We start from the raw sequence: 62957 nt of genomic DNA, 5'->3' as shown, positions 1-62957 counted from the left end.
ATCACACAGAACTGGATTTGGGTTAATATGCTTACATCAAATGGAAGTCTTAGTAAGATCTTGGCAAATTGCTTGAAGTAAAAAAAAAAGGTGAAAAATTGTAAGATGGGAATGATAAATTTATTAAAGATTACAATTTACAAGCTTAAAAACTAATACAAATTAAAAAAAGATGGAGAAAAATAGAAAGTAAAGAAAAAGACACATTAGAATATAATAAAACAGGGGAAAAAAGAAGGCTCCGCTAAGTGATGGGATGCCAGACAAGAAGGGGAACTGAGATTGCCCACAAATGCTCCAGATGGCTGCTTTTCATGAGATCACAAGATCTCTAAACTCTTTGGTAAGTTTAGCCTCTGGGAGACAAGGGTCCAAACAGAAATCAAATGTCCCAGTTTCAAGTGTCTTGTATTTTTATTGACTTTGGATCATTAAGATTTATAGTTCAAAAATATCACAAAAAACAAACTTGTGACATTAAGAGCCGTTGTGGCACAGTGGTTAAAATGCAGTACTGCAGAGCTAACTCGCTGCTCACTCCAGTTCGATTCTGACTGGCTCAAGATTGTCTCAGCCTTCCATCCTTCCAAGGTTCTTAAAATGAGGATCCAGATTGTTGGGGGCAATAGGCTGACTCTGTAAACCGCTTAGAGAGGGCTGGAAAGGACCATGAAGCGGTATATAAATCTAAGTGCTATTGCTGTTGCCTGGAGGCTGTAAAGATCTGGATGTGAAGAACAGACTTTGAGCCTACTGCAATAAGAGGGCCCAGAGGGAGGGGGGGTCATGGCTGGAGATAACTGACAAAGTAAGATCTCATTCCCACGCTGTCCCTCGTCCTGATTTTTGCAGTTTTAAAATTTGAATAGTTTAATTACTTTTCTATTTATTTTTTATAATCTGTAAGCCACCCTTATAGGGAGGATGGGCAGCATAAATATTTAATTAAAAAAAAGTGGTTGTGGAATTTCAGCTCTCCTAATATCAGGAATCCTAAAACAAAGATTCTATGGGTAGCAGGTAAAGTTGGGATAGCTGCTGCCCAGATTTGCCCAGGATACCATTCCCCCCTTCCTGAGACCTGGATTCTATTTGGAGAACTGCAACATGATCTAGCCAAGTTGAAAATTAGATTGCAGCAGGTCCCAGCGCACACAGGACACCCGTGTGGTGCAAACTGCATTCACGACTGATGAGCTTCTGGGTGCAATTCGACATATTTGGGAATCTATACATACCTTTGGGGCATAAAGCCTGGTTACTTTTCTCTGCCCTGGAAGACCTGCAAGAGGAAGCAGGCTCCTCTTTGAAACAATGACATCTACCGTCAGTGTCCCAAGAAGCATGCCTGCTTTACGGCCCCTATTGTCTGAATTGGCATTGCACTGCAGAGTTGGGAAGAACTGCTTTTTGTTGAACATATGCATTGCAAGGTATATTTTGTATTTTGTTATTTTTATCTGGTCTGATTATTTTACTGTCACTGTCCAGAGTTTGCGAGATTGAGGAAATAGATGACTGTATGGAAAATTAGGCTGTTGGTTTGAGCTCCGAGCTTGGCAATTTGGTAGCAAACGTTTTGTCACCATTCGAGGAGACATCGTCAGTGCATTTAGAATTGTGCTCAAAGGTCAGGTCTTTAAATAACTTTTTGTGAGATGCAAATTAGTCTGAACGTTGTTTGTTCAGATATTTCTGAGTCATGGTCTGATTTCAGACTGATTGGCTGACTGTTGTTACCGAGTTGTGACCTGATTTCTTCATAAAAAAGTATTTAAAGACTAGTGTTCTGATATATGAACACAACTCAAAACACACTGACGATGTGTCCTCGAATAGTGATGCAATATTTGCAACCAAATTGCAAAGCTCGGAGCTCAAACCAACAGCCTAACTACCAACCCAAGCTACTAATATTCAAACAATTTCATATATAAAATTTCATATACATGTATGAAAAGCCAATATAGATAATTTTTAGTATTACTTTATTTTCTTTTTTTGCTATATATTATTTTCTGTTTGTTCTGTTCCATTAAACAAAGGAATTAAAAAATAAACCTCACCTGAACCTGACTAGCAGACATCCAATTCAGAAAATGTGAGTCGTTTTATTCTACAAAGGATACATAAGCTCACCACAATGACCAGCAGACAACCGTAGACTTCCACTAAAATGTTAAATAATGAGTGGGGTGCTCTTGACGGATGCAATAAAAAGCAAGCAAGCAAGCTTTAATACTCTTGCTCACCAGACGTAGTTTTGATGTTGAGATTTCCTTTGGAGTCAGTAGGGAGACTAGGGATCCATTTAAGAAAGTTAAAAAACCCCATCGCTTTCCGCCAGCTGGATGGGATAATAACTGGGGGGCAGTGGTTGGGGGGAGCCTGCCGTTTTTGCCAGAACCTGCCCAAATAAACCTGGGAGACCATGGTGAAACCCTGACATTTATAGTAGCCCTAAGAATGGAATGGCCACTTGTTTTGTGTCTCAAGTGGCTGGAAAAATGGAACCCTAAAATAAACTGGAAACAAGGGACCATAAAATTTCAAAAGCATGTGACATTCACAGATGAAAAAGAGGATAAAGGCCAAAGGGGGGAGAACAAAGAGATGGCAATGCCTGGCTGGGCCAAACCAACCAAGAGATCCCAAAGGAATACAGGGACCTAGTCAAGGTATTCAGGGAGTAAGGGTGTGACAAACTCCCACCCCACTGTGCCACAGACTGTGCCATTGAAATTTTACCAGTGGCCAAACTTCCCAAGCCAAAAATGTACACATATCCCCTTAAGAACTTGACGAACTGAAGACATTCATTGACAAAAACAAGCAAGCTTTGCTACTCTTGCTCGCCACATGTAGTTGATGTTGAGATTTCCTTTGGAGTCAGTAGGGAGACTGGGGATCCATTTAAGAAAATTAAAAAACCCCATCGCTTTCTGGGGAGGGTGAGGGGATTTATCGACCCAAAATCACGGCCACGGTACTGTTCCGTGAAGAAAAGGATGGCACTTTACGCCTTTGCATAGACTATAGAAATTTGAACAGGGTGAGCAAAGAAAATGTGTACCCCCACCCCTCTTATGAAGGACATGCTGGCACACCTCTCAACAGGAAAATCTTCTCTAAACTGGACCTACAGGAGGCATATTACCACATCAGAATAAGGGAAGGGGATGAATGGAAGACAGCAGTCAATACCTTACTGGGTTGTTACCAATTTAGAGTACTCCCATTTGGATTACAAGGCGTCCCAGTCGTTTTCATGCAACTAATTAATGAGGTGCTTCATGAACCTTTATGTAAGGGGTTTTGGTTTACCTTGATGACATCCTAATATACACTGAAACCAAACAGAGCACATAAAAATAGTCCAAGCAGTCCTAAACAAAATCTGCTCTGCAAAGCTCTATGCAAAACTCTCCAAATGTGAATTCCACCAGGAAAAAATAGACTATTTATGGTACCAAATATCCCATGAAGGGATAGAGATGGACCCACAAACAATGCAAGCCGTGGTCAACTGGGAGCCACGTCACACACACAAACAGCTACAAAGGTCTTGGGATTTGCAAACTTTTACCGCCAATTTATCCTGGCTTTTGCAAAAATTGCCCTCCCCAATACTAACCTGCTTAAAACAAAATGGGAGGACAAACCAAAACCCAGGCAATCACTAAACTGGACATTGGAATGCCAAGCAGCATTTGAAAAAATTAAACAACTTTTCTTAGCTGAGCCAGTATTAAAATACCCAGATCCAGATAAACCGTTTGTCATACAAGCTGATGCCAGCAATGTAGCCATATGGGCCATTTTGCTCCAAAAGAACTAACAGGATCAGCTACAACCATGTGCTTACACTTCAAAAAAATTAACTGAAACCGAGCAGAGGTGGGCCATCTGGGAGAAGGAAGCTTACACCACATGCTGAGCTCTCCTCACCTGGAGACATTTCCTGGAGGGGAATAAAATCCCCTTCGAAGTCTAGACTGATCACAAAAACCTAGAAGCCCTCAAAACCCCAAGAAAACTTTCTCCCAAACAAGTATGCTGGGCGCAATACTTTAAGGGGTTTGACTTCACCCTTAAATATTTCCCAGGGGGAAAAACTTCCTTGCAGACGCCCTCTCCAGGAAACCCCAATACAATAGTACAAAAGCCTGCTCCAAACCCCTCAGCTGGCAGCTAAAGTGATAATAGGCACAGGCTAAACAAGACCAACCCAATGGCAATGCCACCACACAGGCATTCAAGAAAATCCTTTGTGATGATGAATGGTTCAAAACCCATAAAACAACTGCTCGATTAAAGACGACCTAGCCTGGGTAGGAGGAAAACTGTATGTTCCAGAAACTCAATGCCTGGACCTTATGAAAAGATGCCACAATTCCAGACTAGCAGAACATTTTGGATTTGTAAAAATTCTGCACCTCTATGAAGACAGTTTTGGTGGCCATCCCTGAAAAAGAACATAGAAAGCTACTGTTGTGTCTGCGCCCCCCGAGCCGGGGCCCCTGCCAGAAAGTGACTCGGAAAGTGAGGGGAAAGGGCCATCAGGACTTACCTCTGGAGCACCGGCTTCCTTGGCTCAGCTCCAGGAGCCAGAGGCAGGCCAGGTGAAGGAGCTAATGAGGCCTCCGTCCCCTGACACTTTCCCCTCCCAGGCCACGCCTCCAGACCCGGCTGATGGCAATCAGGCCTGGCTGGACCCTAGGTTTCATAGGCAGGAGAGGCGGGAACAACAGAAGCAAGGGTGGGGCAGGCCTAGGAAGTGCTGAGTCATGGAGCTACACCCCACAGGATATAAAAGCAGCAAGAGCTGCTATACCACTTCGTGGCAAGCAAATCAACTGCTTAACTAGAGCTGAAATAGTTTGTTCTTGGTTGACTCATCGGCATCAAACAAAATAACAGAGACACTTGGCAGATGCTCGCTAGTTTGCTGCCAGAAGCTGATAGTTGCTGGCTAATTAAGTCATCGCTCAGACTGAGGCGAGGGGGACAGAACAGCTACATGGCCAGCTGCCTTGTTTGTGCTGCAGCTAAAAGATGGCAAGGAAAATCCCCAACTTTTGCAGTCGGGGAACCTTCAGCAACCTGGAGATCTCTCTATGGACTTCATTGTCGAACTGCCTGAAAGCACTGGAAATAGTTATTTGGGTAGTAACAGACCTGTTCTCCAAACAGGTCCATTTTATCTCATGCCCAAAAATCCCAACAGCTAAGGCATTAGCAAAATATTCCTGGTTCATATCTACTGCCTCTATGGAGCTCCCCAGAGGATTATTTCTGACAGGGGAGTTAGGGTTAGGTTCACTTCAAGATTTTGGTGGGCTTTTTTGAACTTATTAGGCACCACCCAGGGGCTAAGCTCCTCCCATCACCCCCAGACAAATGGTGTGTGTGTGTGTGTGTGTTTGAACAGACTAATGGCGTGCTAGAACAATATTTAAGATGTTTTATAAATTACCAAGAGGACAACTAGTCATTTGCTGAGGTTGCATTTGTTGTCATTTGCTGAGGTTGCAAACAATTACTCAATGCATACCAGCACAGGATTTACCCTATTTCAAGCAGCCACTGGCCAGGAATTCACTTCTATGCCAGAATTACCCAAGGAAGAACCAGACATCCCCTCCCTTAAAGAGTGGATGCATAAATTACAAACCACATGTCCAGTTGTCAGACTGGCTCTGCAAGAAGCTAGGGCAGCTTTTAAAGCCCAAGCTGACAAGAGGGTTGAACCAACCCTGCTTGCAATTACTGAAAGTTCAAGTCCCACCAGGCCCAAGGCTGACTCAGCCTTCCATCCTTTATAAGGTAGGTAAAATGAGGACCCAGATTGTTGGGGGCAATAAAGTTGACTTTGTATATAATATACAAATGGATGAAGACTATTGCTTAACATAGTGTAAGCCGCCCTGAGTCTTCGGAGAAGGGCGGGATATAAATTCAAATTAAAAAAAAAACAAAAACAAAAAAACCATTCAGTTAGGAGACAGGGTCTACCTATCCACAAAATTCCTGCACTCACTTCAGCGCTCAAAGAAATTGGGGCCAAAGTTCATAGGGCCATTCCCTATCACTAAGGTCATAAACCCAGTCACAGTGGAACTACTCCTCCCAAAGACCCTTAGGCAAGTTCATTCTGTATTTTATTGTAGCCTATTCAAACTAGAAATTACCTCTGACATCAGACCACCTACAGCCACACCTCCAGTTCCCATTATAGTGGAAGAAGAAAAACATTTTGAAATCAAAGAAATACTTGATTGACGCACCCACCATGGTTCCACACAATACTTAGTGGCATGGAAACGCCTACCTCAATCCCAAAACGAATGGGTAGCTAAAAAACATGTTCATGCCCCATCACTATTAAGGAAATTCCACCTGCAATACCCAAACCATCTTGATTTTTGTTTTTTAATGTTTCATTGTTTTTTTCCAGGTGGATTATCTCTTTTTCTAAGGAGGGCAGAATGTCAGATCTGTGAATCTGCCATTTCTGAAGGGGGAAGAGGGGGACCCCTGCATTTATTATTGCATTCATACTTTATGGCTTTCTCCCCAATATATCCTTTATACAGTGGTCACCAACCGGTGGTCCGTGGACCACTGTGGAGAAATCTTTATATTTTTGCCAGCACACTGTGGTGGTGGAGCTACGGCGCAAGCGGGCCGAAGCAGCAATTGCGATGGCTGGAAGCTGTGGGAGCGAAGCACTATTTGCATTTGCGCAGCATCAGCATTCTGCCTCGGTATATTTGCCCAGCTGGTGGTGCAAAGCAGCCCTCATCTCCTGCCGCTTGGGACTCAGAGCGGTACCTCGTCTCCTGCTGCTTGGGATTCGGAGTGGTAAACGGCAACTGGTCCGGGGAGCAACCAGATTTTGCTCTCTATTGAGGAGTGTTCGCTGAAGCGGCATGGGAAACTTTGGCTGGGCTCGAGAGACGAGAGCTTGCAGGGGGCCAATCTGGCGTCCACAATGGAGAGCAAAATCCGGCTGCTCCCCTGACCAGATGCCGTTTACCGCTTTGAGTCCCAAGCAGCTTGAGACAAGGGATGCTTTGCTCCACCGGCTGGCACAAATTTACCGAGGCGGAATGCTGATGCCACACAAAATGAAATAGAGAAAAAGAGACAGAATGAAAGAGAATGAGAGAGAGAGAGAGAATCAGACAGAATCAGAATGAGAGTGGGAGAGAGAGAAAGAGTGGGAGAGAGAGAGAGAGAGAGGGAGAGGGGAGGAGAAAGAGAGAAAGAGAGAGGAGGGAAAGTGCCTGAAGGACCCCATCCCGTCACTGGGAATCCAGGCGCTTCAGCAAGTGGCATGCTGGATTGGTATTAGTGGTCCGCAGGATTTAAAATTATGAACTTGGTGGTCCCTGAGGTCCAAAAGGTTGGGGACCCCTGCTTTATACTGTAATTTACTGATTTATACCTTCTAGCCTGGCGCCTAAGTGGCCTGGCATTTTCTCACCTTTTGGTTCCCCAAAAGGGGAGGGTGGGCCATGTGGTGTGGCTGTAGGTGGTCTGATGTCAGAGGTAATTTCTAGTTTGAATAGGCTACAGTAAAATACAGAATGAACTTGCCTAAGGGTCTTTGGGAGGAGTAGTTCCACTGTGACGGAGTTTATGACCTTAGTGATAGGGAATGGCCCTATGAACTTTGGCCCCAATTTCTTTGAGCGCTGAAGTGAGTGCAGGAATTTTGTGGATAGGTAGACCCTGTCTCCTAACTGAATGGTGTTTTTGTTTTTGTTTTTTTTTAATTTGAATTTATATCCCGCCCTTCTCCGAAGACTCAGGGCGGCTTACACTATGTTAAGCAATAGTCTTCATCCATTTGTATATTATATACAAAGTCAACTTTATTGCCCCCAACAATCTGGGTCCTCATTTTACCTACCTTATAAAGGATGGAAGGCTGAGTCAGCCTTGGGCCTGGTGGGACTTGAACTTTCAGTAATTGCAAGCAGTGGAAGGATGACCCTGAGAAAGTTCCCTTATCACTTTCTCAGGGCAGCCAGTACAACAACATCTTCACAGCTGTGTATTGGCTGAATCCACATCGGACTGTTGGGAGGAGTTTCTAATTCCTTTATTCTAACTGCATGGCCTGAGGCCCCTCAAGAGCCTGCTTTCTCTTTCGCCCTGTCACCTTTATTCAATAAAAGGCTCCTTTTGAAATACCAAGTTTTAAGAGTCTTTATTTTCTTGAATAAGGGGAAGAGGCCAGGCCTAAAGTCCTCCTTTATTAAATCTCGTCCTTCACTTTAAGTAGAAGTGTTAATAAATTAAGTAATAGAAATGTCATATGCACCACTGTGCAATCTGGGCATTTTTTGGAAAGACCTGGAGGTCTTGGATTATGCAGAATCCACCAGCATTGAGTCCTTGATGACCAAAGCTCAGGTGAGATGGCTGGGCCACGGAATCAGAGTAGACGGCTTCACCTGTTGTTCTACAGTGCACTAGAATCCAAGGTCAACCACCCAAAGGCTATGAAGATGCTGTGCAAGAAGCCCTGTGCCCTGGGGCATCCAGCCAAGGGAAGGAGAATCTGCAGTTTTTGACCTAACCCACTGGTGAACTCTGTGCTACGAAGCCTCCACTGGCTTTGAAGACAGGCGATATGGAAACCTGACAGAAAAGCTGTGAACGGCATCACAGAATAACACCTCCAGTTACAAAAACAGTAGACCTCCGGTGTCCCTGCTGCGCTAAGCTGCTTCCACTGCAGAGCAGTATCCCTGCTGCGCTAGATTGCAGGGCAACTTCCATGTCCACAGAAGATCTGCTCCACAGTGTGTCTCCTTTGAACCCGAAGGACTGCTGTACAGCTTAGTAGCAGAATGCATGCACTCAAGTAGTTTAATTTTTGTAGTTGAGACATAGCTAGAAACAGACTGGATATCAAACATTAGCATAACTGTTATTTCAACAACAAGGACATCTTAGACTCAACTAGTTTGCCACACTTTGGAGATTAGCCATTTCAAATACTAATTTGTGCGACTGGGCACTTGTTTGGGGTTGGTCGTGAAAGTGGCACTGCTCTGGCAAAGGCTGAAGTCTTTTGCCCTGAGAGGCTTTTATTAATCTGTTTTTAAGAGTTGAGAATTATTCTTCCTGCTTTGCAGTGAGAACAGGCTGTCACTTCATTCATTCTTTGGCCCTCAAGTTGCTCTTCATGAATATCTGCTTCCAGGCATTGTGCCCTCAAGAGTGTGGGGCCAAATTCCAGTTCTGCTGGTTCGCAGCATCTTGGGGCATACACGAAGCATTTCTCCAGACTGCCTTAAAATCGCTTTCCAACCTGCTCCTCCTGTTGAAATAGAGAGGAGGTTAAGCCTATTTAAGTCATTCAGCACTTGGAATAATGGTTTGGATAGTTATCCTTCCTCCACCATGGAAGAGATTAGCCTCAGAACTTAAGTTCTTTAGGCTTCTACACATTTTCACAGAGAGACAAGAAGAGCCAGTTCATGTTGTGTGCAGAGCTGGCAGCAGAGTCAAACAGTGAGGAGGTTGGGGAGGAACATGGGTCAGTCCTGGGGGCTGGGGAAAGCTCGGACAAGGGCTCTGAGTCAGAGGCAGAGAGAGATAGACAGTAGTGAGGCAGAGGAACAGCTGGAGCCCGTTCCCAGTGTACGCATGCAGAGCTGCCAGAAGACAAGAACAATTCAGAAAACAGGGTCGACTTGGGAGTAAAGCCACACCTTGGAGATGATTGGCCTCTCCCATAGGAAACAAAAGAGAAGCGAACAGGGAGGGGGCTTTTGCACGAAACAATTCGTTCGTTCAGTAGTTTCTAGAGTGCAAAGTTCTGTTCGTGACTAAGAGACTCTATGCCACGTTTTGCCTTATTCTGTGGTTGGAAACAAGTTATGTGGCAGCTTACCAAACAAGATAAGGTGTGTTGAGAAATATTCCTTTGAAAAACTGTTTGGACAAACCTTGCTGACTGAGAATGAAAGTAATTCACAGTCGTGTAAATAAAGAAGGTTTTGCTGGGACCAATTCCTGCTTCCTGCTTTTTAAGGGAGCCTAGGTCAGAACAGTTCACTTTTGCTCTGACTAAACCACAGCCTGAGAAATGGGAGCTCAGAGTTCAAAGCTTTGCCTGGATCAGAGCCAGCCCTTGTGCCCAGATGCTGCTTTTCTCCCAGTGTAGATACTCAGCTGCCTCTTGCCCCTTTCCCATTACCTTCTGAAAGTGGGGGAGGGGGCATGACCAGCGTCACAGCAAAACAACGTATTCTTCAGGCACTCCCAAAGATTTGTTGATATCCCAGCCATTTGGGGGTCTTTTTGGACCAAAGCCATCCTGTAGGGACTGTGAACAAGAGAGGCATAGACTGCAAGCACAGGGAAATTGCAAATTCCCTAGCTAGTCGAAAGAAGCCTCTCATCCAGACGATTGTGAAATCAGCCACTGAATGTGCCGATACGAAGCTGGGGCGGTCACAACGGAAGCAAAGAAAGTGTGGGTCATCTGGGTGAGATCCTTGCTTTTTTAAATATACATTTTGTTTCATAATCTCCTGGAAATAGCCAAAAAGAGCAGAAAGCGGCAAGAAGAGAGGAGCAGGGAGTGGGCGTGTGTCGGCTCTCCTCCTCCAGTAGTATAGCGGTGGAAAAAGCGAGTGAGCCCAAATGGAAGAAAGAAATTGAATGAAATTACAGAATTGATTTGGAGAACAGGAAAATAAGAGCAGAAAGCCTGATTGAGTATTTTTAAACTCTTTTTTATTAAATGAAATTGATGTTTTAATTCCCCATTAGAGAGAATTTGGATTATGGTAAGAACCAGAAGAGTGACAAGTAAATGAGAAAGTGGGATTTGATATTTTCCTTTAAAAAAAAATATTCAACTTTCTTGCTTGTTTGTCTTTTTCATTTTTGGTTTGGGGATTGGTTGATTTTTTTCTTTTTCTTTTCCTAATCCATCCAATTTGGATTATAAATTAAAGACATATTTGGATTATAAACCTGGTGGATTATTATATCAAGACGTGACAAGATGAAGAAAACAACAACAAATCTGCCTACAACAGCTTCTTCAACAACTTCAAGTCCTGCAGCCCAGAGAACATTGGACACCATTATGCAATTGGAATTAAAAAATATAATACAAGCGCTTCACGAAGATTTTAAAGAAAGAACAGGCAAATTAGATGAGAGAATGGAAAAAGTAGAAGGAGAGTTAAAAGATGTTAAGGGGGATGATTGGAAAAAATGAACAAGGAATACAAAAAGGGGAAGAAAAAGCAGAGATGACAGAAAAAAGAGTGGGAGAGCTAGATGATAGGCTTACAACTTATTTGCTGATGAAGAAGGGAGGATTCTTATGGTGGAAGTAACAATACACTATAAACAAATATTTTTGGTGGCGATATATGCAACAAACGACAATCAAGAAGAATTTTATGGGAAATTACACAGGAAAATAACAGAATTTGAGTATGGGTAATTTTAATGAGATAACAGAAGTTGATTTGAACTATAGGAGGAAAAAGACAACTAAGAAGCCTAGAAAAACTCTTCCAAAAGCTTTCTTTACAATGGTTGAGGAACTGTTGTGACCCAGGCCCCCGGACTTGGCCTCCTGGAGGAGGATGAACCAGAGAGTGAGGAGGAGGAGCTGGCAAGGCCTGCTTCCCCTGGCCCTCTTCCTCCCTGGCACCGCCCCAGGAGGAGGAGGAGGGGCTGGCAAGGCCTGATTCCCCTGAGCCTTCTTCCGATTTGGCAACGTCCCAAGACCAATCTTGGTTTGATGCGAGACTGCGAAGACGTGATCAGCGCGCGCAGCAGAGGAAAAAGTGGGGCAGGCCCAGGGAGTGCTGAGTCACGGAGCGACACCCACAGGGGATAAAAGCAAGAGGAGGAGCTTCGTGGCTCTTTGTGTTGGACAAAGCTGCGAATTTCGCAGGCAATCTGTTTCATGGATGGAAGAATCTCTTTATTTATTTATTATTATATTTGTATACCGCCCATCTCCCGAAGGACTCAGGGCGGTTCACAGTCAAAAACAACAGAAAAACATATAATACATAAAAAGCTAAAAGAATAGACAGTTAAATTCAATTGATGCTCTAACTTTTAAATACAAATTTAAAACCTCATTTAAACCCTTTTTTTTAAAATCCCAAGTTTAAAACTACGTTCAAGCTAGTCCTGCTCTTCGAAACAGCAGCGTCTTCAGCTCACGGCGGAAGGACTTGAGATCGGGGAGTTGACGAAGCCCCAGAGGAAGCTCGTTCCAGAGGGACTTTTGCTTTATCTGTAATTTCCTGGTTACCTCGGTAACAGACTGTTTCAGAGATTTTGGCAGGCGCATGGAGAAACGTGGCCAGAATATATCTGTGCCAAAAGGAACCCGGCCAAATGTAAATAAACTATTTGCAGAAGGCCTTGACTGACTTTTTCTTGGGAGTGTTGTGGGGGGGAAAACAGAACAGGAACGAAGTATTCAAGATGCCTGGAGAGAAAGATACTTGAAGGAAAAACAATATACTTTTTATTCAAACAGACATATGTCATGATCTAGAATAGATAATGATGTGGATGTCAATTGATTTGTTAGCTAATGTAAAAGAAATAAATATTGAAGCAAGCATTTGGGCGGATCATAATCTGATTACAATTAAATGGAAGGGGCAAAGAAGGAGACCAAGATGCTTTGAATCAATCAATATTAAATGAAAAAGAATTTTTACAATTTATGGAGAAGGAGTTGCTTTTCTTTTTTAAGGAAAATAAAAAAGAAGATACCTCACTGCAGAATGTGTGGGATAGAGCGAAAGCATATATTTGAGAGTTGGCAATGACTCATTTGGGGAAAAAGGAACAAAAAGAAAAGGCAAACTCAAAAAAAAAAAAATGGAAGAGGAGTATAAGAAACTAGAGATGGCATTGCAAAAAGATACTCAAAATAAAAGGATTAAAAACCAAATGAATTTCAAAAAACATGAAATGAATTTAATTGAAAAAGAGAACTTGGCATATAAAATAAAGACTTCCAAACAATTTTTTTTTTGAAAACGCAAACAAGCCAGGTAGATGGTTGGCATACAAAATGAAAACAGAGAGAGAGAAAAAATTAATTAATCAACTAATGGTTGAGGAAGGAACTATATGTTATCGAAATGAGGAAAAGAAAAAATAGTACAGAACTGTTATAAGAGACTTTATAAACAAGAGACAATATCAGGAAAAAAGATAAAACAATACCTAGAAAGGTCTGAATTAATTAAAATTTCAGAAAAATACAAAGAGGCATTGGAGGAAAGGATAACGATGATAGAATTAACTGAAGGGATTAAAAAAACAAAAGAATGTTAAAGCACTGGGCCCAGATGGACTGCTGGCAGAGCTATATAAAACATTACAGGATGTAATAAGTAATACAATGTTGGATGTATTTAAAGATCTATTAGTAAAAGCAAAGAAAGGTATTTGCATCAATAATGGTGCAATCAATAATTGATTATTGAATAAAGAGGTTGTTAAATGAATTTATACATACAGATCAAAATGGATTTTTACCTAAGAGGCAGATTATAGATAATATGAGGATAATTTTGAACACTTTGGAATATTACGAAGCACATCCAGAAAAACGAATGGCATTGATGTTTCTTGATGCACAGAAGGCATTTGACAATGTGAATTGGCAATTTATGATAAATCAACTACAGTATCGACTTTGGGGGGAGATTTATAAACATGATCAAAGCAATTTATAGTAAACAATCGGCAAAGGAGATAAATGGAGATATGACTGAGAAGGTTAATATCATGAAAGGAACAAGACAGGGATCCCCACTGTTATTTGTGTTGACATTAGAGGTATTAAATAGAAATATAAGACAAAATGAAGAAATAAAAAGGATGAAAATTAAAAAAAGAACAGCATAAGTTACAAACATTTGCAGATAATTTAGTGTTTATTCTAGAGGAACCTCAAGAAGTAGGACCAAAATTAATAGAATTAACAGAAGAATATGGAAAAGTGGCAGGGTTGAAAATTAATAAAGATTAAAAAAATACTGGTGAAAAACTTTACAGAGAAACAGAAAAGGGATTTAATGGAGAAGTTAGATATACAGATTACCAAGAAGATAAGGTTCTTAGGAATTCAACTAACATCAAGATGTGTAATGATAAAGGAAGATAATTATTATAAACTGAAAAGACAAATTGAGATAGACTTGAAGAGATGGAAAAATTTATAATTATCATTAATGGGAAGAATTGTGACAATTAAGATGAATATATTACCTAGATTGTTGTTTTTATTTCAAACAATACCAATAAAATTAAAAAAAAATACTTTGAAAACCTTAATAAAATGATAATGAAATTTATATGGCAAGGGAAAAAAGCAAGAATTAACATAAAAATGTTACAAGATGCAAGAACCAGAGGAAGGTTTAGATTACCAAATTGAGTATTATATTATCAGGCAGCAGCATTCTCATGGATGAAAGAATGGATTGTATTTAAGAAACTTATGTTTCTTAAAGGTTATTGACTTTGGAGGGACATGATTTACAATTGGGTTGGCATGCCTTGTTATGGTATGGGAAAAATAAGATACATAGTTATTTTCAAAGACATTATGTAAGAAATGCTTTATTATTAATATGGGAGAAAGTTAGAGAAAAACACAAAATACCAATATGGGTTTCAACAATGGAAACAATGGAAGCTCACTCCGTTATGCAGCACTAGGGATTTGAACCACCAAACTGCCGACCTTATAAGAGAAGTCAATGGCTGCAGTCAGCAAGGCTGGACTCAGCACCCTGCTAATTGGTCACTTGTTTTACATTTTATGTAAACTGCCTCAATGACAGGTTTTGAAAAATAAAAATGGTGAGGACTTCCAGTTGACATTATGGCGAAATCAGAGACGAGGAGCAGATCTCCGCATTCCCGTGCCGAATTCTCTCTGTTGGTGGGCTCCAAGAGGAGTCAAATCCTCCCTGTAGGGAAGGCAAAGCAAAGAGGGGTGCCCTGCAAGGTCGTTGAGAGTCGCAAATCTCTTCCCTGACCCGGGGGTTTTCCTTCCCTCTCAGAGGCAGCCTAAATATGGCTGCCATAAAGCTGGGGCAGCCAAGGAACACCTAAGACTGGTGCTGGAGCAGAGTTAGTGAACAGTGATTGGAGCTGGGTGAGAAGATCCTTTTTTTTTTTTTTTGGTATTTAGTCCCTAAACTTAAAGGAAAAAAGAAGAAAATCCAGGAAAAGAGACTCTTAGAATTACCTTTTTTAAAATGGTGAACAATCATAAAGAGAAAAATCCTACACCCTCATGAAAGGAACTGAGGGGAGAAAAGCTAAAGATCTTTTAAGCACAGAAAATTGGATTTTAAATTGGATAAGCTGTTATGGAAAGGCATTATAAAATGCTGGAACTATTTACCTGAATCTACTTGAGTACTTAATTTTGTCTCTACAAATTGAATTATATTTGGATTAATTTATCACGTCTGAAACAATGCTGAAATCCCTGTTGATGCTGCCATCTACTAGTGAATAGAATATACTACACCACTACAAATCTAGGAAAATTCTGACAGAAGAAACAAGCAACATTCTTTTGAAGGATTGTGGTGAGACTAATTGTTCTAAAACTAATAATCTATTGTGAGAATAAGTAAAGTGATTTTTGTTGTGTGGAAACTGCTTGGACTACTTAAATGGAATTGATCAATAACCCTGAGATGACTATTGAACTCTGATGAGCAAACTGGAACTGAATATATTGTTTGTGGCCCTGACTAAAAGCGGACTTATTAAACTAAGGCAAGATACTCTTTCAGGGGGAAATGAAGTGAGATTAAGAGATATGGTGTGGATGCTTCAAAGGTTTAGGGATACCATGACAAAGAACCACAGAGAGATAAAAGGCTTAAGTGGCAAATTAGAAAATATGATGCAGCTGGCAATGACTGAAGATCAAAAAGTCCAGGAAAGAGAGGTGGCGGCGAAAAGAATGGAGGAAAAGATAGAATAGACAAATCACCAAATAAACCAAGAGAAATTTTTTTTGAGAGATAAAAAAATGGAATTGGATAATCTGGAAGATGTTTTTGAAAGGGAGATTGGGGTATGGGTGGATATCTTGGAGATTTGGCAGCTTAGAAGATGGGAGAAATACTTAAATGGAACAATGAAGATACAGATGTTGACAGAGAAAAAGATCCAAGAGACGAGTATGGGAGGAAAGCCAAAAAATGAATAAGAAGTGAAGTATTAAAACGGACAAGAGATGATGGATAGAAAAGAATTATTTTTTTCTTTTTAATCTTTCTTCTTTTTCTAATATAATGGTGGCCTGATTAAAAACTAGAAATAGAGGTAGAAATAAGAATATACACCTTTATATAAAGGACTATGTCTTAATTAAATATTAATTAATCATTATATTAGGGTTAGTAAGTGACTTGATTAGAAGTCAGAATAGAGGTAGAAGTAAGAATTAGAGAAAATATTAGCAGTTATAATTTCTATATACATTGAATATGTAATAATTAGATGGAAAGATGAGAGGTTGAAAGATGGTATTACTATGTATATTAAGAAGATCATTGACATTAGAATGGAACATTGAAATATTGAATAACTACTTTAAAATAATCAAGTATATTAATATTAGGAATATATAAATTTGATTAATGTAACAATTGACCGTTGTTATTTGTATTAACATGAACTATACCCAGAGGGCACACTGTTCATGTATTGATGTTAATATATATTTAAAAATAAAAATCCAATAAAACATTAAAAAAATAAAAATAAAAATGGAACTTTTACCAAACTGTGTATACTGTGAGTTGGTATACAGAATTTGCTTCTAAAGTCATAGTGACATATGCTAGTTGTACAGCTGCTTGAATATTTACTCTAGTGCCCCCTCCAACACGTTTGTTTCTGTCCCTCTAAAAGCCAGGCTACCTTGACAGTCTGTGCAAGTTCGGCCAGGGCTGCTTCGTACTGCTGGAGGAGAGGCTGAATGGAGGTGCTCTTGACCAGCTGTGGCTGCAACTCTGGAAGGCCTGCATCCTTCAGCATCTTTAGGAACCTATACTCCTAGAGAAGAAAAGTGGGCTAACCTCATGACTTCTCCACACTGCAGTAATGGTGGCCTTCTCCAGCAACCAGCAGGTTCAATGAAAGTGCATCTAGCCTCCTAAAGAGGTAGCCACCGGGTGCCCAGACCACTGGCCCTGCACTTTCCTGGGTCCTCTGCTCAAACATATCACTCTTAAGTGGCTTGTGATACATGTCCCCAACCCAGCACCCAGGGGCTGCAGAACATGTTCTGAGTTGGGTTTCCAGAGGGCAGGACGTGGCCACCTACCTGCCGCTTGAGGAGCAGGCTAAAAGCCAGGCCTCCCTTCCCAGCACGAGCTGTTCTGCCCACCCTAAATGCAAAAGACCTCTGGTGAGGAGATGAACAACACCCCCCCGAACTTCCCCAAAACCAAAAGGGAAACTTGGGGCTTTCAGGGAGAGATCAGATTCCCTGACACTATTTTTAGAATGCCTCCTCCCAACATTCATCTGAGAAAAGTACCGGTGAATGTAGGTTCTGATGAACTGAGGGGCATCATAGCTAATGACACATTTCGCACCGCCAAAATCAATTCCTCGAGCTGTGGCATCTGTGCTGATTAAACTGTTCAGAAAAAAACACAGGGCAATTAATTGCTGTCCGCATGACACACATAATTCGAGCATGACCAGACTCCAGTTGTGAACCAGTTTGGTATATTGGTGAGGGCTAGAACCAGGAGACGGTCACTCCCACTTTGGGCACAAAGCCAGCTGGGAGACCTTGGGCCAGTCACTCTCTCTCACCCTTAGGAAGGATGCAGTGGCAAACCACCACTGAAATCTTGCCAAAAAAACTGCAGGCATTGGTCCAGGCAGGCACCAGGAATTGAGGCTGACTTGAAGGCACTCAAAAATAATAATAATAATGTGCTAGCCAAAGCACTAATGGATAAATCTGAGTGTTAGAAATTAGAATAAAAATATGTAGGATTAAGAACAGACTATATTGCAAGGGGAGGTTGGCAAGATTTAGCTAGCAAAACTGGTGGAGAAGACTTCATTGTTGAAGGCCTGAAGAGGAGTCTCCAAAGAGAAGCACCTGCCCTGATTAGTGCCACAGCCTCTAAATCCTGATGCAAAGAAGCCCTGGTGCAGATGGGATCAGCATTTCAGAGCAGATGATGACAAAACTCTTCCAGAAGAGACTCACAGCTGGATTTTGCCTTGCTCAAACTCCTTCAGGGTCACCTTCCTTTTGCTCGGGCTCAGCTTTGAAGAAAATTCAGCTACCTTCACTCCACCAAAGGCCTGAATTAGCAGGAAGAGTCTGAGGACAGACAGAAGTGACAGTTGAGGGAGAGGGAACCGACTGGAAGATAATGACGCTTTTGTGCAAGGATGATCAGTACAGCTGACAAAGATCCTTGCTGGAAAACCCAGGGAGTTGTTGCCAGTCAGGTCAGGCAATAGGAGCCTGGGGCCCACAACCAGGGGCCTGATCTAAGACCAGCTCTGCCATACAATCTCACCTGTGCGAAGTTTCTTTGCTGTTGGTGAAGCACAGCACTTGGGAGAATTTCAGTCTCACCAGGAAATGCAGGAGGAACAGCGGTTTCCAATTCATGCTGCACGGGACATAATATTGCTGGAGAGAAAGAGGGAAAGGCAGCATTTGCCCTGGGAGTCCGCCTCATTTGAAGCCACCTAACTCGGGAGCAGAATATTTTGAAGAGCTTACCCAGGCCAGCCAGCAGCCACAAGGGATAAAAGTTTGGCAGTTCTGCTTCGTGTCTTTTATGGTAATAGGCTTCCAATGCCTATTTACTTATTTAATTTTTTTATGAATTACCCATTTATTTAACAACTCTTGCAACAGCTGGAAAACAGAGGTGTTTGGTCTCCAAAACCAGTCCCAGAGAAAGAGATGTTTCCTATTAGATTCATTTTGATGGCATCCTAGAGTACTACCTTGAGGACAGTTATACTGACAGTGTGGAATCAATATTAAGCAAATCAACATATTTTCCTGGGCAAAGGTTTCTCTTCCGAGGGTACAAAGCACATGAACAAGATCCAGAGAAGGGACACTTACTGAGAGTCCCTCGGGGAGAATGTACTTTTCACTGACACTTGACTGAAAGCCGAGCACATTGCTCCCTTTCCTGGACTGAGCTGGTGTGAAGAGGCGAGGCTGGTAGAGACCCAACTGCTGCAGCTTCTCGGGGTTCTGCGTCAGAGTGGCTGAAAAGAGGAGCCTCTGCAGAGGGAGCCGGGGGCAGCAAGCCCTGAAAAGGGAAACAGGGAAAGGAGAACCTTCCTCCTGAAAAACCAGCTGCCCTCTTGGTCAATCCACCATCCTCCAGGTTGGTTCTTTGAGGCTCAGTCCCCTCTCCTCTCAAGGGGGTCTCTGTGGCAGGATGAGAGACCTGTAGCTCAATGCAGACTCCCTGCAGAAATCTTTTACCTGGCTGCTGTGGAGGGATTTGGCTGCACCCTTCTGAATAGCCTTCTAGGACCAGAGCTCCCTTCTGCCCAGTGCATAGCCTCTACTACTTGCTGCAACCAATCCTGATGCATGTTGTCAATCATGCGATCCGCTTCGTCAATGATCTGCACTCAGAAATAAGGGGAGGAAGCCCATTCAGCTGTGCAACTCTGGTTTGGCAGGCTAGCAACCATGGTGGGCATGCCTTGCCAAGAACTTAGGCTGGTCGCTTATTCTTGTGGGGAGGAAAGAAGTGCAGGATCTTTGGGCAAAAAGCTTGTGACGCATAAGCTGTGATTCCAGCTATAGCTGCTCCTGCCGGCAACTTCGTTGAGCTAACAAGAGCCTAACCAGCCATGTCCTCCACTCCCAATTTACAGGCCCAATCAAAGGCAAATACCAGCAAAAATATGCTGGGAGCTGCTGAACTCATGAAAATTGTGGTAAAACATGAATATGCAGAAGTAAATCTGAAAATCCTTCTGCCTTGGGACACGGGAGGAATTCTGATGCTCTCACAATGGCTGCTCAAAGAGAGTTTTGATCCCCCAATTTTGGGGAGTCGCCCTCACCAGGAAACGAAGCTCTCGCAAGCTGAACTGGGGACTTTGCTGAAGATGGTCCACCAGGCGTCCTGGGGTGGCTACAACAATGTCTGCCAGACTACGAAATCCCATCAGCCTGCCGAAAAACAACAAGGCAGAAAATTAGTAACAGCACCCTTGGGAATGTTGCTTTGGGTCCCATTCAGATGTTGATTCACCCCAGACCTTGACTGTTTCCCCATCTCTTTCTAAGAACCAGAAAGCATCGAGCAAGAGGGGAATTGACAGGACAATCAGCCATGAGGTTGCACAAAATATCATATAACAGGACAACCAAGGTCAAGCCACAACATACTCAAGGTCATGTCAGGATTAAGGATTCACAAATGCAGATATACAGCAGACTTGGACCTTAGCTACCGCTCCCAGGCAATCCTCTTTTCAGGGTCAGAAAAGCTGCAGTTGAGTCTTTCTTAGTTAGGATGGTGACAAATTTTGTCTCTCGTTTCAAAGCTAACAGGCCAAGGCAGCAAGGTTAAATTAATGCACAGGCCCAGGAGAACGTGGACTTACGTTGTCTCAACAAGGGATTCTTGTTCTTTCACGAAAGATTTCTGTCCGGTAAGCTGGACAACTTTCAGTCCAGTCCCATCAGTGTAAATGTTGAATATTTTAGCCACCTATCAAAAGAAGTCGATGTTGAAAGAGAGATGAACAGGGAGAACATGAACATGTGAACATCAGGGAGGGAAGGAAAACAGTAAACAGAGCGGCATCTCATCAACTTCCATCTTTCCAACTTATCCTTAGTTAGAGGGAGGCCCAACATTAGGCATACCCAAAGACCCTGCAGAGAAGTCACCTGGCCCCGTCTCCCATTAGGCTCCCTAGCAGCCAGAAGAGTTGCTGTTATTCTGCACACTGTGCTTGAGGGTCAGAAGGCTGTGTGCCTCAAAGTCACCTGGGAGCTGAAGCTTACAACTCCCCCGGGGGTTGACAGTGAATTGGCCAAAACAGGAACTTCACAATGGGAGACTGTAGTGGGATTCTCTCCAAGGGAGGTTCCCCTGATCCTGCACAGCCTTTTTTAAGAAATAGAGGAAGACCAGCCAGGAATATATCAGGCTCTCTAGGGACAACTTGATTGCAATCTTAATTTTTTTTTGGCTAAAAATGAATATTTGTTACATTTATTTTTAAAGCATTATTTGTTTTTACTGCTCTCATAGAAAACTTCTTAATGACATTGCCTAGCCTGGTAATGAAACATCTGGAAGAAACTTCAGAGAGCACCAAAAACTTAACTGTTCCAGCCTGCGCTCCTCATAGTCTCTTCTACTGGAGTATCAATAACAACAATGGCATCTCCCACTATGTTTGGGTCACCCGGCAGGGGGCCTTCAGGGTTCTAACAAAATACATAGCAAATATGACAAGCCACAAGTCTGTCTGCCAGTTTTATAGGGCTCTGCTGCAGATGCACTAACACAGTGTGAGCACACAGTTGTAGCAACTAATTCATTCTCTTGTGTTTGTTTCTCAGCCAGGACTGTTCTCAAGCTAGCCCACTCCAATATTCCTGTGTGTGGAGGGGAAAAATAGGGGGCCACAAAAACCAACTCCCTTCAGATGATACCTGTTGAGCCAGCTCTTTGGTGGGCAAGACTGCCAGAGCCCGTACATGGCAGACAACGCGGTCCAACAGGGCCTGCCAACACAAAAAAGGGAAATCAGAAACAGTCTTAGGGTTCTGTTACATCCTCCCAAATAAGTGCACAAAAAACATCTCCCTTGTACAGAGAAACACACACACATAAACATACGTGCACACACTCTCTCTGTACAGAGAAACGCACACACACTGAAACACAGGCTGAGAGTTCCCAGGGCACTGATCACAATTATCAGTTGCTATTGTCCCTTCAGATGACCTACAACATTCCTTTCACTCTAATTCTTCTATTTCATCTTTCAAAGGTACTTAAAACTCACTACAAAACTTTCAGTTTTAAAGCAAGATAAATTAAATATTTGCAACGGGACTAAATATTCAAAATGCAGAAATCCTAGAAGCCGGGATCCAGTTCTCCCTGGATGCTTCCACTGTTCACCTCTGGCATATTGTACAGACTTTGCAGCACCAGCTGTGGATCATGGGGTGGGGTGGGGACTTTGGTTCTGGATGATGTCCTGCACACCCCCAGACACAACCAGCAGTGCTTGATTCCAGCTGAAGCGCACCTGCACCACCGGAATGATGAAGGCCAATGTCTTGCCACTGCCGGTGGGGGCTGAAACGCAGATGTCGCTCGGGAGGTAGCCACCTCTGCCAGCTAAAGCCCCATTGGGTCCACAATCCAAGATGGCTGGAATCACTTCAGCCTGAACTAAAGAGAAGAGTGGGAAGTATTAGTGGGTTGCCACTAATACTTCAACAGAACGCTTGAGAAGAGCTTCACACAGAACAGAAAATGGTAAAATGTCTCAAATGTCCATTGATATGAAGAAAACCTTGAAATATTTTAGGTGTTTGCCACAGGTAACAAAACTCAAAAGAAACACCTGATTGAAGGGTCCTTGGTTGTTTCCTTGCAGACATTTCCTTGCCAAACTAGGTAACATCATCAGTGTTATGGGTGCATGTGAACCCCCCAGTTCCACCCTGAGCTATAAATGATATCCAGTGGCTTTGAGCAGCACTTAGCCCCCTCTGCTCAAGTATTCCAGCAGGCCATGAATCCTTGCCTCCCTCCTCTTGTGGGTCAATCCCCTCCTGTGCTTCCAGATGAGGCAAACAATGGTTTACCACTAATGTAGCAATGAAAAGAGGAAAGAGATGTCATGACAAGAGACAACTTCCCTGGTATGCATCTGAATGAGGCTTCTTTGAAAGCCGAGCTCCACCCTCTCTTGTGATTGTTCTCAATGGAAGCGGAAAGGGAAGTCTGGGGCAGGGAATTGAGCTTCTCCTCAGCCTCCAAGGAGCTCTTGGGCAAGTTCTGCTCTTAAGTAAGATTACAATAAGGAAACGAAGAAGCAGGACAGATGGATTGGCAGAAGGCAACTAGGGGTCCTTGGTGCTCTCTGACTTTGGTTTTTTCTTGCAGATGTTTCATTACTCATAGGTAACATCATTAGTGTTAGTAAGGAGTGGGTTGCTCTCAGTTGATGTTCTAGTGCAGGGGTCCCCAACCTGTGGGCCATGGCCTCTTTGCCACCAGGCTGGCCAGTGCGCACACACGTATGCACGGACAAAGCCCCCACTTGTGCTTGCATCACGAGTGCCGCATGAGTGCTACCATCACCACGAAGGCGCTGCCATCGCAAGTGTCGCTGGGCATTTCCATTACTGCGAGGCCTGTGTGGGCGCTACGGTTGCCACCCTATTTGTATTCTGTGCTCACAGCCCTATTCATGCACATGCAAAAGCCCCTGCCCCTCCCTCTCCCCCCTCCAGACTGCCAACCAGACAGGTTGGGGAACAAGAGGGCTCCTTCTTCCTCATTCATAGGCAAACTGATTCATGAATCTGGACAGAAGGTTGAGGAACAAAGAGATACAAAAGAGGCATCTGTCCATGTCTTTGTCTATTTTTAGATAATTCTAAAATAATTTATCTCGAAGATTTGTTGCACATAACATTTTATTTCTTGAATTCTGTAACAAGCATGAGAAAAGTGCCCTGCATAATATCACTCTCAAATTAAATATTAAAAGAAGGCTATAGTGGCCTTAAAAAAACTGCCTTTCTACGACAGCGTAATCCCTTAATTCAGGGCAGAGTTGGGGCGATTGGATAGAGCTGAGCATTTTCTGGCCGGATGCCCTTCCTGATGCCCTGTGGTGTTCACAGCAGCTATTTTTTCTTTGTGACCTAAGAGAGAAACAGACTAACTATGATTGAACCCTCAACCTTCGGAATGGGAGGCGAGTGTCTTAACCTCTAGGTCACCATGCTGCTCATTACAGTGGCCTCAAATAACACTCATAAAAAATATGCTTGAAACAAAAAATGTTAGTTGAGCAAAACTATTATTCCCCAAGGATGCCTCCTAACTGCAACATTTAATATACAAAAAGTGAAAGTAGCATTTTATTATTACATCACTTCCAATATGAAAACTTGGTGAATGAACTTCAGAAATATGTAGCCGACTCTCCTCTTTATTCCGATACCTGGAAAGAGAGATGCTATTCCATTGGCTTGCAGCTTCTTCCTCAGCTTAGGGTGAATGACTGGAACATCCTGGAGAGGGACGAGGTTCTCTCTGATCTGCCTCTGGAACTGCTGTGGCTGACTAAACCACCGCGGCACAAAAGGTTGTACCTGGAAGTTAAATGCAGAGCCCTCAACTTGAGAGTCCAACAGCCCAACCTAGGCAGGAATCCCTAGAAGCCGGGAATTGCTCAGCCTCTGCTCTGGACTGACCCACTGAAGGGAAGCCCCCCCCCCCACCTAGCTTCTGTTAAGGTTTCTGTTCTTCTCTAATACTCAAATAAACTGCCTTAAACCAGGGCCAAGGAGGCAGCAGTTCTGCAAATTAGAAACCAAGTTTTCATTAAATAAGAGTGGATTCCGGCGGAAGTATATAAAACATTTCAAGAATCTCTAGAAGAAATTATGTTGGAAATATATGATGAGGTATTGGAGAGAGCCAAAATGCCAAACTCATGGACAGAGGCATATATAACATTAATCCCAAAAGAAAATACAGACAATCAACACATTCAAAACTATAGGCCAATCTCGCTGTTAAATGCAGACTATAAAATTTTGGCAACAATGGCAGAAAGATTAAAAAAATACTAAAAATTATTCATTCGGATCAAATGACAAATTAAAAACAATACAAGAATTATAATGAATATATTAGAGTATTATGAGGCCCACCCTGAAAGACAATTGGCATTAATATTGGTGGATGCACAGAAGGTGTCTTTGCGGCCTCTGACCCAGCATAGGTCTCAACCAGCTCCTTGGTTCTCTGAGGAGCTGAGGGAGATGAAACGCCAGAGAAGATGCCTAGAGAGTGCTTGGAGATCCAGCCGTTTGGAGGCTGACTGGACACTAGTTAGGTCTTATAGTAGGACCTACCTAGTGGCACTGAGGGAAGCGAGATGTCTCTACGTCTCCTCCCTCATTGCATCGGCAGATAACCGCCCGCCCGCCCTGTTTCGGGTGACCCGCTCTCTCCTTCAACACAAGGTGCGGGATGACCCGTTTCAAGGGCGTGCCGAGGAGTTTAGTGGTTATCTATACGATAAAATCGTTCAGCTTCGGGATGGCCTGGATCAAAATTGGGTGGATCCAGGTGAGAGGTCGGAGACCCGTCTTGTTGAGACTGTTTGGGATGGATTTGATCCTGTGGCTCCTGAGGACATGGACAGGTTGTTGGGGAGGTTGAATGCCACCACATGTTTACTGGACCCGTGCCCCTCCTGGCTGGTACTGGCCACGCAGGAGGTGACACGAGGCTGGCTCCGGGGGATTATCAATGCTTCTTTGTTGGAAGGGATTGTCCCTGCCGCCTTGAAAGAGGCGGTGGTAAGACCCCTCCTCAAGAAGCCTTCCCTGGACCCAGCTGTTTTAGGAAATTATCGTCCGGTCTCCAACCTTCGCTTTGTGGCGAAGGTTGTAGAGAGTGTGGTGGCATGTCAATTACCCCAATACCTGGATGAAATTGTCTATCTGGACCCGTTCCAGTCCAGCTTTCAGCCCGGATACAGTACGGAGACGGTTTGGTCGCGTTGGTTGATGATCTCTGGAGGGCCAGGGATAGGGGTTATTCCTCTGCCCTGGTCCTATTAGACCTCTCAGCGGCTTTCGATACCATCAACCATGGTATCCTGCTGCACCGGTTGGAGAGTTTGGGAGTGGGAGGCACTGTTTATCGGTGGTTCTCCTCCTATCTCTCTGACCGGTCGCAGACGGTGTTGACAGGGGGGCAGAGATTGACCCCGAGATTCCTCACTTGTGGAGTGCCGCAGGGGTCGATTCTCTCGCCTCTCCTGTTCAACATCTATATGAAGCCGCTGGGTGAGATCATCAGTGGTTTTGGGGTGAGATACCAACTGTACGCTGATGATACGCAGCTGTACTTCTCCACCCCAGGCCACCCCAACGAAGCTATCGAAGTACTGTCCCAGTGTCTGGAAGCCATACAGGTCTGGATGGGGAGAAACAGGCTCAAGCTCAATCCCTCCAAGACGGAGTGGCTGTGGATGCCGGCACCCCGGTACAGTCAGCTGCAGCCACGGCTGACTGTTGGGGGCGAATCACTGGCCCCGATGGAAAGGGTGCGCAACTTGGGCGTTCTCCTGGATAGCCGGCTGTCTTTTGAAGATCACCTGACGGCCGTCTCCAGAACAGCTTTCTATCAGGTCCGCCTGATTCGCCAGTTGCGCCCCTTCCTTGACCGGGATGCCCTATGCACAGTCACTCATGCTCTTGTTACCTCTCGCTTGGATTACTGCAATGCTCTCTACATGGGGCTCCCCTTGAAGAGCACCCGGAGGCTCCAGTTGGTCCAGAATGCAGCTGCACGGGTGATAGAGGGAGCCGCTCGTGGCTCCCATGTGACACCACTCCTGCACAGGCTACACTGGCTACCTGTGGTCTTTCAGGTGCGCTTCAAGGTGCTGGTTACTACCTTTAAAGCGCTCCATGGCATAGGGCCGGGCTATTTATGGGACCGCCTACTGCCACCGATTGCCTCCCACCGACCTGCACGTTCTCACAGAGAGGGACTCCTTAGGGTGCCGTCCGCCAGGCAATGTCGGCTGGCGACCCCCAGGGGAAGGGCCTTCTCTGTAGGGGCTCCCACCCTCTGGAATGAACTTCCCCCAGGACTCTGCCAACTTCCTGACCTTCGAACCTTTCGCCACGAGCTTAAGACATATCTATTTATTTGCGCAGGACTGGCGTAGGATTTTAGTTTTAAATTGGGGTTTTACTGTTTTAATGATATTTTAATTTGGGCCAATTTAATAAGTTTTTTAAATATGATTTTTATCTTGTATTTATTCTTGTTCTATTTTACCTGGCTGTAAACCGCCCTGAGTCCTTCGGGAGAAGGGCGGTATAAAAATCCAATTAAATAAATAAATAAATAAAATAAATAAATAAATTGGCAATTTCTAATTATTCAATTAATTGGGATGAAATTTGGTGAAAGATTTACAGAAATGATTAGGACAATTTATTCAAATCAAACTGCAAGAGTTATGGTAAATGGAGACCTAACAGAAAAAGTCAATATAAAGGGGTTCGGCAAGGCTGTCCATTATCTCCGTTATTATTCATTCTCCCATTAGAAGTTCTATGGCTCAGATAAGGGGAAATAAGGAAATAAAAAAGTTAAACATTAAAAAAGAGGAATATAAAACGCAGGCTTTTGTGGACGATATGGTGTTTATAACAGAGGAACCCTTGGAAACAGGAGAAATTTTACTACAGGAAATAGAAAAATTTGGCATAGCCGCGGGCTTAAAAATAAACAAAAATAAAAGAAAGATACCAAAAATCTCACAAAAGGTAAAAAGAAGAAATTAAAGAAGAAATTAGGAATTCAAATTGTAAAAAAAGTAAAATATTTGGGTATCTGGATAACGGCGAGAACATCCTCAATAAAGGAAGATAATTATTTGAAACTACTGAACCAAATTCAAAAAGATTTAGAGAGATGGGCTAAACTACAAATATCACTGATTGGAAGAATTGCTACCATAAAGATGAATATTCTATCAAAATTTTTTTATCTATTTCAAATGGTTCCTATAAAACTCGGGAAAAGTTTCTTCAAAAAATTGAATAAAATTATTAGTAAATTTATATGGTTGGGGGGAATCAAATTAAAATTCTTACAAGACTCCAGAAATAAAGGTGGCTTTGGCCTCCCAGATTTATTTTTTTTTATTTGCATTTATATCCCGCCCTTCTCCGAAGACTCAGAGCGGCTTACACTATGTCAAGCAATTGGGAACTTTATCATCAGGCTGCTGTAATATCATGGCTCAAAGAATGGATAAACCTAAAAAATGGAAGGATTCTGACAATTGAGGGGCATGATTTACAGAGGGGTTGGCATGCCTTTATTTGGGAGGGTAAGAATAAAGCCTACACATACTTCCAAAGGCAGCAGGGGAGAGAGGTATTGCTGGAAATTTGGACAAAAATTAAAAGGAATTTCTACACAAAAATACCAAGATGATTAGTAACGATGGAAGTCTTGGTTCACCCCAATTTAATTGACTTAAACAAAATAGTTACATATAAAGAATTATTAGATGGACAAGGAAATTTGAAATCTAAACAAGAACTATTAGAAGAAGGAATTAAAATAGACTGGTGGCTTTATTTACAGATCCAAATAAAATACAAAAAAGATTTAGAATTATATGGCTTTCAAAATGGACAAGAAATAGATAAAATATTAACAGGAACAGATGATAAGATAATTACCAAAACATATAACTGTCTCCTCAAATTTAAAATAGAAGAGGAAATGGTGAAAGAAACAATGATAATTTGGATGAAAATTTTTGGATACAACATAGAATTGGAATATTGGGAAAAATATGGGGAACAAATTATAAAATGACGTTGTCGGCTGCCTTGAAAGAAAATATTTATAAAATGTTTTATAGGGGGCATTTACCCCCGGCGAGATTGGCTAAGATGTCTTCAAAAAATTCATCACACTGTTGGAAATGCAATCATGCACAAGAGACATACTACCACATGTGGTGGACATGTCCCAAAGCAAGAGATTACCGCTTTACAATTAAAAAATGGTTGGAGGAAATGACTGGGGAAAAAATAGATATGAAACCGGAATTATTTTTGTTATAATTATTTTATTATAAAATAAAAAAATGACTAAAGAAATTCAATACCTCATTCTCCACATAATTATGGCCGCTAGAATTTAATTTGCCCAAAACTGGAAGCAACAATATACTCCAACAAACACGATGATTATAAAAAAGGTGCTGGAGTGTGCAGAAGCAGATAAATTAACGATGGAACTTAAGAACAGAGAAGAAACAATTTATTATAAAATATGGAATAGATGTTATGATTGGCTGGAAAAGCAATAGAAAATTTATGGATACTGTATAGTAAAAGAGAAGATATTACAATGAAATGTTATATTTAATATGTAGTAGGTATGTATATAAAATGTATTGATTATATAAATAAGTATGTAACAAACAAAATGTATATGTATATAATCGGCCGAAAGATAGTGGATATTACTTAAAATGCCGGTATTGGAAAGTAGTAAAAATGTAATTATGATTTAAAGATGTAAAGATGTAAACATTGAATAAAAACCATTTAAAATAATAAAAAGAGTGGAGGGAGCTGCCAGGAACCATGGTGAGAAGAAGAGCTCCTCACTGAAGTGGCTTGGTGTAAGTTGGAGGGGGGGGCCTTCTTCTTCTGAGGGAGCTGGTGTTTTGGACTAGCTCTGGCTTTCAGAGTTTTAGACTGAAGCAGCTTTAGTATGGCCATAGTAAAGATTTGATTGGACGTTGGTTAATCATCATGTTACCTTGTGCAGATTCCTTTGATTACAAGGACCAAGGACAATCAGGCTAGAAGTTGTTCTTGGATTTGGTGTCAGCATCATCTGATCCTCTCTGGCTTCACTCTCTTTGTCTCCAAAACCTCCCATATATTCTTCTGCTGGGGTAGCTCTACTTTCCGGATGATTCTCCAACACACTTTCATCTGTTAAAAGGGACAGACATAACACAAATAACTTGGTTTTCAAGGAACATTTTATGGAAGAAAGTGGCTTATCTTAAGGTGTGTGTTTTCAGGCAGAAAGGGGCTCTAGATAGATCTTTTCTAATAGTATTACTTTGTTTATGCAATTTCTAGAGGCACCCATCTTACATACTTTACTCTGGGCAGCTTGCAGAATGAAAGAACACGAACACAAATAACCAAAACATAACAAGGAAGGCAATTAAAACCATTAAAAACAATTGGTGCGCAAATACACCCAAACTCACTAGCAGTATAGCCATTTTGCAGCTCTGCACTATCCCTACCAGATGGCAAAGCTCAGGTTCTCCAGAAGGCTGGTAAGGTCAGAGTCAGTCTGACCTCAGGGGGAACGATGTTTCAGTGGATGGGTGCCAAAGCAGAAAAGGGTCTCCTCCTGGGCCACATCAGATGACATTCCTTCATGAACAGGTCCTGCAATGTGCCCTTCCTGCTGGACCCTCAAGCACCCTTTTCAAAAAGTACCAAACCAAAAAGCTAAAGGAAGAACAGCACAGGTAACCTACTTTGTCATGACTTGGGTTCTTGCTGTCTGTCGGTAACAGAAATATCGATACCATATTGGTACTTGCATTAAGAACCACACAATGCAAGCAAGAAGGGAAGAAAATAATTCACCAAACACATCAAAACAGGTGAGTGTAGATTGTGCTAAGAAAAGTAAAATTTGAGACTCACAAAGTTTGTGCATTTTGCTTAGGGAAGGTGCAACTATGGAATAAGTGCTCTGCTCAATGGTCTGAAAAACAGCTCTAAAGATTAACAGTCCTCTATAGTATCCAAATGAAACCTGCCTGAGTAAAGCTCCCAGAAGAACCCAGCCAAAATCAAAATTTGTTTTACCTTGAACTGCATCTGTGTTTCTTTCAGGTGTTCTGGAATTCCCACCATTCTTCTTACTTTTGTTTGAGTCATTTCCTTTCTCGGGCAAACTTTCTGCCCCACAAGCATGTCGTCTTGGGTCCTTTTCTCTGTGACTTTGCGCTGAAAGAGATTCCTGACTTACTTTCTTCTTTTTGCTTGTTTGCTTTAATTCCTCGTTGGCCTCTTCTTCAAGGGTTCCAGGCGCCAATCTCTTTCGTTGCCCAGAAGTGGGCCAGTTCTGGTCCTGTTTTTGCAGCTGCCGAGTCTTTGCTTGCTCCTGCAGCCGATGTAAGAGCAACTGGGACTTACATTCTGGACTATCCTCTTCATCACTAACATACCTGGGGATTTCACGAGGGAAGTCACTTTAACACATACACAAGATATTCATTCTTGGTGGTTTGATGGGAGGAAAAATCAAGCAGTAATGTTCAGTTGGATATTCAGCTTTTTAGCTACCTTCCTTCAGTTTTCATGTTTGCTTTTGCTTTAGAGAAGTATATGCTACTTTTAAGGCTACTGATTTCAAGCAATAAGAATTTTCTGAGGCAGAATCTCAAGTGAAGAGTTTCCTTGTTTTATTAGTTAGTTATTACATAGTTATGCAGTGATGCTCAGAATGATCAGTGATAAAAGGAAACAAGGCTGCCAAAAGCCAGGGTGACTAGACACTATCAAAGCAAATGCCAGCCAGAGCATAAAACAACTGAAAGAAGCTGTACGAGATAAAAAAATGTGGAGTTGGCCCACAGAAATCAGAGACTCAGATATAATTAAAAAACATATCATTATATTGATTAGTATATTTGTTTTTCCAAACTGGCATTTTAATTTTTGACCATTTAAACATTTTGAGAACTTTTTGAAAGGCTGGTAAAACTCCACGCCAAGTAGAGCTTTATTGATTGTCAGCATTTTGAATTGAACGCAGAAGCAAACTGATAAGCTAATGCAGGTCCTGGAATAGATTCAAGTGTTCACATGAATACCAGCACCACATTTTGCACCCCTTCCAGTTATTTTCCAAATGCAACCCAATGCAAAATGTATTGTAGTTACCCAACATGAGGTGGCCAGGGCAGTACAGGACCCTGGTCCAGGAATGGGCACAGCTAGAGCAGAATGGTATCTTGCCATGGGCAGAGGTCACTTTCAACCCTATTATTTTATGTTCTATGATAGCACCTGAAGCCGTGACTGCCCCCTGCTCTCTGAGCAAGTCATGAGTTTAAAATAAAAAATTAAATCAAAATTAAAAATAGGGAGAAAAAAGACAAGCAAATTGTATCAGTAACCAAAGGAACCACAGCTCTCATCATCCCCAATTTTGGTGATGAGGATTGCAATTCCTTTATCTCTGAGGGAGGTGGTTATCCGAAGCTTTGTAACCCTGGGAGAAGTGTTTGTGCAAGACTGAAGCCATCACTTAATCAGCTGGCTTGGTGGACCTGTTATATTCATGACATGTAATCACAGCTGCTATTTCTTTAGCTGGTGTTGGCCTTCATTTGCACCTAGAATGTGGTAATGCAAGGGGGCATTACATGTGCAGTTCCCAGCAGTGTGGCGTTTTGCAATAGACCTATGGGGACGTTGCAACTCTTATGAGAGAGAGAAGAGATTTCATCAACGCTTGGCACACTCTGAGTGCGATAGCACTTTAGAAATCCCATTACAGACGTTATTATGTAGAACATCTGAATATTCCTATTCTTCTGCCAATCACTTCTTCCGTTAATGAACAGCTTTCGTTTTTAAGGCTCGCCTTAAGTCACTCGCTTAATGACTGTCGGATCAAGTTCGGGCTTTTGCTTACGCCGTTTGCAACCCCCCCCTCCATTGGCCAGGGCACTGCGGAGATTTTGAAAGCGTTGCCCGTTCCTTGATTTTTTTTCCAGCCGGGCACAAGCAGCGCGCTATTTTGGTTTGTTTCCGGCCTTCAGCGATTGAAACCTTTAAACTCCCGCTCGAGGGACGCTTCATGGCGGACGTCCGAGGCCTCTGACGGCGTTTTTGTTTCCACGCTGATTTTGACCACCGAGTAAACGAAGCGCTATCGGCGACCCCGCCCTCCCCGGAGCTCCTCAGGGGACCCAGACCGTTTGACCGACACCCACTCCGGAAACCCCGCCGCCTTCCTCCCACACTGGCCGGTTTGGTCAGCCAGTTCGACGCGGAGCCCAAACCACCCGGCCTCACCTGCGAACCGCGAAGAGCGCCATGCCTGCCGGCGACGCGTCCCGATGACGTCAGACGCCCCCCAGGCCCCGCCCCCTTCGCTCGCTCAAAGACGCAGCCAGAGACAGGAGGACTGTTCGGAAGCCTTTATTGCCCCGCCCTCCAGCCCCGCCCCTCCCCCGGCAGCCGCGGCGCCGCCACTACGCGAAAGTGGAGCCGTTCCATCCCACGTTGGCCGGGGCCATGTCGTAGAAGTTGATGTAGACCCTGCGGGATAAACGGGAACGAGTGAGAGAGGGAGAGACGGAGGGAACTCCCCCGCCCCGCCCCGCCCCGCCCCATACCTGTCGGCGGGCACGCGCAGGCGCTTGGCCAGGAGCGCGCTCAGCATGGCGCTGTAGGCCTTGTTCTGCGGCGCGCTGATTTTGCCGATGCTGTGGAGGCTGCAGATGGCGCAGGGCGCGCTGGAGCCCCCGAAGGACATCACCTGGTCCGGGTTCACCTGCACGGAGACGTACTGCGGGGGGGGGGGAGGAGAGAGAGAGAGGGTGGGAGGGAGGGATGGAGGGAGGGAGGGGGGGGCCCTCGCCCCGCGCCCCCAGTGTGCGCCCGGCCCTCACCTGCGCCGGCTTCCCCGTGGCCTTGGCCAGCTCCTCGGTCAGCTCGGCCAGCAGCCCCTCGGGCAGCGCGTCCCGCGAGACGTTGGTGGAGATCACGAAGGCCGGCATGGCTGGAGGAAGAAGCGGCGGCGGGGCTGATGCTGGAGGCTGCTGTGGCTGCGCTGGCCACGCCCCCAGAGCTCCTCCCCCTCCCCAATTAGCCCCTCCTTCCGATGGGTGGAGCTACGCCGCCGCCCCGCCCCGTGGCAGGCGGGAGGAGGCTCCAATTGAGAGTTTCCGCAGAGGGAAAAGTTCTTCCAAAAGGGCTGAGAAAGGCAAGACGAGGAAGAAGCCCTGACTTGGACCGGGGTGGAATATGGGGAAGGGGAACTGAAGGGAGAGGAAAGATTTGGTGCAGGAGAGGCTGGCCATTGCCTCCTTCCTAGGCCTGGGAGTGGGCGACTGCCCCAACGCCTGCCAGGACTCGAACTCGCCGTCCCCTGGTTGATGCATCGACAGCTACACCAAACGGGCTCCCAGCTGTAAATAATGCAGCACTCTAAAGCGTCTCCAGACGCTGCTGGGCCTCCACAGCTGCGGAGGCTCCGGGATGACGTGCACATCTCGTTTGGGATCTGCTCCAGGGACTTCTGCCTAATCCCTCCCCCCCCCCGCCCGAAAACCAGGGGTTCCCTATTGGCAGCTTCCTCGGAGGTTTCAGGTAGAGCTCATTCCTCTGGTCTGCCTTCCTTTCTCCCAGAGGAGCTCCCACAACAATTCTCTCCTTGAAGAGGAACTGACTGCTGTGCCACAAAATTATTTCACCTTTCCAACTTCTCTGCAGCTCCTACAACAGACTTTTCCACTCCTGTCCAAATTTGGCTACACCGGCAGTGTGTCACATGGTGGGGCTCCAATCCCCAAGGCCTCATCTCACTGCATCTGTAGGACTGCCGACTCAAAACATTTCCCAGCGCCTTACGAGCGCTGTGAAAACTGACCTGCTTTTTTACTCCTTTTCCTTACTCCCAAGACCAGCAAAGCAGCCGTGCAGGCCACTGATCCATGCCAGAAAGATGTTGACCCCAATCTCAGCTTTCTGGCTAAGAAGCATCTGAAGGGGGCCTTACACAAGAGCCTTTAGCGATCTTTGAATGGGAGCTGGAATGCCCCCCTCACATGGCAGTCTGTTCTTGTGAACTTCCATCGCAAGCTGCTCTTGTTGGAGAAGAAAATAGGGACTCATTCTGAGAATTCAGTTATTGTCCACTTGGGCCTGAGAGGCTCAGTAAGAGGACTTTTGAGGGGGGCACATGCTCAGCCCGACCGTCTGAAGTATCACCAGGCAAAAAGACACCTGGCGGGCAGCAAGATCCCTTCTGAAGTGTGGACTGACCACAAGAATTTACAAGCCCTGAAAACCCCAAGGAAACTATTGCCTAAGCAAGTATGATGGGCTCAGTACTTTAATTGGTTCAATTTCACCTTTCAGTACTTGCCAAGGGGGAAGAATTTCCTCGGTGATACTATTTTTTGAGTGCCTCAGTATAAAAGCACCCAGGAAGAAATAGTTAACTCCATTATCCCCTCCTGGCAACTGGCATTTTGGGTAATGTAGTAATTTGTGATTACCGTATTTTTCAGCGTATAAGGAACACTTCCCCCCACAAAAGAGGGGGGAAATTTGCGTGCGGCTAAAACTAAAACACCAAATGTAGCCCCCCCCTGACCCCCACCCTTTTGGAGGCTGCAAAGGCAGCCTCCCAAACATCCTCTCAAACAGCCACCGAAAGGTCCGTTTGAGAGGCTGCCTTTACAAAGAGAAGCTCCTTTGCAAACGGAGCTTTTGGAGCCTGCAAATGCAGCCTCTCAAATGGAGAGCCTCTCAAGCAGAATTTTTTTTCTTATTTTCCTCCCTCCAAAATAATGTGCGTCTTATACTGCAGAGCATCTTATACTCTGAAAAATATGGTATTTGTTTGTGAGTCAAGGATCCTGTCGACGCATCAGGCATTTGGTGGGCTTCTCATGAAGGCTGCTAACGAACGACAGACTCATTGGCTTCTCGAGGTGAGAGCCTGGAAAAAGTCTGGGATGAGAAGCCCAGAGCCAATTCCAGAACCCCCTTTTATTGTGTATAGGTAAAAATGGGTGGTTACAAAAGGTAAGCAGGGGAGGTTACATATTAGCATATATTCAACATGTGAACACGTGACTGCAAGCACATCCACAAGCCTATGATTTTGGGAGAAAGCTCGTAATTCTTGGGAGGAGTTTTACCATGAGGTGGCTCTTTGTTTCTCTGCTTATTGCCTACGTGGTACAGTTGCATATTGTAGCAATATGGTTATAAGCACAGCTGAGCAAGATGAATATTTTATGTGTGCAAAGCAGTTTTCTTATCATGTCCGGTGTTTCCCGGACAGGCTTTGTAGTTAGCATTTCTGAGCGGTTTGCAACAGCAAGTGTGGATACATTTCTACAGAATGCTCAAATGTAGCGAGACATGGAAACATCACAGTTATGGTTATGTGGTAGGAACAGGGTATGCAGAAATACACATACAATGGAAACTCTGTCTGCTTGCTACTTTTACTTGTACATGATCCAATTCTAGAAGAATCTACATCTACAAGTTTATGTTATTTATCTAAGAGATTATGTGGCTAATGCAAAGCAGAATTATCTGACCATTGCCATAATGATTCCCAACAGATCCAGTTCAGGACTATCACTGCTAATAGGTAAAGGTAAAGGTTCCCCTGCTAGTCATTTCTGGTTCTAGAGGCGGTGCTCATTTCCATTTCTAAGCCAAAGAGCAAGTGCTGTCTGAAGACGCCTCCGTGGTCATATGACCGAAATGCCGAAGGTGCACAGGACACTGTTCCCTTCCCACCAAAGTGATCCCTATTTTTTCTGTTTGCATTTTTTACACGCTTTAGAACTGCTATGTTGGCAGAAACTGGGACAAGTAACGGGAGCTCACTCGGTTATGCGACGCTAGGGATTCGACCCGCTGAACTGCCAACCTTCTGATCGATAAACGCAGCGTTTTAGACACTGAGCCACCACATCCCTGATCACTGCTGATACAGTTGTGTAAAATGGGTTTTTTTATGGGAGTAAAGACATTCTTCAAGACAAAGATAATTGGGTCAAATAGTTTAAGAACTACTGATATAGGGTGTCTATACAGGAGGGAGCCAGTTAATATGATTATGCTCTCTGGACATGAACTGAGAAGACAGGCTTTGCTTGCAGTGCAGGGTACAATATGACACATCAAATGTTGTTCTTCAAATGTAGATATGGATTTTGCTCTTTGTGAAGCTATGCAAAATTTCAGAACAAATGCTTTAGTGTGGTGATTGATAAATTTAATGTGCTGTACAGTTCTCAAAAAAGAGAGATTTTGCAGTTCAAGAGTTAAAGTTTGGTACAAAGTACAGTTTCCTTTGGAGAACTATTTTCTGTGAGAAGCACTTGTTTCTTTCCATAATTTAGCTTATTAAACTCCATTGTAATTTCGAGAATAGATTTTCCCTTTGTTTCTGGAAGATATAAGTAGATGATTACACTTGAAACGGCCAGGATCCCCATAAAAATCAGAAAGCAGAAGGGACCAAGATATTCCTGAAAACAGAAAGGAAAATTAAAACCTAAAAAAGGCACACAATGTTGCATTCTTCAGTGTTATTTAAGGACAAGTCAATACAGGGCTGTATCTAGTTCATTAAACAAGCCCTGTCCTTTTCTGCTTCATATTGTTGTGCAGTTAAACCAGTGTGTATATAACATCTGGTCCTTTTCGTGACTCGGGTGCATTGGCCAAATCAAGTTACTCTTACCACAATGAATGGGAAAATCATTCCAAGCAGAAAGAGCCCCATCCAGTTGATAAATCCCACAATTACAAAGGCAGATGGACGGTACGTTTGATTGAAGATTTCCACCATAATTGATATTGTGGCACCAGCTAGCAAAGAGGGAGAGAAAGAAAGAATGCATAATATGACAGAGTCAGTGCTCATGTGAGGCCTCCAACTGTGGGAAGAGTGAAGAAAAAGGTTTTCTTGTAGCGATGGATGGACTGGGCAAGGATAGATGCGTTTCTGAGGGCAGCAAGAATAAGTCATTTGGGCTCCTGCTCTTCATTCCTAAAATCAGGTGAGCAGCCTTAATAGGAACTCACCATTCCAGAAACCATTATTGTGTCTGGGGAGGATTAAGGGACACACCTCAGTTCTGGTGTTGAGTGCCTAACAACAGAAAAGCAGATTGCTTAGAGCAGAGTTATAAGGTCCTTGACCACAGACTCCATTTATTTATTAGTCAAATTTGTATGCCAGACGACTCAGTGATGAAGCCGCTCACAACATTCAAAAGAAGGAAATTACAATAAAATCAATCAAAGGAGGGAACAAAAGAAATACAAGATAGCAATAGCCCTTAGACTTATATACCACTACACAGTGCTTTACAGCCCTCTAAGCGGTTTAGAGTCAGCTTGTTGCCCCTGGAGGAAGTTAGCACTCACCCCTCTCCTAGAAGAATGAAATATTTTAGAAAATATTAAAAAGGGCAGAAGATTATATTTCCCTGGATAAGAAATGGAGAAACCTGTTTTAAAGAAAGCAGCTTCCTGCCTTCCCCCACCCCTTTGTCAATGGGTCAGAGACAGAAACTCACTCCCCCCCATGTTTGTCAATGGGCAATTAAGGCTTCAGCCAAGCTCCCTCAATCCCCCCACCTTTGTCAATGGACCATCATTTGCAACACAATAGGACTCATCTAGCAACAGAAACTCACCACATGGCAAGGCCCAGGCAAGCTTGAGAGACAACCTACAATGTTAGCTAAGACCCCTAGACCATCTGGGAGTTGACAACCAATCAGGGTACATTTCTTATACAGGAACAGGAAACACCAAGATGGGGCTCCACAGAGAGTATAAACTCAGGCACTCAGCATCCCTTCTGCCCTTCTACCCTTCTCCCCTCTTCTCTTCTCCTTTCTTCACCCAACGCCTTGAACATGTGACCACCATTAAACCATCTTTCCAAGCAGTCTCCATGTTTCCAGTGTCTTTTTCCCCACTTGGAACTGAACCCAGATGGATATTTCTTCCAACAATATGGAAGGCTGAGTCAACCTTGAGCCTGGTGAGATTCGATCTGCCAAACTGCTGGCAGCCAGTGACCAGCAGAAGTAGCCTGCAGTACTGCACTCTAACCACTGCACCATCGTGGCTCAAGATGGCAAGAATGATAGACTGGAAATGAAGCAAAGGATCCCACTCTTCCTTGCCAAAGACCTGGGTGAAGCGCCAGGTTCATGGCTCCTTTAAACAATAGCAGAGTATGGGCCTTCTGGATTTCAAGGAGAGCCTAGTTCCAGAGGGCCAGGATTGCTACAGAAAAGGTGTGATTCTGTGGTCCTGATAAATGATGTTTAATTGAAGGAACCTGGAGTGTGCCAACAGATCAAAATAGCTGTACAGATACTGTGGGAGACAGACAGTTCCTCAGATAACCAAGCCCTAAGCAGTGTATTGGCTTTAGAAGTAGTGAATTGCACTAGGAAGCAAGCTGGCAATCAGAATTAGCATAGGGTTAGCAGAGCAGTTACATGGGCGTATTGAAGCATGCTTGTGACTGTGCCAGTGGTTTGTGCCACTGTTTGGACCAGTTGGAACTTCCAGGGGGTCTTCAAGGGCAGCCCCATGTAGACTGCATTGCAATAGTCAAGCTGAAAGGTGACCCAAGGCACAAATGACTATCTGAAGCACCTCTGGATCTAGGAAAGGGCACAACTAGCACATCAGATAACAATAACAATAACAACAGAGTTGGAAGGGTCCAACCCCCTGCCCAGGCAGGAAACCCTACATCATCTCAGACAGATGGTTATCCAACATTTTCTTAAAAATTTCCAGTGTTGGAGCATTCACAACTTCTGCAGGCAAGTTGTTCCACTTATTAATTGTTCTACCTGTCAGGAAATTTCTCCTTAGTTCTAAGTTGCTTCTTTCCTTGATCAGTTTCCACCCATTGCTTCTTGTTCTATCCTCAGGTGCTTTGGAGAACAGCCCGACTCCCACTTCTCTGTGGCAGCCCCTGAGATATTGGAACACTGCTATCATGTCTCCCCTAGTCCTTCTTTTCATTAAACTAGACATACCCAGTTCCTGCAATCGTTCTTCATATGTTTTAGCCTCCAGTCCCCTAATCATCTTTGTTGCTCTTCTCTGCACTCTTTCTAGAGTCTCAGCATCTTTTTTACATCGTGGCGACCAAAACTGGATGCAGTATTCCAAGTGTGGCCTTACCAAGGCATTATAAAGTGGCACTAACACTTCACGTGATCTTGATTCTATCCCTCTGTTTATGCAGCCCAGAACTGTGGTGGGTTTTTTAGCAGCAGCTGCACACTGCTAAAAAAGCCAACACAGTTCTGGGCTGCATAAACAGAGGGATTAAGATGAAGCTGTGCAAAGGCATTTCTGGCTATAGCTATAGCTACCACCTCTTTTTGAGCTGGAACTGTGAATCAGGAATATCCCCAAATTGTGCACCACTTCTGAAGGGAGTGCAATTCCATTCAAGATCAAAGATGGAATGTCCCCAGATCTGGGTGGCCCAAGCCCCACATTGTTGGGGAAACTGGGTGGCCCAAGCCCCATGTTTCATCTTGGGTTGGAGATGGTTCTTCCCATCCAAGCCCGTACAGCAACCTGTCCTGGGTGGAGATACTCACAAGGTCCAATTCCATAGAAGATGACAAAGAGGAAAATGAAAACGACACTCAAGTAGTGCATCCAAAAGAAGCGATGCTGGAATGAAAAAGGCTCATTTTAAACATAACAGCAACCATACTCTGATTCCTGACTTGCTAGGGCAATTGGAAATTTGAAATGTCAAATTGGATTAAGGGGACCCTCCTGGTCTAGAATGGGGCTCCTGAAATATGCCCACAAAGCATATCTAAATGGTCTTCATTTTGCCATCCACCCCATCTTCATTTTGCTATATCTCACCATTACGAGAAGCAGATACTTCCACTTTTGCCAGAAAAAACAAACAACCACTAAAATACCTCCCTTACTTGGAATGAAAGGGTTACTGTGAGTGCAGCCAGCACAAGCACCATGGCAGCATATCCTCCCCAGAGTAGAGGTTTCCGCCCAAAATGCTCAATCAGAGAACTCTAAAATGCAGAAGGAAATAAAGAGAAAATACATTTTGATGGGCTAATTGTGGGAATGCTAACAATTATTCTCCAAAATCTATTAATTAACAGTATAACAGAGTTGGAAGGGACTTTGGAGGTCTTCTAGACCAGGGCTGTTAAACTCAAGGCCCAGGGGCTGGATCCGGCCCATGGGGTGCTTAGAAGACACAGTTCTGCCCATCTTTAATAAGGTCCTCCCTTCTTGCATGTCCTCTTGAACTTACGCACAGAATGGATGAGAAGCACTCGCAGATGCCAACACCTAGTGCAATGTATGGAATGAGTGTTTCTTCAAACTGGGCTGTGCGAAAAACTTCAAATGAGTAGAAGTAGATCTAGAAAAGAACAAAAAATGAGAAGATAGGCAGTGTTTTTAGAAGGGAAGAAAAAGGAAAGAAGGGGAAGGTTATTATTTTTTTTTAGAAAAGGGGCCTTGGGTCCAAGTTAATAACACCTCATTTTAAGTAGGGGAGATTAATGTCCAAATCACTCTGCACCAAATAAAACATTTTTTTCTTAAATGGTTTTATGATCTTGCCAACCTGGGTTTTGTGATGGGCTGAGCCACAGGTTGTGTTACTTTCTGCCAACAATGACAGAGGACAGCAGCAGTTGTGGGATTCCTTTGAGCAAAGACTCAACTGCATTGATGCCACACAGCTGCAGGGTGCTCATGACGGTGATCATCACATACAGCTGCCAGCGCAGTGATTGGGCCTTCAGCACCTCTAGGACTCGGAGACTTTTCGTGCAAGACATGGTTGCCTTTTCCCTCTTGATGTCATCAATCTCGGCTTGATGGTCCCCCTCACCCCAGAGCTGTTTGATGGCTGTGGAAAGAAGGACATGCATGATGGTTCCCTTGTGTCCCTTGGCCCACTTGGGTGACCCTAGGTCAATATACACTTGAGATTGAGATATGGACAATCCATCTATGAATCTATGATGGAGGTGGGGCAAAGTTATGAGCTAATATTTATGTCCAAGATTGATAAGTTATTGCCAGCTGTTCTAAGTATATACAAAATCAGAATACAATATTGTAAAAAATTCTTACAATACTGTAAAAACAGTAAAACAGTAAAGAGTACACTCTTTTTTCATTGATTAGTTATTCTAGGCCTGCCAGAAAAGCTAGTCATAAATATTTTTTGAGGTGGGGGATCGTGTCTTGTCCTGATCTGACCTTGAATCTGACCAAAAGGCACAAAAGGCATTTGAGACAATATGCTTCTTTTGCCTCTGAACTGAACCTATGCCACTGCGAATCCTTTGAGAACTTTTCTAGGGGAGACAGGCTGTTGTTGTTGGAGCTATTCTCCAGGGTCACCCAAGTGGGCCTGTTTTCAAAAAAAGTAAGCCCAACTAAATGTAACTACAGTACTGTATACTATTTAGGATAAGGAGCTTTAGGCATCAGAGTCATTTTCAAAATATAGTGTCGTCGTATCGAAGGAGCCTGGCATACTGTAGAATTGCAAACTGACCATCAGAATTTGGAGTACCTGCAATCCACTCATAAACCGAACCAAGGAATCTTAGATAATCTCTGTTTTTCTCTCCATTTGATTTCCAAGTTTTACATTCCAAGTAACCATAATAAGCAAGCTGGCACTTTGTCTTGGAAACCTGAATATAATTAAGCCAATCATGTTGCTGTCCTTCAAAGCATCATTCTATTGGAAATGGTCGCAGCCATCAATACATCCGATGACTTGAAGGATTTGAAAGAAAGTGGCACAAGAATCCTTATGTCTAAGACTTCATAACATCTGAACGATATTTTAGAACAACATCTACCTTGTTTTCTAAATTTCCAGCAAGATAATTGGGTGGAACATTTGTCAATTGCAGAATATGCATATAACAGTGCACATCAGACAACAATTCATATGTCTTTTTTTCCTACTAAGTATGGTGTCCTTGGTTCTCATTTTCACAAGCCCCTTCTTCAAAGTCAGCAGTGGAGAATTTTTAAGAATTAGTGATGGTTTATCAAGTCTTGCAAGTTCAATTTAAGATAGCTAAAGAGATTTACAAAGGATTTGCAGACAAGCATCATCAACCTGATCCCAGTTTAAAAACAGGCAATTAAGTTTGAATTTCTACTTGACATGCCGCCTCCTTGCAAAAAATTAGATCACAAATTTATTAATCCCTTTCCTATTGAATCTGTAAATAATCTTGTGTACCAAATCAAGGTACCTCTAAATAATCTTGTGTACCAAATCAAGGTGTGTTTCATATTTCATTGTTCCCTTCTACTTTCATTCTTGCTTGGGCCAGTTCCTTTCATCCTTCCATTCCACTTCTGCATCCCAAGTTGCTTCCATCCTGGACTCTCAGTTGAATTGCACTCGAGAAGAAACTGGTAACCAATGCAACATTTGTAGTCGTGGGATTGTCCAAAAAGCGCAAGTGCTAGATTTGTCGTGAGCTGCTTGTTCTTATCTACTTCCTTTGTTTCATTGCTTTTCGATACTTCTTCCTTTATTAGGTCATTTCACATATTTTGGCTACCCTTAGTGTACCCTTCACCATGGGATACAATGAAGAGTGGGTCAACCTATTCTCCAAAGCACCTGAGAGGCAGGACACGAAGTAACGGATAGAAATTTATCAAGGAGAGATCCAGCCTAGAACTTTCCTGACAATCAGAACAATTAACAATTAACCAGCTTCCCTTCAGAAGTTGTGGGTGCTCTATCACTGGAGGTTTTTAAGAAGAGATTGGACAGCCATTTGTCCAGAACAGTATAGGGTCTCCTGCTTATGCAGGGGGTTGGACTACAAGATCTCCAAAGTGTCTTCAAATTCTGTTAATATATATTCTATTCTGTATCTGTCAAGGTCACCACATGACTCTAGGGCAGGGGTTGATGGATGATTTGCCAAGCTTTTGATCTAGTGCTTCTAGTTCACTTTGTGCCCAGGATATAAGTACCACAAAGGCTTGAAAAAGTGGGCTAATTCAAGTGTTGATGGTTTTAATAGTATTTCCACCATTAAGCATGGATTTCAGGACTTTCCTTATGCTTTCTATATATTCCTTAGTTATACTGTCTTGACCTCAAAGTGTCTAATGCTATTTGATTGTTGGAGTGACCCATATGTTTATAAGTATCCTCTGTGGTGAAACTTAATTTGTTTTCAACTGGCATTTTAATTCCATCACTTTTTAACTAATTTTCAGTTCAGGAGCATTGGCATGGTGATGGAAAAACATAATTCTCTCAGGTTTCCTTGGTGGCTGCTCTCCCAGGTATCAGGCAGGAGAGTTTGATGTTCCCTTCCCACTTCCTCTCTTTGTAAGAAAAGAAACCCCCCCCCACTTTCTCCCCAGTTGCGTTAACGATCCTGCTTGCCTCCAAGGCAAAGGACTGCTGGACCTGAAAAGGTTCCAATTGTAATAGCATATTCCAGTCCTGTTCCCCTTTTGGCTGGAGAAGAAGGATTCTCCTACCTTTCAGGAAGGCCTCTTCGTTGCCTTTCTGTATCAGAAGGTATGGTGGGGAGTCAGGAAAACATGGGAGTGTCACCAATTGGATTGTGGCTGTGAGCCCACTAAAAGCCAACAGCAGGGGCCACAAGGACTCTGAGCCCAAAATTTCCCTGTGGAGAAAGGAAGAATGTAATTTGTACTGCACCAGCAGGGAGAAGGCTTTGGCTTTTCTCCACCAGACTTGATTTGCTCACTACAGTGTTCACCACACTTTGTGAGTCTCTGTAGAGTCAAGGACACTCAGCAGGGATAATGGAGTTCCCCTGCGGACTTTACTTTGCTAGTCATTGATGACTACAAGGATGGTTCTCATCTCCGTTTCAAGGCCATTAAGCCAGCACTGTCTGAAGACATTTTCACAGTCATGTGGCCAGCATGATGTCACAGAGCACTGTCATCTTCCCACCAAAGTGGTACCTATTTATCTACTCATCCTATCATGTGGAGCTTGGGTTTCAAACCTGGGCTGCTGGCTTTCCAACTGACAAGCCCAGTGTCTTAACCATGGATAAGATGTGGGGAAATTATGCAATCTTCCTCCCTTCTTCACCAAGCAAAGATGGAAGAAAATCCCTCCTCCAAGGACTGAATGGCATTTAAAATTTAAATTTAAACTGAAATAGATAATCCATATTTGTTTAAATAGCAAATAATCTGTCTAATTATCAGTCAAAGTGAATGTAATATTTTTATTGTGCTATTAATAAGATTTGAGGTTTTCCTTTCCATTGGAAAATTACTCTTCTTGTAAGCAATAAAAGACCACACTGTTTGGCATATTTTAAATTCTATGGAATGAAATTGCATCCAAGAAGGTGGGAAATTTGAGATTCTACAACTTATGTTCCTGGGTTTACTATAACATTCAAAATATTTTTGCCTCATCTGTATCTGGATTATTTATTTTTAGAGGACAAAAGATGGTTGATCAGATTTCTATTGCACAGCACTTATCAAGTTAATAGTCATATAATATTTTCACATCTTTAGGTTCAAAGCCAAATGCTCCAGTTTCAACTGAAATGAAAACTTTTGAAATTAAAGCTTAAATTAAGTGTTCACTTCAGACATCTGGTGATTTAAATGGCTTTCCCTGAGTGTGTTTTGGAAAGGGACTTACCCAAGACCAATGATTTGTCCTGCAACTTTGCCTAATGTCAGAAAAACAGCGACCGTTGCATTTGTAAATCCCCGCAACTTCTTTGGCGAAATCTCTCCCACATATTGAGGATGTATATTGAAAGAAAACCCTTCAGAAAGGAAAAGGGTTACAAAGAAGAGTATTGAAAAATTGGCCAGCATGTCATCTAAGATGCCATGTCATTAAAACCATCTTACATTGCAGAGGGGCATTACTGAGTTATGGATAGTTGAGTGAGAAGGATTACAATGACACCAGGCGAATATGAAGGGGAGAAAGAGAGAGGGAGAGGCCTCTGAGTTAACCACTCTTGAATCAGCCTCTCCTCTAGAACATTTGATCACAGCAGAACTTGGCCCATGCTGAGCTAATGGACTTGCTCACAGTTATAAGACAGCCAACAACTACCAGTGCCAATCCCATACAGCTACCAATGCCAATCCCATATAGCTACCAATGCCAATCCCATATAGGAGGCGTCCAAGGAGGATCATCTCAAAAGATTTGGCCATCTTGCTGAAACCCATGAATAGGGCAGCAGTCAGCATGATCAGGTTGGTGAACATCTGGCACTTCTTTCTGCAACAGAAGGGAGGGGCAGTGAGGGAGAGGCATTTCCAGGGGTTTCTCAGCAAAGCACAATGGAGGGCAGCATTGTGGCCATCATCTTGAGTTTTATTTTGACGGCACCGTGTGAACACCCTGAATAGGATGCCAAAGGGCTACAATCAATATAGAGTTTCAAACATTTTGAACATTTGGGACTTGGAGATAACAAATAAGGGCCACACTGTAGACAGATCTAACTAGTGAGGAAGTTACTTTCTATATTTTGTGGTGAGGTATCCACAACAGACACTCCCTACGAGACCTCCAATCCCGTAACTGGATACTATGAAGGACCATAACAAGATAATATTCTCTTGAGGCAGTGGTGAGCCATGTCGTTCCAGCCAGGTCTCATTAATGAATTTTTTAATATGCTGTGAATAAAGAAAATGCATTCATTTTACAGTTAATGAATTTCTTCACTTTTTCACATGAGTTTACCTGTCAGCCACCCCAGTACAACGCCCCAGCCACCCCACCACTCTGGCCACCACAGGTCCTGGAACTCCAGGATGGTGAACCTTCTCTGCCCCTGGCTAAAGCACCAACATTTGAACTGAAGGAAATGCCCATAGAAAATAAGGGGCACTATCACTTACCAGGGAGGGATAGTTTATTACAGAAATGTGAAACCCATAAGGGAAGCTGCCCCCGATTCCCAGCACGAGGATCATTTGAAATAGTCCCCGGTATTGAATCTGGAAAGAGAAAAAGTGTTAAGGCTTCTAGCATTGGACACCAGCTTTCTACCAAAGCTGTATCCTCAAAGTCATCCCGCCCCTCACACCCGTGCACACAACTTGAGAGAGGGGAAGGGCATCCATAAGGCTGGCTTGCGGCCTAGAATAATGTGCAGCTTCCTTGACTGACTCTTCCTTAGGGGGTCTCCAGGGCAAGGTGCCAAGTTCATTTCCCACTCAGGCTGAACCTCCTGACAACCCCTAACCAGCTGGAGAGTTCACAGCCCTTCCGCCAACGAACTCTCCCCCCACTCTCACCCCCCCCACCCCCGACAAGGAGAAGTTTTTTGGGATCTTCCTCTGAGAGCTCAGAAATACAAAACAGAACCTCCATGTGCCGATCCTGAAATATAATGGGCAGCTGCAGACATGGTAGGAGCTTTTGTGAGCTACAGCTTACTTCAACAGCTCATGAAGGCTCATGCCTTTTAAGGCAAAACGGTTGAGATCTTTTTAACAACATAGTTGCTCTTCTAATGTAGAATGTAGAACAGCACATTGTATGGCTAGGAATTTGGCAAGGAAAGTTACTCCTCATGGGTTGTCACAGAACTCCTTAGGAAGAAAGGGGAGAATAAATTTTTCCTAAAGCACCAGAAATGAACTCTTTGTCATTTGCTCCTACTGCCATCTAGTTACCTTATTCTAGAAAGTGGTAAACATCAGTTGGGGTGAAAACAAGAGCTTTCTAAAGAAGAATGGGAAAATTTTTACACCTAGATAGTTTGCTTCCTACCGACTCTTGCTAATTCTCCAATGAATGTACATCTTAGTGATGTAACACCCTGGTCCCCTGTCAAGTCCCTATCCTGGCTTTGCCCTTAGGCAATCCCCCCCCTCCAGAAGAGAATCATCTCCAGGGATATTATCACCTCTTGGATCTGTGTCTAAAGGCAAAGCCAAGATCAGAGAGTCAGTTTTTTAAAGAGACATACTGTTTGATGAAAGTCTATTTTGGTTAAACTTTAATTCTTCTGGTCAACTTCTCCAGGGCTGCAACACAGGCATAGTGTTCTCAATATGCAAAAAATTATAAACCAATTAGCCTGATTAATGTCAGGGGCAATATTTATGCAAAACATAAAATCAATAAATTAAAGGTCTGGTTCATTGATAACAATGTGTTTGCAGAGTCACAGGCAGGGATTCTCCACAGTTGACCATGGTTTTATATTGGATCATTTCATGAATAGCATGACAATAGAAAACTATTTATTTGTGACTAATTCATGCAACTTTTGATCTTACTAATAGAAACAAGCTGTAGATAAACTTAGATGGTTGAATTTGGAAAAAAAAAGTAATTGATTTTAATCATGGCATTATATACAAATAATCAAATTCAGATTAGATTTACTCTAGGCACGAGTGTCAAACTTGCTGTGTCACATTGCCATCACATGATGTATCACAATATGTTTTCCCTTCACAGAGCTCGGGGGAGTGTGGCCTGCACATCCAGCCCACTGGCTGCCAGTTTGACACCTCTGCATGGGATACTGTAGGAAGTTAGCACCCACCCCACTCCTAGAAGAATGAAATATCTTAGGAAATATTAAAAAGGGCAGAATATTATGTTTCCCTGGATGAGAAATGGAGAAACATGTTTTAAGGACAAAACAGCTCCCTGCAGCTCCTTGCCTCCCCCCACCTTTGTCAATGGGTCAGAGACAGAAACTCACTCCCCCCACCTTTGTCAATAGGACCCATCTAGCAACAGAAACTCATCACATGGCATCTGGGAAGATGACATCAGCCAGCAAGGCTAGCTAAGACCCCCACCCCCTGGGAGTCTGACAACCAATCAGGACACTCTTCCTGTGCCCCAGGAAGTTCAAAGCTCTGCGAAAACATAAAGCCAGGGCGCGCTCAGCATCTCAGCCCTTTTTTTGTTCAGGAACTCAAGCTATGTGATCCTGACCATCATTAAACCATCTTTCCAAGCAGTCTCCATGTTTCCAGTGTCTTTTCCCCCCACTTGGAACTGAACCCAGATGGACATTTTTTCCAACAATACCTTACAGATAACTTCAAGATCTCTAAAAGGGTGAAACGAGGTGGGCTTGCCCTTCTCCTATTAATGATATTGTGTTGATTGCCTTTTAATCAAACATGTTAGTCTGGGAGGATGCTATCAGATTCTGATTAATAAGTAGCTAAGTAACTGTAATTGTGCACATAAGCGATGTTTTAATGGAAGCTCTGCATTAAACTAATGAAGTTTAAATATGAAAAGGAGTTTATTGAGAAAAAAGAATGCACAAAAGCAAGCACATAGAATTTCTTAGCAAAACTACCATATTTTTCAGAGTATAAGATGCACCTCCCCCCCCCAAAGAGGCTGAAAATTTGGATGCGTCTTATACTCCAAATGTAGCTTCCCCCCCAAGTGTTTTTTCAGCCCTAACGAGGCGCTAACGAGGTGCTAGTGAGTGAAGCATCTTCCCAGCTTTGCCTGCTTCTCCCACTCTCTGCTGTGCTTTAACTAGGCACTAGCGATCTCCATGCTTTGCTTGTTCCCTCTGCCTCTCAATTGTTCTTTAGAAGCTTTTTTTTCAGCCCTAACTGGGCGCTAGCGAGTGAAGCAATCTCCACATGCTTTGCTTGCTTTTCTCATTGCTGCTTCCTCTCAGCTGTGCCTTAGAATTGATTTTTTTAAAATATAATCTTTTATTGGCCAACTGTGATTGGACACAAGGAATTTGCCTTACACAATGTAAGCCGCCCTGAGTCTTCGGAGAAGGGTGGGATATAAATTCAAATAAAAAAAAAAAATTGTCTTGGTGCATATGCTTATAGTGTACATAAAAGAAAAGATCATCAAGAATTCTAAGGTACAACACTTAATGATAGTCCTAGGGTTCAAATAAGCAAACAGTAAACAATCAATATCAATATAAACCATAAGGATACAAGCAACAAAGTTACAGTCATACAGTCATACAGTCATACAGTCATACAGTCATACAGTCATACAGTCATACAGTCATACAGTCATAAGTGGAAGGAGATGGGTGATGGGAACAATGAGAAGATTAAAAGTAGTGCAGATTTAGTAATAGTTTGACAGTGTTGATGGAATTATTTGTTTAGCAGAGTGATGGCATTTGGGAAGAAACTGTTCTTGTGTCTAGTTGTTCTGGTGTGCAGTGCTCTGTAGCGTCATTTTGAGGGTAGGAGTTGAAACAGTTTATATCCAGGATGTGATGGGTCTGTAAATATTTTCACAGATCGGTCTGTAAATATTTTCTTTTTGATTCATGCAGTATACAGGTCTTCAGTGGTAGGCAGGTTGGTAGCCATTGTTTTTTCTGCAGTTCTAATTATCCTCTGAAGTCTGTGTCTGTCTTGTTGGGTTGCAGAACCAAACCAGACAGTTATAGAGGTGCAGATGACAGACTCAATAATTCCTCTGTATCAGCAGCTCCTTGGGCAGTTTGAGTTTTCTGAGTTGGCACAGAAAGAACATTCTTTGTTGTGCCTCTTTTATGACGTTTTTGATGTTAGCTGTTCATTTTAGATCTTGCAATATGGTAGAACCTAGAAAATTGAAGGTCTCTACTGTTGATACTGTGTTGTCTAGTATTGTGAGAGGTGGAAGTATGGAAGGGTTTCTCCTAAAGTCTACCACCATTTCTACGGTTTTGAGTGTCTTCAGTTCCAGATTGTTTCGGTCGCACCACGAGGCTAGTTGTTCAACCTCCCGTCTCTATGCGGATTCATCATTGTCTCAAATGAGAGCGATCACTGTTGTGTCATCTGCAAACTTAAGTAGTTTGACAGATGGATTGTTGGAGATGCAGTCATTGGTATACAGAAAGAAGAGAAGTGGGGGGGGAGCACACAGCCTTGGGGGGGGGGCTGTGCTAATTCTACAGGTATCTGATGTGATTCTGCTTAGCTTCACCTGCTGCTTCCTGTTTGTTAGGAAGATTATGATCCACTTACAAGTCTGTTCAGGTATATGTAGCTGGTTTAGCTTAGCTGGAAGAGTGTCTGGAATGATGGTATTGAATGCTGAACTAAAGTCTACAAAGAGGACCCTTGCATAGGTCTTTGGAGATTCAAGATGTTGTAAGATGTAGTGCAGAGCCATATTAACAGCATCATTAGTTTATATGAAAAATGCAAGGGGTCTAACAGCAGATCCGTGATGGTTTTCAAGTGGGACAGCACCAGCCTTTCAAAGGTTTTCATGACTACAGATGTTAGAGCAACTGGTCTGTAGTCATTCAGTTCCTTGATGGTGGGCTTCTTCGGCACTGGGATGATAGTAGAGCATTTCAAGCAAGAGGGAACATAGCTCATCTGTAGCAATTTATTGAACATATGGTTGAAGATGGGGCCCAATTGGTCAGCACAGACTTTTAAGCAAGAAGGAGTTATCTAGTCTGGGCCTGGAGTTTTTCCTGGCTTTTGTCTGTGAAATAGGTCTTGCACTTCCTTTTCTGTGATCACTAGGGGTTGTGAATCCAATGGGATGGGGTCAGTTGTAGGAGGCTTGGCTGTTGTTGGTGTGTCTGAGATGGGGGTTGTGGAGATAGGTGACTGTAGTTTCCTTTTAAACCTCCAATAAAACAAATTCAGGTTATCTGCCAGTTGTTGATTTCCTTAAGCCTGGGAAGGAGGTTTGCCGTAGCCGGTGATATTTTTAAGAGTATTCCACATGTTTGCTGGTTCATTTGTTGAGAACTGATTCTTTAGCTTTTCAGAGTAGCTTCTTTTTGCTGCTCTGAAATCCCTTGTTAATACATTTCTGGCCTGATTGCATTTTATCACCTTTTCTGTAGGCTTCCTCTTTGGAACGATGTAGCTGCTTAAGTTTAGCTGTGAACCAAGGTTTGTTGTTACTGTATGTTTGCAGGTTCCTGGTGGGTACACATAGGTCTTCACAGAAGCTGACATATGATGTTACAGTCTCTGTGAGTACATCTAAGTCTGCAGAGGTACTTTCAAAAAAATTCCAATCAGTGCAGTCAAGGCAGACCTGTAGCTTTAACTTTGCCTCCTCCTTCCAGGTCTTCACTGATTTAATTGTTGGTTTTGTGGTTTTAAGTCTGCCTGTAAGTTTGCCTGTAAGCAGGTACAAGGTGAATCATGCAATATCAGTGTCCCACAGCTGCTCGTAGTAAGGACTGATAAGCATCTTTTAGTGTTGTGTAGCAATGGTCTAAAATATTCTTGCCTCTAGTGGGACAATTGACATGCTGAAAGTATTTTGGTAGCTCTTTCCTTAAGTTTGCCTTGTTTAGATCTCCCAAAATAATGGCCAGTGAATCGGGGTATTTGGCTTCAGCCTCCATAATTTGGTCAGCTAGAGTTCGTAATGCCTTGTTTACACAGGCTTGTGGCTAATTTACAGAAATTAGAAGAAATGAGGAAAATTCATGAGGTGAATAGTATGGTTTGCAGTTGATAATGTCTCTAAGTTTTCATCACAGAATTTATATATTATAGTTATATCCTGAGACCAGCTGTTGTTGATATATAAGCATAAGCCTCCTCCCTTCTTTTTACCAGATGTTTCTGCAATTATGTCTAATCACTGAATTTGAAACCCTGGGATATGCAGGCTGCTATCATCAATTGATTCATTTAACCAGGTTTTAGAGAAGCATAAGGCTGATGAATTGTAAAAGAATTGTATCTGTTTAAAAGAAGTATTTCATCCATCTTATTAGTAAATGAATGTACATTGGTTAGGAAAATTGAAGGCCAAGAAGTTTTATTTCTTCTATTCCTTAATCTTTTTAAAATTCCTGCCCTTTTACCTCTCTTTTTTCACTTCTTCAGTTTGGTTTTTTTGGTAATCCATGGCTCCTGGGAAATTGCTTCTTCCTGTGTTAGAATCTCCTCTGTGTTTGTAAAGAGGCTGTGTGTGTTTAAATCACAGAAAGCTGCTCCTTAAAGAAAACATTGCTTAATTTTTAGCAAATGGTCTCGTAAGAAATCCATAGTGAGTCGCAGAGAATAATTAAAAATAAAGAAACCATTAGAGAGCATTTCACTGAGGCAGCCTTTGGCGGCGCTATCTTGGAATGAATAGAATGGAATGAATTATCCCCAAGCAAGTGATAAAAAACCAGCAAACTAATGTACTGAAGCTAATCAGACTAAGGATGCTAGCCAGATGAATATCTGGTAGACAGATTTTCCCCCCCTATTTTCCTCCACAAAAACTAAGCTGTGTCTTATACTCCGGTACGTCTTATATGCCAAAAAATATGGTAGTTATTTATTGTCTCTGAAGGGATATAATAATAATAGAACTGGTAGAATTAGTGAGACATAATAGTAGAGTCAGTAGAATTGGTTTGACTTGCTCTTTTGCTTCTGTAAGAATTGCTTTGCTAAGAATTAGAATTGCCTCTGTCATTTGTTTCTACCAGTGATCTCACTTCTGTGTTATGTTTTTCTGTATCACTCCATACCTGGTGAATATCTCAAGAAGCAGGCACCCAACCCGCTTCCTTGCTGCACTGCCAAAGGAAGGGATGCGCCAGAATTGGGTACTAAGCTGATGTCTCTGAGGGTATAAAAAGGATGCCATATCTTCCCCAAGGTGTGGCTATCTCCTCACATGAATTGTATCTGTATGTTCTGGATATAGTCCCACACAGTATTTTGTTTTTGGCCATAAATAAAATCTGCTTCTCTTTGCAAACCTCATCTTGAGCCTCTTTTTTTGGCATTCTGGTGACTCAAGTACATTTGGGGACTTTACATTTCCTTGGATAAGCTTAGAATTCTTTCAATAACAACAACAGAGTTGGAAGGGACCTTGGAGGCCTTCTAGTCCAACCCCCTGCCCAGGCAGGAAACCCTACACCATCTCAGACAGATGGTTATCCAACATTTTCTTAAAAATTTCCAGTGTTGGAGCATTCACAGCTTCTGCAGGCAAGTCGTTCCACTTATTAATTGTTCTAACTGTCAGGAACTTTCTCCTTAGTTCTAAGTTGCTTCTTTCCTTGATCAGTTTCCACCCATTGCTTCTTGTTCTACCCTCAGGTGCTTTGGAGAACAGCCCGACTCCTTCTTCTTTGTGGCAACCCCTGAGATATTGGAAGACTGCTATCATGTCTCCCCTAGTCCTTCTTTTTATTAAACTAGACATACCCAGTTCCTGCAACCGTTCTTCATATGTTTTAGCCTCCAGTCCCCTAATCATCTTTGTTTCTCTTCTCTGCACTCTTTCTAGAGTCTCAGCATCTTTTTTACATCGTGGCGACCAAAACTGAATGCAGTATTCCAAGTGTGACCTTACCAAGGCATTATAAAGTGACACTAACACTTCACGTGATCTTGATTCTATCCCTCTGTTTATACAGCCCAGAACTGTGTTGGCTTTTTTAGCAGCAGCTGCACACTGCTGGCTCATATCTAAATGGTTGTCCACTAGGACTCCAAGATCCCTCTCACAGGTACTACTATTGAGCAAGGTACCACATATACGGTACGGTATCTGTGCATTTTGGTTTTTTTGCCTAAATGTAGAACCTTACTTTTTCACTGTTGAATTTCCAATGCCCAATGTTCAAGTCTGTCAAGATCTTTCTGTAATTTGAGCCTATCTTTTGGAGTGTTGGCTATTCCTGCCAGCTTGGTGTCATCTGCAAATTTGATGAGTTCCCCATCTATCCCCTCGTCCAAGTCATTGATGAAGATGTTGAAGAGTACTGGGCCTAAAACAGAGCCTTGGGGTACTCCACTGCATACTTCCCTCCATGTGGATGTATTTCCATTGAGGACTACATGTTGAGTGCGGTTGGTCAGCCAGTTACGAATCCATCTGGTGGTGGTGCTGTCTAACCCACATTTTTCTACTTTATCTAGTAGAAGGTTATGATCTACTTTATCAAATGCTTTACTGGAGTCCAAGTAAATTATATCGACAGTATTCCTCTGGTCTATTAATTTTGTCACTTTGTCAAAGAATGCAATAAGATTAGTCTGGCATGATCTGTTTTTGACAAACCCATGTTGGCTTTTGGTAATTACTTTGTTTGCTTCTAGGTGTTTTAGCTTTTGGGTTCCAGCAGAGGTTCAGAGTTGGAGAGACTTTCTCCGGACCAACTCTTTGGATTTGGCCTGTATCTTGGGCTTCAAATGGGGTTCTGAAGGAGAAGGTTGATTTGGGTATCCTTCTATTCTGGAACCCACCAGCACAGTTCCTCCCTCCCTGCTGCTTCTCCCAGTCCCCCCACCCCATTGCTCCATTTCTTGATGTCTTTGGTATAGCCATCAAATCTATTATCTAATGGGCAAGTTTTCCTTCCTAATGACTGTTGAATGATAAAAAAGAAAGAATATACCAGTTGTTGCTATTTCTGATTTTATATAAATGATATTTCCATGATGGGTATTTTTCTGGGGAAAATGAAAGCTTAATTCTACTTCAAAGGAACTCTCTGGTGCCATATCAAAGACCAAGCTCACTCTCAGAGACTGACCAACGTCTTCACCGCTACCCACAAATTTAACTGAACTGATCATAACAAGCCAAACCCAAGAAAGCGTCAATTTTTCGATGTAGAATATTTTAGAGAAAAAGTACTTCTAAGTCGGTTCAAGTGCTGCTACCCACCCTCCTCCTACATAACATGGACCTGTCCTTCCCATAAAATGTTTTTGTTTCCACAATTCATTTTCAAGCTGGATCTGAACATGAAGCTACAGAGGGATATCCTGGAGTTAGTCAGGAGATATTGTCTACTGAGCCTGGCACTTGAGGCAGCCTGCCCTTTCTCCCTGTCCATGATTTTCAGGCAGTCTGTGGCACCTTGCCTCGAGGTGGGGGGGGCAATGACTCATCCTCTCTCACTGCCCCCCTCCCTGCTGCGGGCTACTCTCTGCTCCAATCTCTGGCCCCAGGGTTCAGGCCCTTCACTTCCTGGCAACCTTACTGAGATAGCTAGGCTACTTGTGCCTTTATCTTTAAAACAGGCCAGCTAATTAAAGCTGAAAACAACGTAAAACAGCCTGTCGAAGACCACTCTGGGTATATATAAAAGCTTCTGGCATTAGGTGAAGAGGATTTTTTTGCAGCTGAAGCCAAAAGAAGGCTCAGTTCTGGCATTGCCACAAGGGACCTGGCAGAAGTGGCCATCTCCAAGGAAGAATCCCACCTCTTGTCTTTAAGACTATTTTTAGACTACTGGCAATCTAGGCCAGGAGGGAGAACTCTAGGCCATGCTATTAGTACAGTATTTAAGTATCATGCATGATAAATAGAATATGTCTACTCACCTGCTGCTTATGGGGCAGCCTCAGAGTCACTCTACTTGAATTTAATGTTGAATTTTGAATTTAACTGCTTTTCACCTCTTGACAGGCGTGTACGATCGGATACTCAGAACACAAAATGCCATAATGTTCCAGCCCAATGAGGAGCCCTATCACTGAATCCCACCTCTTGTCTTTTAAACTACTCCCATCCCAAGCCTTCTCCCTAGCTCCAGCTGGCACTCAGCATCCTCTCCTCTGCTTATTTTACTGTACCCCCCCTTCCCTGGAAATTGGGGCAAAGTTTCCAAAAAGTGGTAGGTGTTTGGGGAGAGAATGCCTCCCTCAGGTAGCTGAGTGTCCCTGGTAATTCCCTTCACAAACCCTAAAGGAAAGGCGGGCTATCAACTGAATAAACCAGCAAAGAGTCTCCCTGTGAGTTTTGGCACCCAGAGCTTTTCCTCTCTGGATGTGTCTGTGTATGGCTGGGTGGGTGGTGGTAAATGATAGGTAGCCCAGTACTCACCAGATCGGAGAGGAAGCTAGCCATCTCTTAGCTAAGGAGTGAGCAGAAACTAATTTCCTGTAACTGGAAGGCACATGAGCTGCTTCTCAAAGTAGTCTCTTACTGCAGAAATTAGCAGTGGGCCCCATTTAATTAAAGTTAAAGTTTACCATGCAGGTTTCCAATTAATCTATTAATTTTGCTTTCTCTGCAAAGTTGGAGCTTTTGGGTTAAATAAATAACCCACCAGTAGATACAATGACCAATTAAAGGATCAGAAACTGCCTAGCTTCTGTTAACACCCACGGATTTGGGAAATATTTGGCCTCTGCTGCCATCAGATTATATAAATTTCCCCTTTTAACAGATTAACAGAATTGGAAGGGACCTTGTAGGTCATCTAATCCGACCCCCTTGCCTCACTAAGTCCTGAAAACCATGTGAGATGGTTCTAGAAATGAAACTTTCTGCCAGCAATTGGTTAGAGTTGACAAGACATTCATCATGTTCTTGGACTAAAATAATGCAACGTTAGAGACGGTGACCTGAATACATATTTCTTTACTGAGGTGTTCTTTTTATTGACTCACTAATCACAGTTAGGCAACATCTAAGCAATTGCTTAAAAAGGCTGGAGAATGTGATGTCACCCTGCACCCACCCCTTCCCTACTCCGCTTCTCTGAACAGAGACCTGGCTTGCATCAGCACAATGATGGCCATCTCTTCTGTGATCTAGATGGCACCTGCACTTCTCTTGATCATTGTGTGGATCGTTGTATGGATCATTGTGTGGATCAACAGAGTTGGAAGGGACCCTGCAAGTCATCTAGTCCACCACCCAAACATCATTTCTGACAAATGGCAGTCCAATCACTTCTTGAAAGCCTCCAGCGATGAAGCACCCATAACTTCCGAAGGCAAGCTGTTCCATTGGTGGATTGTTCTCATTGTCAGAAAATTTCTCCTTATTTCTAGGTTGAATCTCTCCTTGATCAGTTTCCACCTATTATTCCTTGTCTGGCCTTTGGGTACCTTGGAAAATAGCTTGACCCCCTCCTCTGTGGGGCAGCCCCTCAAATATTGGAAGACTGCTATCATGTCTCCCCGGTCCTTCTCTTCACTAGACTAGCCATGCTGAGTACTTGCAACCATTCATTGTATGTTTTAGTCTCCAGTCCCCTAATCATCCTGGTTGCTCTTCTCTGCACTCTTTCTTTCTTTCTTTAATTTTTTAAATTTTCTTTTAGTACAAACATTCCATCTTACATTAAACAGTGTGTCATCTGAGTATAAAATTCTTTGTGTTTTAAAAATTAAACTTGCCACCATATTTCTTTCTTACATTCATTCTTATATTAATACTAAATAATAATAATACTGATAAAACAACATAAACCTGACATTTCTCTTCTTTACTTATTAATTTTTACAATACATTGCTTTCATATTTATTCTCTAACCATTGATAAAATAACTCCCATATATTATAATAATCTGATTCTTCCTTTTCTTGAATTGCAAGTGTTAATCTGTTCATTTCTGCACATTCTAATATTTTCTTAATCACTTTTTCATCTATAGGGATCTCTTTGCTTTTCCAATTTTGTGCAAATACAATTCTAGCTGCGGTTATTACATAAATAATCAAATATACAGTTTCTTTACTATAAATTCCAGGTAAAATCCCCAACAGGAACAATTCCAGTTTTAAATCAATATGTTGTTACATCATCTTCTCCACCCACATACGAATTTTGCCCAGTATTTTTTTGCTTCCCCAAATGTCCACCACATATGATAACAACCCAGGTATCTTTTGGCATTTCCAACATTTAGTTGATTTATATTTAAACATTTTGGCCAGTCTTTCTGGTGCTAAGTGCCATCTGTAAAACATCTTATGTAAGTTTTCTGTGTATGAAGTTGACAATGTTAATTTGTAATTCCTATCCCATAGTGACAGATTTTATTTTCCTAGACTCCAAGATCACCGCAGATGGGGACTGCAGTCAAGAAATTAAAAGACGCTTGCTCCTGGGGAGGAAAGCTATGGCAAATCTAGACAGCGTACTAAAAAGCAGAGACATCACCCTGCCAACAAAAGTGCGTATAGTCAAGGCTGTGATTTTCCCAGTTGCAATGTATGGCTGCGAAGGTTGGACCATAAGAAAGGCTGAGCACCAAAGAATTGAGGCCTTTGAACTCTTCTGCTGGAGAAGACTCCTGCGAGTCCCTTGGACTGCATGGCAAACAAACAAGTCAGTCCTAGAGGAGATCAACCCTGACTGCTCTTTAGAAGGCCAGATCCTGAAGATGAAACTGAAATACTTTGGCCACCTAATGAGAAAGAAGGACTCACTGGAGAAGAGCCTAATGCTGGGAAAGATTGAGGGCAAAAGAAGAAGGGGACGACAGAGAACGAGGTGGCTGGATGGAGTCACTGACGCAGTAGGCATGAGTTTAAATGGACTCCAGAGGATGATAGAGGACAGGAAGGTCTGGAGGAACGTTTTCCATGGGGTCACAATGGGTTGGACACAACTTCACAACTAACAACAACATTTGCTTGCCATTTATCTAGCTCTATCGTGTGACCAAAGTTTTTCACCCATGCTATCATTGTTTCTTTGACTTGTTCTTCTTCTAATTTAATGCTCAATATATAACTGTACAATTTTTTTATCATTCTTTCTTCTATTCCTGTCAATATCTTACCCAATTCTGTCAGTTCCATATAAAAGCCATAAAGTTTAGCATCCTTTTCATATCTAGATTGTATTTGCAGCTGTGTGTATCAATCTCCTGCTTTTCCAATTCACATTTCATTTTAAGTTCCCCCTTTTCTGACAAAATATCTTTGTATCTAACAATATTTCCAATATTAATAATATTTGGATGTATAAGTGCTTCCATCATCAAAAGCCAGACTTGTATCTTCAAGTAGTGTTGCTGTCTAATTTTTCCCCCATAATAATAACAAAGCATTTCTTATATAGTGTCTTTGGAAGTAACCATGTACCTTATTTTTCCCATACCATAAAAAAATATGCCAACCTAATTGCGGGTCATGTCCCTCCAATGTCAATACCTTGTATTTCTCAATACAATCTATTCCTTCATCTAAGTTAGCGCTGCTGCCTGGTAATATAATTTCCAATTCGGTAGTCCAAACCCTTCCCTAGCTGTTATGTCTTGTAACATTTTTAGATTAATTCTCGCTTTTTTCCTCTGCCATATATATTTCATTATTATTTTAATGAGCTCTTCAAAATATTTTTTCTCCAATTTTATTGGGATTATTTGGAATAAAAACAATACTCTCGGTAATATGTTTATTTTAATTATAGCTATTCTTCCTATTAAAAATAATTGCAGGTTTTTCCACCTATCTAAATCTACCTCAATTTGCTTTTTTAGCTTGTAGTAGTTGCCTTCCTTAATTGTTACATATCTTGCTGTTGATTGTATCCCTAAATATTTTACTTTCTTTATAATCTGGATATCTAATCTCTCCATTAAGTCCTTTTTCTGCTTCTGTGATATTTTTCACCAAGATTTTTGTTTTGTCCTTAATGATTTTCAGTCCTGCCACCTCACCATATTCTTCTATTCTTTTTAATAATTTTGGTCCTGTTTCTTGCGGATCTTCTAAAATAAATACCAAATCATCTGCAAATGCCTGCAATTTACATTCCTCCTTTTTTATTTCCATGCCCTTTATCTCCTTATTCTGTCTTATATTTCTGTTTAATACCTCCAGTGTCAATACAAATAACAATGGAGATAAAGGCCATCCCTGTCTTGTACCCTTCATAATATTAACCTTTTCAGTCATATCTCCATTTACCATCATCCTTGCTGATTGCTTATGGTATATTGTCTTAATCATATTAATAATTTTTTCTCCAAAATCTGTAATTTTTAGTTGCATCAACATAAATTACCAGCTTACATTGTCAAAGGCCTTCTGAGCATCAAGGAAAATCAAGACCATTTGTTTCCCTGGGTGTGCTTCATTTCTCATTTTATTTTTAATTTGTTTCTTAGGTAAGAATCCATTTTGGTCTGTATGTATAAACTCATTTAAGAATCTCTTTAGTCTTTCTGCTATAATTGAAGCAAATATCTTATAATCTGCATTTAACAGGGAGATCGGCCTGTAATTTTTTATCTGTTGCAAGTCTGTGTCTTCTTTCAGGATAAGAGTAATATACGTCTCCATCCATGAAGTCAATATTTTCGCCTCTATCAGCAGGTCGTTGAATACTTCCAACATCATATTACTTATAACATTTTGAAGTGTTTTATAAAGTTCTGCTGGTAGCCCATCTGGACCCAGAGTTTTGCCATTTTTTTTGCCATTTGATAGCTTCTGTAAGTTCCATCATTGTTATTCTTTCCTCTAGTGCCTTTTTAAATGCCTCTGGTATTGTAGGTAATTCAGCCTTTTCCAAATATTGTTTTGTTTTTTCTTCTGAGATTGCCTAATTTTTCATAGTAGTCATGGATCATTCCTTTTTTTTCTTCATTTCTATAATGTAAGGTCCCTTTCTCATCCATTAATTGGTAAATTAGCTTTTTCCCCTGGTCTTTTTTAAGTCTAAATGCCAACCATCTTCCTGGTTTATTTGCATTTTCAAAAAAAGTTTTGTTTAGTTCTTTTAATCTTTTGTGCTAAGTCTTCTTTTTCTATTAAGTTTAGTTTATGTTTTTTCAAGTCTATTTGATTTTTGATGTTCTTTTTTCATGGGTCTTTTTGTAGTTCTATCTCTAGCTTTCATATTCCTCTTCTAATTGTTTTTGAGTTTGTCTTTTCTTTTTATTCCTCTTTCCCACATACGTTATTGCCAGTCTTCTAAAATATGCTTTTGCTGTATCCCATACATTTTATAGTGATGTTTCTTCTTTTCTATTCTCTTTGAAGAAGAATGCCAGCTCTCTTTCTATAAATTGTATAAAGCAGGGGTGAAATGCAACTGGTTCAGTCCGGTTCGCCCAAACTGGTAGTAAAAAAAGCTTATGGTTCACCGAACTGGTAATAAGAAATGTTTTAAAAAAGTTCCAACATCATGGGTCATCGGAACTTTTTTTTTTTTTTTTTTACTTTTTAGGCATTTTTTTACTACTGGGTTGGGTGAATAGGTAGTAAAAAATGCTTTTAAAAAGTAAGAAAAAAGCTCCAATGATCACAGCTGTGATGCGCGATCTTCTGAGCCTTTTTTTTACTTTTTAAACCATTTTTTTTACTACCGATTCACCCGAGCCAGTAGTAAAAATATCTATTTAAAAGGTAAAAAAAGAGAGACTCCAACGATCACACACCTCAGCTGTGATCGTTGGAGCCTTTTTTTTTTACTTTTTTAAAGCATTTTTTTACAACCTATTCTCCCAAGCCAGAAATTATAAAATTTTATAATCCAAATCAGTCCACCAAGCTTAAAAAATATCGTTATCCAGCATATATATTCCAGTAAGCAAATTCACTATTCAATCCAAAACAACAGTGAAAAACAGAAAGAGACTCAAGAAAAAAACAGAGAGATTAAGAAAAGAGAGAGAAGTTAGACTTCAGGAAGAATTTGTGGAAGAGAGGGACAAACAACAGAAAAAAGATGCAAGAGACAAGGAGATGATAGCAATAAGAGAAGGAGCAAGGGCAAAAAAACCAAGAGAACCAAGAATGACTAGAGCAGCAAATCCTATATACAAGTAAAAACTATGGAAGGAGAAATAAAGTTAATGTTAATCAACGTAAATGGATTGAATTCAGCAATAAAAATGAAAATAGAATAGAATAGAATAGAATTTTATTGGCCAAGTGTGATTGGACACACAAGGAATTTGTCTTGGTGCATATGCTCTCAGTGTACATAAAAGAAAAGATACGTTCATCAAGGTACAACATTTACAACACAATTGATGGTCAATATATCAATATAAATCATAAGGATTGCCAGCAACAAGTTATAGTCATACAATCATAAGTGGAAAGAGATTGGTGATGGGAACTATGAGAAGATTAATAGTAGTGCAGATTCAGTAAATAGTCTGACAGTGTTGATGGAATTATTTGTTTAGCAGAGTGATGGCCTTCGGGAAAAAACTGTTCTTGTGTCTAGTTGTTCTGGTGTGCAGTGCTCTAAAGAGTTTTTAACAAATTAGAAAGACTAAAACAGGACATAATTTGCTTACAAGAAGTCCACATTAGAAAACAACATGGAAAAATTTTAAAATACCCAAATATGGGGAAATTATATGCTTCACTTCCACAGCAAAGTAAGAGAGGTGTAGCACTATATATAAAAGAGACGATTAAAGCTAAACAAATATTTTGGATGAGGAAGGAAGAATTTTGATGGTGGAGATAATGTTGAATAACAAACAAATATTATTAGTGGCAATATATGTACCGAATGAGAATCAAGAAGACTTCTTTAGTAAACTATATAGAAAA

At 42.3% G+C, this 62957-nt stretch overlaps 3 protein-coding genes across 4 annotated transcripts; all 3 read right to left on the bottom strand.

Annotated features, from left to right (window-relative positions):
- Positions 1 to 8000: 8000 nt before the first annotated feature.
- Positions 8001 to 33043, bottom strand: DDX51 (DEAD-box helicase 51). 2 transcript variants are annotated; one of them, XM_058158607.1, is made up of 16 exons: positions 32972 to 33043; positions 30752 to 31113; positions 29670 to 29848; positions 24289 to 24439; positions 22354 to 22499; positions 21749 to 21820; positions 20686 to 20792; positions 20140 to 20248; positions 19547 to 19692; positions 19175 to 19367; positions 18612 to 18727; positions 18293 to 18409; positions 17603 to 17704; positions 17387 to 17450; positions 16981 to 17115; positions 8005 to 9337 (listed from the first exon to the last, which is right to left on the bottom strand). In XM_058158607.1, the coding sequence occupies exons 1-16, from the start codon at positions 32992 to 32994 to the stop codon at positions 9311 to 9313; spliced, it is 2049 nt and encodes a 682-aa protein (XP_058014590.1). In that variant the 5' UTR covers positions 32995 to 33043; the 3' UTR covers positions 8005 to 9310. The 2 variants fall into 2 exon arrangements, with proteins under 2 accessions (XP_058014591.1, XP_058014590.1); XM_058158608.1 differs by lacking the exons at positions 19175 to 19367; positions 19547 to 19692 and having other exon boundaries at positions 8001 to 9337.
- Positions 33044 to 33081: 38 nt separating this feature from the next.
- Positions 33082 to 33756, bottom strand: MIF (macrophage migration inhibitory factor). The gene is made up of 3 exons (XM_058158448.1): positions 33571 to 33756; positions 33295 to 33467; positions 33082 to 33217 (listed from the first exon to the last, which is right to left on the bottom strand). Exons 1-3 carry the CDS (start codon positions 33676 to 33678, stop codon positions 33151 to 33153), a joined length of 348 nt encoding a protein of 115 aa, XP_058014431.1. The 5' UTR covers positions 33679 to 33756; the 3' UTR covers positions 33082 to 33150.
- Positions 33757 to 33894: 138 nt separating this feature from the next.
- LOC131185835 (solute carrier family 2, facilitated glucose transporter member 11-like) lies at positions 33895 to 56546 on the bottom strand. The gene is made up of 12 exons (XM_058158740.1): positions 56523 to 56546; positions 46631 to 46729; positions 46245 to 46405; positions 45877 to 46001; positions 45402 to 45531; positions 44243 to 44391; positions 41422 to 41609; positions 41004 to 41114; positions 40654 to 40755; positions 40306 to 40381; positions 37398 to 37525; positions 33895 to 37182 (listed from the first exon to the last, which is right to left on the bottom strand). Exons 1-12 carry the CDS (start codon positions 56544 to 56546, stop codon positions 36976 to 36978), a joined length of 1500 nt encoding a protein of 499 aa, XP_058014723.1. The 3' UTR covers positions 33895 to 36975.
- Positions 56547 to 62957: the final 6411 nt, after the last annotated feature.

This window comes from Ahaetulla prasina, chromosome 15 (genome assembly GCF_028640845.1).
Source record: "Ahaetulla prasina isolate Xishuangbanna chromosome 15, ASM2864084v1, whole genome shotgun sequence".
Classification (NCBI taxonomy): domain Eukaryota; kingdom Metazoa; phylum Chordata; class Lepidosauria; order Squamata; family Colubridae; genus Ahaetulla; species Ahaetulla prasina.
The sequence above is the reverse complement of the archived record's forward strand: the minus strand, read 5'-3'. Positions and strand labels throughout refer to the sequence as shown.

Bases quoted from the DNA above. Each gene is read 5' to 3' on its own strand.
- LOC131185835 (XM_058158740.1), bottom strand. From the start codon at position 56,546: ATGGCTAGCTTCCTCTCCGATCTG. The intron at 46,002-46,244 runs GTAACTTCCTCA...CTTCTGTTGCAG, and splicing joins CTCACCACAAAATATAGAAA to AAAGAAGTGCCAGATGTTCA. The intron at 41,115-41,421 runs GTTGAGTCTTTG...GTTCTTTTCTAG, and splicing joins AGCTGTGTGGCATCAATGCA to ATCTACTTCTACTCATTTGA.
- DDX51 (XM_058158607.1), bottom strand. From the start codon at position 32,994: ATGGCGCTCTTCGCGGTTCGCAG. The intron at 24,440-29,669 runs GTAACATGATGA...TTTAACTTCCAG, and splicing joins ATCAAAGGAATCTGCACAAG to GTACAACCTTTTGTGCCGCG. The intron at 17,116-17,386 runs GTAGGTGGCCAC...TTTCTTCTCTAG, and splicing joins GCCTGCTCCTCAAGCGGCAG to GAGTATAGGTTCCTAAAGAT.
- MIF (XM_058158448.1), bottom strand. From the start codon at position 33,678: ATGCCGGCCTTCGTGATCTCCACCAACGTCTCGCGGGACGCGCTGCCC. The intron at 33,468-33,570 runs GTGAGGGCCGGG...CCCCCCCCGCAG, and splicing joins CCACGGGGAAGCCGGCGCAG to TACGTCTCCGTGCAGGTGAA. The intron at 33,218-33,294 runs GTATGGGGCGGG...TTTATCCCGCAG, and splicing joins CTGCGCGTGCCCGCCGACAG to GGTCTACATCAACTTCTACG.